General features: G+C 34.9%; 2 long non-coding RNA genes across 2 annotated transcripts; one reads left to right on the plus strand and one right to left on the minus strand.

Moving 5' to 3' along the window:
- Positions 1-10,321: 10,321 nt before the first annotated feature.
- On the plus strand, positions 10,322-11,908 carry LOC149775881 (uncharacterized). The gene is made up of 3 exons (XR_016416521.1): positions 10,322-10,527; positions 11,244-11,326; positions 11,777-11,908. It is a non-coding gene; the product is annotated as an uncharacterized LOC149775881 (long non-coding RNA).
- On the minus strand, positions 11,753-14,914 carry LOC149775882 (uncharacterized). Its single transcript, XR_016416520.1, has 2 exons — positions 14,666-14,914; positions 11,753-13,874 (listed from the first exon to the last, which is right to left on the minus strand). It is a non-coding gene; the product is annotated as an uncharacterized LOC149775882 (long non-coding RNA).
- Positions 14,915-72,089: the final 57,175 nt, after the last annotated feature.

Here is a 72,089-nt window from a genome sequence, read left to right on the forward strand (position 1 = left end):
CAGGTCACGTGTAATAGATGTCTTTGCTTTAACTCTTGAGAACAATCTTTTAATTTGATTTCCTAGGGTAAATTAAATGAAGTACTTTTCAAATTTGCTTAATTCTTTAGGAATAAAAGGTCCAATGTTCCCGTAAGTTAACTTAAAATAAAGTTAAAAGACGCCTGTGTGCGTTCTCTACCAATATCAATTTTAAATGTGTAACTAATACATTGATCTTTTCATTGTACCTTTGAAAACTAAAAACTACTATATTGCCGCCAGATTCCATCTAGATCGCCCAGTTTATCTTATTAAAGATTTTGGTAATTCCACAATTGATACAGTCAGTATTGAAGAGATTTGAAAACGAGACTCTCTTTCCTTTGAGTGTAAACATTCAATGTATTGATGTGACTGTTCTCACTTTTGATTTAATCTAATGTACTTTCTGGGGCAAAATAAGTTCTAATGCCGGGAACAAATCAGCTGAAATTGTGCAATTTGGTGCAGTCCTTTAGACTTTGTTTTGCCAACCCTCGATTTCATTTAGGGTGTGTCCAGTCGCATGTGCTACTTCAACCTCGATGTCGGTTTGGCTATGCGTGTATGACTGGCAAAATACTAAAATCATTTTACTGCATTTTCATGTTACGAGTCCCTTTCATTTTAATTATTCGTCCTTGGAAAGAACTACAAAGTCACGATGTTTATTATTTCAGTGTTTGATATTTTGCCAGGAATGCAGCTTTAAGGTTGCCAATAAAACTATTTATAATGTCAGGATACTTCGGTATAGGAAATTAGATTTAACTTTGCTTTCATGCGTATAGAAGATTGTTGGAGTTTTCGAGAAAAAAAAAATCTTCATTCTCTGTCAATACACAGTATATCCACATTTAAAATCGCTATACTATAATTGGCATTTCGTACATACGTCTTCAATTATAAATCTAAATAATTAATTATGTCCATACATTGTATTTTGATATCCGAGGAAATGGTTTTGACATAGCATACTGCACAGAATGAGTAACTGACATTTATATTCTAATGTATGTGACGAATACGCATGCCTATATGGTAATATAAGAAGTAAATGGGTCATCGCTTTATCTGATACAAAATATCAATGCACCGTAATGATTAAAACACGCGAGAATCGATGGTAAATGGATTTCATAGTTCTGAAAAAATTATCTAGTTAGATAGCGAAACACCTGTAGGCATTCAGTGATTCTGTTAGATACCAGACTTTTCGAATTAGCATCAATTACGGAAAACGAGACGTAGCATGTTAATATCAAACAGTGGATAAGAGATTTATTTATTTATTTATTTATTTATTTATTTTTGGATGGGTATTATATCATTTGCATGTTCTGTATAATTTCTGTCCGGAAAATGTGGGCAAGCTATCCAAATCAAGATCTTTAATCACTAGGTTTAACTTAGTCCCGGTGTTCTAATTGTGCGTCTGCATGTCGTATGGGCGAAAACTATACAATGCACAGAAGATTTATAAAGTTGTACACATTCACATAATTTATGAATTATAATAAGAACATCAAGCAGTATCACTAACTACAGTGATCAAAATTTTGAACCTGTATTAAGATAGTCCATCTTCCCTCTTATGTCTGATGTTTGGACTTTATTATTTTAAAAAAATAAAAAACGATACAATAAACAAACAAGCAAACAAAATCAAACACATTTCTGTTAATCAACTAGATTTAAAAAGGCACTGAAGATGTACAAAGAAAGTACATTAATAAATAGATCCTGGGTTTTGACTTATTTTTATCAGTGGTATCATCACGACGGAACTAAAAATGCAGGAATGTTTAATCCATGTCGCGTTTCAATTATTCAAATCGCCAAATATAACGTAAAATAATATCTTAAAGCTAAATAGAAACTATCTTGAATCACAGTGGTTGGCAAATTTAAATTTCTTACATAATGCCTAGCTATCGCATATTGATCCCATTAAAATTATTACTATTTATATAAATTGTCCACTAAATTTATGTCGTCATTTATGTTATTTTGATAGCACAAACGCTGAAATCACAATCTTATTGTGGATAAGAGCGAGAGAGAGAGAGAGAGAGAGGGATTATTTGCCGTTGTGGCTTTTTCTCGACTAAATATTAAATATTTATTAACCTTACCCCACACCCACCCACCTTACCCTGCACATCTTGAGAAACGCGCACCTACCAAACACAAACAATGCATTGTCCTCTTGGATAGTACAATAACAAGAGAAATACACACTATCACCTAAGTTTTATTAGCAATAAAACATGAAATGTTATTTATACAACCCTTAAACGCTGAATAAAAACCTTTTTTTTTTTCTTTGAGTGTATTGCTGGGTAGGGGGCGGAGGTATAGAATTTTTAAAAAATTTTATTGCGTAATACATTCGGGAAAATTCTTTAATCAAGATCTTTGTCGTCGTTTCACTGAAATAGAACACAAATCTGAATATGTAATGTATGGTTCAAATAAGGACTGAGTTTAGGTTTCTCGTCTTTATTTTTATCGGCCATGAACTTTGACGCCATTATTATCTGAGATTGTCTTTCATGTCACGACTGTGGCAACACGAGAGCACAGAAAGGTCTCCGAAAATAAACAGAAAATCAATTAGGCACATGATAACGATAGTGATTAGTCGATGCTTTGACCTCCGAATGGCAGGATGGTTGCTGAACGCAGCAGTTCAACGCACCAGTACCATACATCTCCTCATAGGAAACCAGATTCAACGTTTGAAACCAAACATCGGCGTTACAACAAATCATGGAGTTATGAAAGCCAGTGGTTGTCTTCAAAAGTAAATGATTTTTTTATTCATTGTATAAAGTAGATAATAAAAATGGTAAACGTCGTTTTTCACGAGTAGAAAATATTTCCAATTCTTAAAAATCTTTTACATTCTCGCATAAATAGTCCTGATTTCTACATTTCACTGTTACAGCTTTAGAAATAAAAATTATTCTTAAGCTTTAACCTGCATACATTTTTATTAGAATGTGCAATGTTTGCTCCTGGGATGAAGTAATCTCACATACAAGAGCTATTCGTTCGGTACATGGCATGTAATAGCTGAAACATCTCAACTAACATCATGGAGTCATAGAGTCATTTGCGAATAACGATGTATATACGGCACTGCAAAGGACTCAGAGAGTCATCAATTAACCGAAAGGATAACTTAATTAGGCGTACATGATTAACACGTGTGAGATTCAACGCCAAATTTATTTGCCTGTTCTGAATTGTTGAGTTTTGCTGCTTTATTATTGCTCCTGTAAGCAAGCAATAATCTGAGCGCATTACAGGACGTTTTAACATAAATGCACGAGAATGCGAACAAATCACATTGTTGACAATAACACAAGAGAACATAAAAAGTTTGAACTACATTCGATTTTGTTGCTACTGTGAATTGAAAATATTGTGAATACCATTTTTATTACTGAAAGATGTTTGCGGAAATGTGCGAAGCTAACTACAATTTGGATATTATTTTGAAATGATTGACGTTCTCGAAGTTACCGATCTTTTCAACAATAGACAGGCAGGCAGTAAGTGAAAATAAAACAGAATGTAGGGCTGCATCTCTGTAGTCATCAACATATATCGAGATAGAGTTCAAAATATCCAGCATACCGAATGTGCGTTAAATAATTCGGTTTTCAACTTTACAATACAACCATCAGACCAATACCAGCTAGTTCTGTTTTAGGTGTGTAGTCGACAAAATACAATAATAGTATACTAAAATTCGAGTTATAATACGACTCATAAGATAGACAGTGTTTTAATATTTAATCAATAAGTTTATATTAAGGTTTCTTTTAATTAAGTGTGTACGTAAATTGAAATTCCAGTTAAAACATATATTTTTATTGAATTTACGTCGCATTGTAAATTTAACAAAACTATATGTGTTACTGCTTACATAATGAACAATACATTATATTTTTCATCATGTATTGATCAGCACTCACGTTGACTTAATACGGGACTATAAGTTTTATGCTAAAGACCAGAAAAAGGGAGAGCAAGTTTAAACTTCAACACAATATAAAAAAACTCTCGGACCGCTCCTGTGGCTTTAAATGCTTAGAACCCCGGCTGAATCATACCAACCACTTTTATAAAATTGGCACATGCAGCTGCCTCGCTTGACGCTCAGCAATAAGCGGTTAGCGTTAGGACTGGTTGGCCTGGTGTCAGGATAATGTGCCTGGGTGGGACATGATGCTACATGTCTGCGATATGATTCCCCAGTGCTAAACATCACCATAAACTGCCACACTGCAGACATCGTTGCGATATGACTTTAAAATTGTTAAAGCTACACCCCCCCCACACACACATTAAAACTCGCAGTCATGTATCATCATTTTCCTTATGCAACAAAATTACTTGTTTATGGGCAATTCCCGTATGATTCGTTCAACCCGTATATGAAATGTTTTGTAAGTGCCTTTTTCCGGGTCATCCATTGTGGCCAGCTGTTCTAATGCCAAAATTGTATAGACAGTTATGCGCAGTAACTCATGGTGTCACCGCCCTTCCTGCACAAAACTTCAAATATTTTATAGACAGTAACGTGCGGTAACTCATGGTGTCACCCTCATGGACCTCCTTCCTGCACAAAAATTACATTTTTTATAGACAGTCATTTTGGTGTCACCCCTTCTGCGGTCCACAACCCTCGTACCCCACCCCACCCAGTGACGCCACTGTGCCTGACCAGTAACATTTGTTTTGGTAAACAAATAAATACATAGTTAATATTTCCTTATGAGCGTGAGTTAAATATTAGGATCATTATCTTTGAGCTAAGGACACTGGCATTCCCTAGAGAATAACCTGCTGTGCCTGATGTTTACCACATTCTCTATAATAATTCCAGCAACAGATTGTATGTTGTAAACAACCCAGTATGCTCCAAATTGGAAAATTCCACTAAACAGACATAGTATTTTCAGAAAATGCTAATTGTGACTTAGGTCAGTGTGAAGTGTCGAATTTTAAATTACAGAAAATTTTAAAGCTGAATGCATTTAGCAATTAAGACTTATCGAGTTAAGCCAGAAACTCCTTGTGAAAGGTCACTTCGAACTTTCTTCGTTTCTCTTTCCCCATGTTAGTGTAAACTTCAAAGGAACAATATTTCCGACCCAGTGAAATTGACTGGGTATCTTAACACGGTCCTTAGAAAGTAAACATTTGAGCTACCAACCCTAACCGCTTGGTAGGAACTTATGTCCACTTATCATATTTTCAAAGGAAAATTCTCACGCGCTGTCGTACACAGATTCTGAGCTGTCTAAATCTGACGAAAGAAATTATTTCTTTGGGAAAGATTAGGGACCCTTGCCTACGATTGGGTAGAATAAATTAGGGCGTATTCTTTAGAGCAATCTGACCTTAAAGTGACGACCCTAGTCGAAATTCTTTAGTCTGGAAATTTCTTTGAAGAGGGTACTGTGTCTCGACTCCGGGGAGGCATAAAGAGATTTGTGCTTTCCTCGTGAAACAAGAAAAGGGACCAGTTGGTCATCGTGTACAAAGAAAGGCATGTCTAGTGCTAGGACGCACAAGTCCTGAAGGAAGGAAAAAAAATACAGCGACAAGGTACGCAATTTTAGTTTCACGTAATATTCTATTATTTGATTGCTTGTTTTATACAAATGTGTTTGCTATGAATATGTTTCCATATTATGTATCGTTTATTCAATTCATGGAATGTGTTGATGTTAGAGTTTTTATGCAATTTATCTTATTCAATTCATGGATTTCCATGTTGATGCTAGAGTCATTATGAAATATATTTTATTCAGTTTCATGGAAATTGTTGATAATATAATTGTTATGCAATTTACCTTTTTAATTTCACAGTTATTAGTTCATTGGTAGAATTGACTGCATGCGATCCAAATGTTCATATGTGTAGGATTTCATATGGTTATATGAAATAACTTCCTTCGTTGTTAGGACGATACAGATCATCGTGAGTTAACGGCAATTACCTAATTATATATGATTTTGTAATGCTTGGATAATCTTGTAGTTAAGGAACGCCGTGAGTTAATTTCTTTTGAATTTCATGCAATAGTGATCGAACATGTAGTAGCATATGTAAATTAATATGGTAATACTTAGTAGTCTTTCACGTGGTAATTTAAGACTTGCCGCTGGAAAGCAAGGTCAATGCCCTACCGTACTAAGTCAGAATTTACTAGGTGTGTGGATAGCCACGGGCTCTGAATAATGATTAAGTGAATTGTGGTGCCTCTGAACAGAAGGTATACAGTTTTATGGGATAAATTTGTCTTTTAAGGAACAGCTTTCTGAGAAAAGGACGAGACAGTCCGAAGACAGGAGTACGGGGAAAGAAAGAAAGAAGGACGAGGTCAGAATAAAAGGACCAGGAAGACCATGACGGGGCAGAACCTAGAGTTTAGGAAGGATGAACTAGGAGACGTTGGTATACGGTCAAAGTGAATGAAGGTGATGAAATCAATCGTGGACATTGGGCTCTTTTCACGTTATGATGATGTAATAAATCCAAATTGGACACGCCTGTTAAATTCTACTTATATAATCTAACTTGAATTTAAATTGCCGTTATTAATTTGTTCTGATTAAATTTGTTATTTTCTTGTCAAAGGGGGCTCGTATTGTTTTATTTTTTCCCGCTCAGTTCTTTGTTCAAATTCCATTCTTCTTTCACTCCCGCCGGGCTATAAGATCGAGGGAGGTCATTCTCTGGATAACGCCAGCCAAACCCAATTAACCACCACTCTTACTAAGAAGGAGACGTTACAGTCAGGTAGAGGGATTTATAATCTTGTTTATTCAAGATGTGACTCGATCATGCGATAACATCTAAGGTTATTCAAATTATTATTCACTGGAAATACAAAGTACTTATCTATAATATTCTTGGACAGAAACATTAACTTGGAATTATAGTGACTTCAGAAAAGGACACCCTTGATTATATTATTGTGATTCATCAAAAGACTGTTGGCACATCTCCACGTCACAGGCTACTAAGGCGCATCAGTACATCCATTACTGGATCTTATTTTGAACACCACTGGAATTTAATTAGAACATTATTCATTAGGACTAGTGATATAACTGTTCGGACTATAGGGATTTAATTCTTAAATACTGTAAGTTAATTTTTTTAATTTTCAGTTTGTATTCTATGGAAAAAATTATTTATTGAATTTTTCAAAACATGTTCATTTTTGCTCTTTTCTACAAAATAAAGTTTAAGATCATAGATTCGTGATAATGGATAATATAGTAATGATCATATAATAAGCTAAAGATAAACCTCTTATTGGGCTGTGAGTCGCAAAGGACAAGTGTTCATATGACTCATCACTTACATCCAATGAAAATGAGATCATATTTACAAAACCAATCAGATGCGTCAGACAGTTAATTTCAAAGGGTGCTGTTGACTGGACATGAGGTATGGAATATTAGATTTAGGGTAAAGTAAAATTGTTGGTTTAATTTTGCAAACGAACACAATAAAACATGTTAGTCATCTCAATCGGTTTTTACTAACTGCTATCGGGGGGGGGGGTTAATGCTAATGATGATTAAGCCACATGCATCAATATTCTGCATTTAGTGTGAATAATGTGTCTTTGTTATCAACCTCGAAACCGGGTGCAATAAAAATGAATTTGCTCTTTTCTTGCAAATATGACCATAATGAAGTTGGAAAGGTTAAAAAAGCAAAATGACATTTAGCAAATAAATGGTGTTATAAATTAATTATAGGCTGGCTTTGAGTTAAAACAGTTGGGGGAGGGTGAACCCTATCTCAATGTGCAGACGACTAGTGTTGACTTTGGAAACGGAAGGGAAATCGCTTGCAAATAAATTTATAATCTATGACTGCCATAAACTGAAGTTAAAACAGCTCAATACAATGTCAATTTTCTGATATCAAGATTTGTGCATTAGGAAATTAAACTGATATTTCTTCCTATGCATTGAAACTGATCTCGAATTTTCAAAATTCGGTATCTTTATGAATAGAGAGAATCTCGACGTTTACAAATATACGTCTAGAACTAAAATTCATCGAATCTACTGTGTATACTAGTTTATAAGTTGATCCCATCTGCAAACTGCACAGACGTAGATCAGCCGTCGCAATATGTGCTAGTAGCTCTGGGTCTGTGCAGTTTGATAGGAGCAATCAGTAGAACAGGATCTCTGTTGTACGCGGTTTGACTCGAGTTTATAAACGTCTATATACGGTAAGTTAAATTAAAATTAATCGTAATTATTAATTTCAGATATTTGATATCTTATTCAAGGGTTTACAGATACGTCACGTGAAGTGAATTATCGTCAGTCACATTTTAAAACACATGTCGAATAATTATAGCTATGCAGTACTTGAGTGAACTCACTGTGTCGTCACTTTATAGAAAACAGAATGTAATTACACACGCTAATGATTAATATGTGAGAGTCACCGTCATGCGTATTTTAACAGGTCCGGACAGTTCATGGTTGACATTCAGTAATGTACCTTTAGGCAATTGATAATATGGATGGACAACTGATTAGCGTTTTATGAAAACCAGACATGACGGTGATACCACAAAAACGTAAACAAGAACGGGTGAAACTTTAATGAATAAAAACTGTCTCATTACATAGAATTATCAGTTCTAAATATTTGCTATGATGCTTGAATAACGTGAATCATAAAGGGGCGTATATTCTCATTCAGGCGAGTTACAGGAAATTCATGACAGGTTGAAAAACAAATAAAATTGACTCTGATCAGAATATCTAGTAGAATGGCGATAGATCCAACAATGCACTTTCCAATATTAACTCAGCCAGAATAAGACCTGTTAATTCTGTGTTGTCCGTAAGCTCGTCCATCCCAAATGCTTATTTTAAAAGCAATATATCTCAAACGCTATTGAACAAGCAGTTCAGACTTGATATTAAAAACCATTAGTAGATTCTATGACTTGGCCATTTAGGTTTTTGGATGACCGTGGCTGTCTTTTGTGTTAAGTAAAGGGCAAGGTGTTTAAGGGGGCACAATATAGCTTTGCCTTGATAAACAAATCCCTTCTAGTTCAAGTCAAAACTCGTCAGGTATTAGCGTTACTGTCATAGTGTGATGCTTTGTGTTAAATAATGGACATGGAGACTATGAGAAACGTAGATTTTTTGTTTTCCATTGAAAAGCAAATTTCTTTGAGTTCAGATTAAAACTGTCAATATTTGTTTGTGTAACGAGTGTTATTCTTTAATTCATTGCACAAAATTTCTCGTACAATTTGTTTTCCTAACTATCTGCAAATAGCTCCATTTTGTGTAAAAGCTAAGTATCTTGTTTTGGACATGAGGAATTAAGCGTGTTTTTATATTTATACCGTGAAATTGTGTGTGCCATTTAGATTTTTGTAGAGTGGCTTTAACAGTTTTGGTCACATCGCTACGATGTCTGCATTGTGGCAATTTATAGTGGCGCATCATGCCGCAGACATGTAGCATGGTATTCCACCCAGTCACATTATCATCCCGCATCCGAGGCGGACGCTTTAACTTCGTAGGCCACCGAAGCGATCTTTACCGTCAAAGCCTTTCAGTGATAGAAGTTATTATACTCGAAATCACAAAATCAATAAAACGCGTACGCGTTCAGGCAGAATAATTTATAATAAATGGACGTTGTCACTGGGTATTATTTTCAAGCAATAAATTACAAAGAATGCAAACAGACACAATTAATGTATAATGTAGATAAAGCCTCGTGATGAAAAGAATTTTACTTTTTTTGTGTAAGGGTTTATGATCAGCCATTCAATTCAATCTGCAAATGATAGGCATTATATATGCTCCTGCAATTAGGGTAACTTGTAAGAGTTAAAGGTTTTAGAATTTAAACGTTAATGAAATGATAATGATTATGATAGTGAGCTACCAAACGTTTGACTTCGAAATTGTTGGATGGATAATGTAGCAGCTGGCAGCTTAAGGTTTCGTATAAATTCGTGTTAGATGTCCAGATTGGATTTTAGAGACCATAAAATTACAAATAAATATTGCAACAACCCTTGCTGAATGAATGCCTGTGCATGTTTTGAAAATGTTTCTTCGTGTTGCAAAACTATATGTATATATAATCCATCAGCTTTGTATCTACTTAAATATATGAAAGTACACTTACATATCTCTTGCGATATATTCCAAAACTGTATAGACCATTCTTAATGAGATCCTCATGAATATTAATGTATCGCGAAAACGAGGCTACGGTAGGCAGACTGAGAACAAAATATGGCGTCTTACTGTACATCGAGTAACGATCTGAGCTGTTTGCCAGATATTTCTTTTACATTCGTTGAGAATTTCATCATGGGTGTCTCCAGCAGTTCAGGGAATGAACAGGGAATGAACAGTTGACAAAAGGATTCAAGTATTACAGTGAGGGATATGTCCATTCTCTTACAGGTAAGTGGATTTACGTCCTATCTTGAGTGTACTTTTTCTCTACTGCACACAAAACATAAGTTAACGATATAGAAATGAAACTATTTAAAGCATAATTTTTTTTTCTGAGTAGGTCTGATTTAAATGTACAGCTGTCAGTCAGTACTGTGGTCAAAACACGCGGTCAAAATAAAACATTTACAAAACGTGCATAGTGACACAAACTGCCCTTTTAACCAACCACGCCCCCTTCCTCACCAGTAGAGACTTTGTGGTGCGCTTTAAATAGTTTTGGGTACATACCTTGCATTTTAATATGTATCAAAAGTACACAACCTGACATTTTTATATTTACCCACAAAACAGCAGGATTATTTGTTCAAAGCTGTTTTATATCCATTCATATATATATATATATATATATATATATATATATATATATATATATATATATATATATATATATATATATATAATCAAAGAGCACCCTGCCCCCAAACACACAAATTGGTCCCTTATTTATGTGAACTTCTTCATTGTTCATTGATTATAATTATTATTAGTTTTGTGGTGTTGGTAGATGGATGAATTTTAACACCCAGTATGTAACTGCACACATTAGATCAAGTAAACATAATAGGGAATAATCGCGTCTAAACAATATAACATTTTGTCATTTTATGTATGGGATATTATGTTAATCTGTTTATTAAACTGAGTTTCTCTTTTATTTTCAGTTTATAGAGATGGAAATGAATGCCTTGTCAAGGGACGGTGTTTTAGATCACAAAAGAAGAACGAGTCACCACATGTTGTTGAGGTCATTTTCATTCATATTAATATTATAAATTATTAAAATTATATTCAACATGCACAAATATTTTTAATATTTCAACACTTAAAATATTATTGAAATTCAGATCTTGCATAAAAGCTGTCTACGATACAGTTTGGCCATATCATATTTCTTCAAATAAACTTTCCAGGGCTGTCTATTTTCCTAAATTAGGATTGCTTTTGGAATACAAAATGAGTATGCTGTAAAGAAAAGAAGAAAAGAATATTATCCGATTTGTATCCTTTTTAAAAGAAATTTCAACAACAAAAATTTGTAAAACCTGCTTAAGAAAAAATAATTTGTATTGCATAAATGACACCCCATTGTGTAGGAACATTTTATTTCAATAAGAAACAAAACCACCTTTTAAATTATTGCGATTTATGATTTTGGTTTGTTTTTATATAAAAAAAAATAACTTTTTTCTTCTAGAGAATGAATGACAATGTCAATCTGTACCCAAGTGGCATAATTGTGAGCCCATTTTGTCATTGGCTTGCTGCAACTCCTGATCGTAAAGTCTACAACCCCAACAGGACCCCCCCCCTTATGGTTTGTTGGAGGTTAAATGTCCAGTTGCAGACACTTTACTATCTCTGAAGTACCTTGCGGTCTCTAATGATGCCTTGAAATTGAAGACAAACCACAACTACTACTACCAAGTTCAAATGCAGTTGGCAGTTACAGGACTGGAATGGTGTGATTTTTGTGTGTGGTTGGAAAATGACTTTCATGTTGAGACTATTCTGTTTGACAGGGAATTTTGGCAAGCTGTCAAGGACAAGCTTGATCTCTTCTGTTATAGATTCTACCTCAACTAGTACGTTCTCCTGTTTGTATATATGCATATGAATGTTTTGTAAGATATATTAAAATGAATTTTCTATGCCTTTACATTATTAAATCATTCTGACAACTCCAAGCAAAATGGCTGCAAGTCAGTTGCCAATGTGGACTTTGTTGCACTGCTTTTAAAATCTACTTACATAAATTGTCAATTTTAAATTCAGCGTAGCTGGTTTTGCTTACAATATATGTATATAGGCCGGAACAGTCACACATAGATGCATTATAGAATTGTGTATCATTTTCACATGAACCCTTTGAGTAATTGTGTGTGTGTGTGTGTATATATATATATATATATATATATATATATATATATATATATATATATATATATATATATATATCGACATACACACATCTTACCAAAGGTATTTGCATGAAATTCAAGATGTCATTGAAATATTACACGATGTTACTAAAGGTGTTTTAAAAAAAACTTGTATATTACTGAAATGTTAATAAAATGAACAAGATTCACACATCTAAAAGGTATTTGCATGACAAGATGCCAATGAAATGTGGCATGATTTTAAGGTCTAAAAATAAACTACTGAAATGTCAATAAAATGAAACGTATGTGGTACTTTCATAATTCTCAGTATCTTTGTTTTCATTCACAAGTTCTACATGATACTTCCATGTCACAAAATGCTATTTCTTTTGTTTAATTAGTGGTCATTTGAACAAAGTCAGTACATTTGCTACTGTCCACAACTGATTTATTGACCCAGAAATTGTCAAAGGCACCACAGACTGTAATAACTTTGTATTCTTTCACCCTCTTAATGTATCTTTACACATGTATCCTCAGGCTTGCAATTTTTTGATTGGTTTCCACCTGGGAAGCTGTTAAATGCCCATCCCTACACCGAAAGTGGTGTTGCAATGGAAACACCAGTACCTTCTAAAACTTTATGTAAAACAAAACCTTTATCTGCCATGATTTGGTCCCCTGGTTCTAACAAATCTATAAGCCCTGACAGCTTTGTGATCTCCACATCACTCATGTATCCCGAGTACAAGGAAGACACACGTGATTGCACCGTGTGGGGCTGTCCCTACCAAACCTTTTCAGGTGTTGTGAGTTTTGTAGTTTGAATAAGTCTTTGATGCAAGCACTAGAGATGAGGGTCTTTCTGTAAATATTTCTGTGCAGTCAATAATAATTCTAGTTCCTGGGTAGGACAGTTGAAAATCGAGAGGTATATTTGCTTGAACCTGCTCAACACTTGGTAAAAAATACAAATAATTTGTCCACATGATTATTATCCGACTTACAGAATACCTGTGAATATTAAATCGAACAGACATATCTTCAATCGGAAATCCACATCATATACACAAAAGCATGAAAAGTCCATCCACTGGGTCCATTGCCTTTTGCCGTCCCCTCATGTTGATGTCATTCCCTGTGCTGTAATATAAGCTCTTCATTCTAAATGCAGTAGGTTTGATGCTATTGAAGAAGGTTATAAAAACCTCATATGTGGGAAAAACAGTGTAAAATTCTATCATTTCATCATCATCTGTAAATCTGTTCAATCCAAGCTTCTCCATGTTTGTTTTTTTATTCAAATCTTGCAGTTGCCTTTCCTTCTCTTCCAATTCTGTTACTGCTTTCCTCAGTCTCTTCTCCAGCTCTGTAATTTTACTTTTGCATGCTATATGCAACTCACAGGATCTGAAGAAGATAAAATAATAATGTAGCTTTTCATCAACATTTGTTAACTATAATGGAGACAAAAAAATATAACTAGCAAAGTTACCAGCTTCACTATAATTTAAAATTATACAAGAGTTTTAACAGAGGCTGCTTTCCACTGACTGTCTGCTCTCTCTCTCTCTCTCATACACATAAACACACTGTGTCATGCACACACACACCATGCACACACTATGAAATAAATGTGTAAAACAAAAGTTACAAAGCTATGGTTTGATTAACTATCAGTGCCATCTGGAGGAGAACAGCAAGCAAAATAAGCCCCACATAAATCAGGTCTTTTCAGAGTAAATAAGAGAAATTATGCAGTGATGTTTTATCAACAGCTTCATTAATTCTTATCCACTCTCTCTCTCTCTCTCTCTCTCTCTCTCTCGTAATTTCATTCAACTTGTACTCTCATCATTTTCATTGTACTGGTGCTATCTCTCTTCTCTATCGTGGTCATTTACATTCTACTTGTTTTTTTAACGAGGTAATAACTTTACCTTTTCTGTACTTACTACTCCTACGCAAAATTCATAATTTCTTATAAAAATGCGCTGCTTGGCGGTACGCCCAGTTTTCGATAACCCCGTTATGTGGAATGGGACTAGGGGTAACATTTTTAGAAACCTGTCATTATAAAACACACATACATACAATCATTTACTTCATCGACAGAATCTATTTTGCGTTTGGAATTCTTATTCTTACATCATTCAGTTGCAAGAAAATATAAACACACCAACAATCATCCAGTTTCTTACCTTAAAATTCAGCCCCTCATCACGACGTATTGCAACAATCCATTTTCTACGAAGCTCCATCTTCTTCACTGATGGGATATGGTGGAAGCTTAAATCTATGTGAATTCTAGCATTCCCATTGCACAACGGAACACAACAATAATTGTCACGATTTTTTCTGTTGCCGGTATCAACTGTAGCAGCCATGGTTGCGAGGTAAAATGAAACTGGTGCCTATATTAGCCTCGTTTTGGATTCGCTGACCCAGGGTCACATGAATATATGAATATATTCTAAGAATGGTCTATAGCTCAAAGCGCTACATGTTGAACATAGTTAAGTTAGTCATCGATAATGACAGTGTGACTTCGTTTACAGCTAATCGAGTATATACGGTGTTGCAATTATCTCAGATTGTCATCCGTTAATTTAAAGGAAACATTCATTACACATCAGTGATTATAACATGTGAGAGCCGATGTCAAAGGTCGTTGATAGATCTGAAAAACTGGATCTTCGATATTCATTAATGCACCTGTAAGCATTAAATCATTGGAATGGACAACACACGCGAGTGATAGCATCAGTCAATACAAACCAAACACAATGGCGCAATACAAAATGTTAACTACAGCAAAGGTTGTGACGGTATGGAGACAGACGGTACATACAACAGTTATTACAAGGTTATGTAGCCTACTCTGCACGTGAATTATAAGTATTTCCTCATTCAGAACATTGTGAATGATTCCACAATAACTAAAACGATCTAGACTATGCATTTTAATATGGGATGTATCTGTGTACAATTTCTGAAGCCTGGAAAAAGTAGGTTTGAAAATAGGTAAAATATTTCCAAAGATTCACTTTAATGTTTAGAGGTAAATGTCTTTCACTGACTTATCTCTTAAAGGTCACTGGCCACCTATATTTTACAAACATGTGATATTATTATAGACATTATAAAACTCATTTGTTATGTATGTACACCACAATAATGTTTAATTAGACTTAAAATCCGCTATTTTAAATGAAGAAATGATTCGGTAATCTCCGTAATCAATCGATCGTTTCCACGTGCCAAAAACGGACATGATGTACATTTTTCCCTTCTATTCAACCTAGCCATTCAAGTGTTTAATTTCCCCTCGTAAGTGTCTATGTGATATATCTTACGATCGTGCTTTTGTACAGCAAATATGATGCCATGTCTTGCATATGGATGTAACCAAGAGTGATGATGGGACAAAAGGATTCTTTCTTTTTCCGAAAGACCGTGTTTACCAAAAAGAAGTGGATTGAAGCTGTGGGATCGAATAGGGTGAAGAATGGGAAATTTGTACCATTTATGCCGGATTATAGTCAATTTGGCCTAAAGAAAATTCGGCCCAAGACAACTCGGCCCAAATTGGGCCAAAATTAAGACCATTCGGCCCAGCTTGAAAGACAATTCGACCCAACTCGACAGACAATTCAGCCCAACTTAATAATAGTTAATACAAGTTCTTTTGCTTCAAACAGCAAGTAGATATTATGTATATATATATATATATATATATATATATATATATATATATATATATATATATATATATATATATATATATATATATATATATATATATATATATATATATATATATATATATATATAATACATAATATATGTGTGTTTGTGTATATTATGTACTCTATATCATTGATCTACCACGTGATGTATAAATTTTCATTAAAAGGAAACCAGGCTTGCTGAGCTTCCTTTTAATGAAATAATGTATATACAACATGCAAATACATATATTTGCCCTTTGAACGGAGTTCAGATTCATTACATGCATTTGTGTATTGAACGAGAAAATGAACTCCTTACATCCCCGAGTGTGTCCGCTACAGATTGTAGTTCAGGCTTTTGTGACTATTCACAATCACTTTTGCATAGTGCTAAGTTTATTATTTTCTTTGTTAGTTTCTCTTTTTTTCTTCTTCACATTGATTACACCAATATAATACACACTTATGATGTAAACATGGAAGAGTGTTTTAATGATGAATGTAGAGCACTACAAACATGAACGCTTAGCCATTCATATACCAGCGCATGGAAATTATTGTGGAATAGAAACTAAGCGAAATGACGAACTAAGCAAGAGGTAATGAAAATATTTTAATATTTTTACAGTTGATCTAAGTCATTATTCTGCTTTAGCAACAGCACCACCGACCATAAACTCTCTCTCTCTCTCTCTCTCTCTCTCTCTCTCTCTCTCTCTCTCTCTCAATCTCTCTGGATTATAAAACTCTCTCTCTCATCCTTTGGTCGGCTTGTCTTAACTCTTACAATCATTCTTAAGAAGTCCAGAGACATCGTGGGATGACACAAACGAAACTCCTCTACGTTCGTCATTTCATAGATTCATATATTTAAACCTGTATCCTGCCACGATGGTCCAGAGAGAGAGAGAGAGAGAGAGAGAGAGAGAGAGAGCGGCCCTTGGACATTTTCATATTTAATTAATACAAATGACTTTTAGAATAATATAATGTTTAACAAACAGCAGCAACAGCACAATATTAAATACATCACAGTATATGTACCATGTAAAAGAGAAATTTACCGTATAATGTCGACATGGTTTGCAACTTTGTAATATTGATAAACCCTGTAGATAAATCCCAAGGTGAGTGCACATATATCGTTACGACGAACCATATTCTTGTAGGTTACTCGGTGTAATTTCTATTTCAAGGTTTTAATCCAGCCCAAATTCCTTTCCTCTCTCACTCCACATTTCTGCGTAGTTTGTCCGTTATGCAAGAGATGGGAGGGGGACAGAAAGCAGAAAAGATTGTGATGAAAATGTGTATCATAGTAAATTCATTGAGAAAACGGGGTTATTAATACTTTTTACCGGTATTTTGGGAAATTCCTCACTGATCTAGAATCAGCCGCACACGGTCGCGATAATATCTATTTATGCGTATTATTGCGCCATGGGCGGATCACAGTTTGATATACCAATAGTATTGGTATATCAAATTGCTTTATACCAACACTTTTAAAAGCCATATATATATATATATATATATATATATATATATATATATATATATATATATATATATATATATATATATATATATATATATATATAAATTATATCTCTCTCTCTCTCTCTCTCTCTCTCTCTATATATATATATATATATATATATACATATATATATATATATATATATATATATATATATATATATATATATATATATATATATATATATATATATATATATACATACATACATACATACATACATACATACATACATATATATATATATATAATGTATGGGGGCCACGTGTGGCCGAGTGGTCTGAAGCGCTCTCCGTTACAGATCATGGATATGTGAGAAGGCTTGCCAGTAGCTTCTCGTGGGTCGATGGTTCTTCCCGGGGTTTTCCTGGGTTCTTACTCCACCATTAATACTGGCCGCCATGCATAGCCTATCGTGTGCTGAAAATGGCGTTAAACCCCACAACAACAGCAACATTATAATGTATGTATGACAAAATTATTGGTTGTAAAATATAATAGGTTTTAGGAAAAAATTGAACAAATTTAAACAAACTAAACTATCTTGATTTCTTTAATAGAAAATAATCATACTTCTTAAAGTACACATATATGAAAGAAAACACAAACTGACATATCTTGCTCATTCTAATTAAACTATTTATATACATTTAATTGTTATGCTGAAAGTCTTCGGGTCAAATTATCAATATTGATTTATAAAACAATAATACTTAATAGAAAATATTCTACAAAATACGTATACATTTTTCAAAGGGTAGCGTGCCCGAGATATTATAACAATTATATTTAATTTTAGGCTTCGGGTTGTAACGCTGCTGCATATAATACACACTCGATTACACATATGGGTGTGTGTGTGTGTGTGTGTGTATGTGTGTGTGTGTGTGTGTGTGTGTGTGTGTGTGTGTGTGTGTGGAAGAGAGAGACAGAGAGAGAGAATAACTCGGAACATTTTGTCAGTGTTTAGTTGCTCCATTATGAAGCTCGTACCAGGTAATTTTATTGTTTGTTTTTATTGTTCAAGTTGATGTTTTAGTGTATGCGCGCGAAAACTAAAAGCTTGACATCACTAGTCAGTATCGTCAATCATATTTGCTCCATTATTCCATACAAATAAGAAAAGAAATAATGTTATGTTGAATGTACCCCCCCCCCCCGCATGGTACAATAAAATAGATAAACAAACACTTATTTGAAAAGAAAATGAAAGAAACTATTGTTATCATTTATTCCTTCTTTTTTCATCATGCAAATGTTTTTTAAAGAAAACAATATGTCCACGAACTCCGTATATGTAGCGGATGCCGGCTGGCTTATTCATCCTTACCGTAGTATGTTTATCTTATGTCAGATAACAAAATAGCAAAAGAGACGAGAATATCACCCAGTTCCTTAAAGGCACCTGCCATTCACGCATGATAAGTTATAATTAGCAAAATGACCAAGAGTGTATCGTATCTAGGTTAACTGTTCGACGGTATCTCGCAAAAAAAATCACTATTTTAAAATACATTCACTGTGAGTGCAAATGATACTCTTATGGATAGCATAGGTTACAAGCATATTTTTAAAGCATGATATTTACCCTGCAAACATCGATTATGATTACATATGGCAAACAAATTGAAGCCTTGGTGATGAATAAACACAACTGTCAGCGAGCTATAAACTCCTTGCTTAAACTTACCGACAGGATATCAAATACAAGGGTCATTTTATTACAAAACAAGCCAAACTCGGGAACTGACTTTGGATTCTTTTAATAGTACCGATTTTATTTTTGTATGAAATTAGCAGATATAAGGAAGCCAACTTTGGTTTCTTTGGATTCTTTTAAGTGTGCCGATTTTTTTTTCCTTACAAAGTTTGCCGACATAAAGAAGCCAACATTGATTCTTTTTTACCTCTATTAACAGGACTTTTATTAATGAAACAATGGAACAGTTTTGAATGCGACACAATCTAGTGCATCGTGTGCGCACATCGATATAAGACTGAACAGTTAAATTAGTTTTAAGCAGTTTCATGCAAATGTTCCCTATCCATAGTTTGTAGTGTTTTATTTTTCGACATCAAGAAGCTTTACTTCGTATTGTGGGGATAAATGTACGTCATTTCCGGTTGGCGTCCTTTATAGGTGGGAAATCATAGCTAAGGTGAAGTAACACTGTTGTATACTTCCATTTCGAGTAGCTAAATTATAATTTCTTCTTTACACTTGATATTTTTAAAAAATTATTTTTGTGAGAGTATAATTACTTTTAATCATGTAATGTAGAGCTGACGTAAACAGAAAAATGTTGGAGTATGGCCGGTGACCTTTAAGCTTTTCTTGGAGTCATTTGTCGGTCTAGTAGAGAACAAATATAAATGAGTAACACAATGCAGTTTTTAATCTAAAGGCAGATGATGTTTTTCAAGCGAGAAATAGTTCGGGTTTGAGAGAATCACACAGACAAACAAAAGAATAGAATGACGCACAGACGAAAAAAGAAATCGATAACGTTGTTAATTTTCTTCATATATTGTATATTAGTCCACAAGAAAATCTTCCTCATGATCAAACACATAGGTGTCTTTGGTGATCATCACTATTTATTCATGCAACTAGGCCGTACGTAAATACAATTAAATTTAACCAGCACTTAATGGCACAAAGTTTAGAAGAGATTAAAGAAGAAGCAATAAAAGTAAAAGGATATGGTAGCACGGTAACAATAGTTTCCTCCGGTACGCACTGAGCCAATATGACCGTTATTATCCGCCGGCAAAGCTCAAGGCATCTTTATAGTTATAGATTACTTGTTGTGATGGTTCTATTTCTAGGTCATAAAGAGTTAACAGTAATTCATTCTAGAATGATGCCAGGCCTAAACTAAAATGGCTGGAGAGAATCCCAGAAACAAATGGTTAAAATAGGAAAGATGCAACATACGTAATGCTTGATATTGTATGAATTTTATCGTAAACAAAATCCGTTGCGGCGGTTTATCTCTTCCGAGGATGCTGAGAGCCACGAGACGCATTAATAACGTCAAAAGAAGATGATATAGAGAAATATACGATACGATGCGCAATAAAAGCATGATAAAGCTCGCATCCTGCAATTACACGTCATGTAAAACACGAGTTTTTCGGTAATGGTAGCTAATATATGAAAGCCATATGTTTAGAGCCAACAACCTGGCATTTGGAGATGGCCGAATATGGAGCTGAGTCGAATATACCATTGATACAAAACAATTGGAGTAGGTCTAATACTAGTCATATGTTTTCAGATAAATTTCTTACACGAATTTGCAGCGAATTGATTTCGTAGGTATTTTAATTTCATTCTTAAATGAAGGATATGATATGCGATTAATACTTTTCAGTATGGTCAAGAGCAGACTGTTTCATCTTCATGTCACAAATTTATCTATAGTCTGAATATACTTCACCGTTGGTTTGTATCCACTACCGATTTAAGAAACGAATGAGACAAAAAGTGTACAAAGCTTAGCCAGTTCATTTATTGATTACTAATGTCAAACCTGGTTATGACCAGGGGACTCTGACATAGTTATCGTCTGTGCGTTTCATATCAAACGGAACTTTTCTCTGGTAAAGACGACCCTGCTCGATTTGTTAAATTTTATTTTATTTTTTATTCCTATTGATGTAAGTTTTATCTTATTTTCAGATATTTTGTTTCATCATATCAGTAGAAAACTATTTTAGGTTTAAAATCTGGTGTTGATGATGTCAGTCTGAAAATTTTAGATATTATTAATTTCTCTCGAAGAAGCCCTTCTCATCCAGTGTTGTCTGATATGGTAGTGTGCTGGAGAATTTTATTCGCGCAATATACAGAACTTTAGTAGAACAGTTCTTAAGGAATAATACAATAAAAGATTCAGTATTTCCCATGACGTAACGTTATGTGACACGTCGGCGCGTGGCAACTAATTCCTGTTAGAACATGTGTATTGACCGTATACAGAAAGGCTAACCCAGACGCAAGGCAAAATGGGTTTTGTCATACAAGAAATCCATGCAATTACTTCATATGAACCATCGTATTTATCATTTGACGTATAAGATAGCGTGAATCACAGTGAACAAATAGGATAGCATTTTGACTTTCCTCTACATGCTATTAACCCAGTTCATAAGCTTTAGTTGCGCATAAAATTCAAGAAATAAAACTTTACCGTCCATCTGTAGTAGCAAGCTTGATATAGCTACGAAAAGCGTTATCGGCTATTGTAAAGTGTCTAATTTTGAATTGTATTGAATCTTAAAGTTGAATTCATTGAGCATTAAAATTTTTATCACATTTAAGCCAGAAAATTCTTTGTGAAGGGCCACTTGGACCTTACTTCTTTTCTCACCATGTCAGTGTTAAAACTTGAAAGGTTAGTATTTATGACTCAGTGATATTGACCAGAGAATTGCAACGCTGTCCCGAGAATGTAAACATTTGGGCTGCCAACCACAACGGCTTGATAGGAACCCATGTCAAATTATCATTTTCAAAGGGAACTTGATATGCACCCTAGTTCACAGATTCTAGGCTATCTAAAATCTGACGAAAGAAATGATTATCTTTGAATAACTTTGGAACCGCTGCTTGCTATTGGCTAGATTAAACTGAGGCGTACACTTTAGAAGTAAAGTAATCGACCTTGGTCGAAATTCTTTAGTCTTAAAATGCCTGAGAGAGAGAGAGAGAGAGAGAGAGAGAGAGAAAGTAGTTTGACCTCGAGGAAGCCTAAAAAAGAATAGTGCTTTCCTCGTTAAACAAGAAAAGGGGGCCAGGTGGCTGTCTTGTTAGAAAAGACAGGGTTTAGTGCTAGGATGCACAATTTCTGAAAGAGAACAGCTTTGACGTACGCAATTTTAATCTTCCGCGTAATTTCCTATTTTTGATTAATTGTTTTGTGCAAATGTGTTTGATATGATTAGAATCTATATTATGTATCGCTTATTCAATTTCATGGAAATGTGTTGATGCTAGAGTTGTTATGCAATTTATCTCTTTAATTTTACAGTTACGGGTTTATTGATAGAATTGACGATGCATGCTATCCAAGTTTTCACATGCGTAGGATTTCATAGAGTTATCTGAAATAATTTTCTTTGTATGTTCGGACGATACTGATTATAATGAGTTAACGATATTCGCATAATTATATCTGATTTTTTAAATGTTTAAATATTGTTATAAGTAAGGGATTGCTGTGAGCTAGAATTTTGAGAATTTTATGCAATAGCAATCGAGCATGTGGTAGCTTAGATAAAGAGATACGGTAATGTTGGATATACCGCTTACGCGTTAATTTATGGTCGGACGCTGTGAAGCGAGAGTGATGAAATATCGGATGAAATCAGAATGTATGCAGTATGGATAGCTAGTATGCTTCTGAGTAACGTAAGTAAGAGATTTTATGTACGTGTAAAAAGTGGTACATATAGATATTGAGGGGTAACTTTTTCCTTTAAGGATCAGCTTTTTGGGGAGAGATGGGACAGTCTTAAGACGGAAGTCCGAAAAAAGAAGTGACGAGTTCAGAATAAAGGACTAGGAAGTCCAGGAAGGGGTGAAGCGTGGAGAATAGGAAGTCTCCAGGAAATAGGAAGACGTTGATACACGATCATGAGAGGAAGGTGATGCAATCAGTCGTGAACATTGCGCTCTTTTCATCACTCGTTATTATGAGGAAATAAAACCAAATTAGACACTGCTATTAAATTCTGTTGACATAACTTTGATTGATTTGGAGTTGCTGCTATTAATTGTTATTGATTAAATTTTGTTATTTTCCTTGTCTAAGGGGGCTCGTATGCATTATTTCTTCCCATTAGTATTGTTTACTTCTCTGTTGAAATTCTATCTTTCCACTCCCACCGGGCTATAACATCGAGGGAAGTCATTCTCTAGATAACGGCAGCCAAATCCAATTAACCATTCCTCTTACTAAGAGGGCGACGTTACAGCTATGTCTTTTTGTGTTGTTGTTTTCTTCTTCTTGTTGCTTTTTTGTGTTTTCATACAGCAAGGTCTGGCAACTTAATTAATGTGCTATTGACAGTTCAGATATCGACGTCATATAGTCTTTTACGTGCACAACACTGGACAACATTTAAAAAACAACCAGCAACCTTAGACAGGAAAACATTCTTAGACTAGGACGTACAAAGGAGTTCAAACTCGAGAATGTAAAGGTGTAAAGTGGCTTTACTATATATAACTCCCCTACCCATAACACCCAACCAGTAACGCAGTCAGCCTGAACTATGAATGTATACAATGTTTCATAGGGCATTTGCTTAATCGTCGGGTATTTTAAATTTAGATAATGTTTACTCAAACATGGTAATACACTATTTAAATGAACATGAATATATCTCAAAGACAAAATAGACACAATAAGGGTATGACAGTGTGTTTTCTGAGAAGCAGTATTACTCATTTCGAATAGAGAGCATAGGCCATTTTGCAATGTTTCCTACACTGTTAGAATGTTAACCTGAACACATAAAACTTTTGCCCATTGCCCAGGAAAGAACGAAATAAATTTCATTGACTTTAGTTTCCCTTATTTTAAGTGCTATTTATGGGGGATGGGTGTGCAAGTACTAACATGTTTCAGTGTCAGTTTTTCATATTTATAAATCTAACATTCATCTTTAACGTAACTATTCAATTAAAACTGTTGTATTAATAGCGATTTTAGGGCGATTTGGTTTTGTGGACATATGTCAAATAATTATTATTCATTTCATTTATTTTGTTTATCTTGCACTGAGATTTATATGTTTCAAAGATATATTAATTGTCTTCACATTTTCAGTTTGCAAGATCAGCACTGTGCCTTTTTAGTTACTATGTAAGATGCACAAATGCTGTGCAAATGAAACAGGATTCACTAACCACTGTTTTCTGCCCAGTGCATACAAAGGGAAACATTTACTGAAGAAACGAGCAACTACTTATCTGCGACCTACCTGTTTGAATTATTGATATGATTTATAATTTGATTATTCAAAAACAATGGTCTTGAAAGTATATCATTGTACTTCCCTTCTCTTTTCCCATACCGAAAACACGTTAATCATCTGCACATTTAGTGGGTCACGTTTTCTACAGTTAAGTGGAGATGGAGAACGTTTGCCTGAAATGATGAAAAATAATAATTGTATCAAACGTATTGACGAAAATAAAATGAAAGCCAGCTTTACATATTAGACTACCAGTAATAAAGATCTTCAGCTTAAATAACCTTTCTAGCTAATAAAGTCGATTTCAAACTTATTTATACAAGACGAATGAGAACGTCACTATTTCAAGTTTTAAATAGTATCTCTGTTTGTTGTAAAAGAGCACAATTATGATAGGAAACGTCCAACTGTATAAAACTGTACCCGAATTCTATATTTTATATATCTTCTTTTAAATTATTATTTAAAAATATCAATCATCTTTCTTTTATATTGCTATAGCCACTACCACATTTTGAAAGAGAAAACAAGTGTTCTCGGCGACCCCCTCCCCCCAGTTCCTTGCCCACGTCTGTATTATTCATAAACTTTCACAAAAAACGTTAGGTAGGCAAGAGTGTAGCTCTTTGGATATTTTCATCTAAACTTTTTACCAATAGTAATATTATCCTAAATATTTAGTCGAATACCGCAACAGCCGTTGAAGATGTGTGATTTTAAAACATTTTAACCTGCTTGACCTGAATTGAAATTTTAAAAAATTTATTATGTGAACAACTATTATATAGCTAAATTATTCTCTATGTGTATGTGTTTAAAATCAGAATTATTATTAATAGACGTAAATATGTTTATTTGGGTCTAGGCCGAGGTTTTGGAATTTCCTTAGTCAATTTGATGTAGCACAGATTCTAGTTTTTAATAATAACTAACATTTTTATTTTGCAAACATCAGGATCATTATAGAAGGTTATTTTCCATTAGGTAATAATATTTTAGAAAATGTTGACTGAGATCAAGTAGAGAACTATATAATATTGTAACTGAGATGACATTTAATTCGTGCTTTCATTTCAAGCACAATCAAGCTGTATTGTATGTTGTGTCCAATATCATTTCAGGCTAGATTCTAATTTCTTCAAATTATTCAAGTGATTATTTACTATCGAAATACAAAAGTGCCCTGATAAAATTCTTGCATAGAGACATTCACTGGAATTTATGCTGAGTTCAAACCGGGAATTATATTACTGTGATTCAACAAAAGACTGTTGACACATCAGCCATATACAGGTTATAAGACGCATCAACACCTTCAACTTTGTATTAATTTTGGACTTTCACTGAAATTTATTCAGGACTTTAAACTAATAAGACTTGTGTTTGTAATTCTATGATTATTTTGGGATTTAATTCGCTATACCCTGTGTTCTTTTTTCTCATTTTCACTTTGTTTTCTAGGGAAATACATTATTTACTGAATGTTACATCCTTTTCACTCTTTTCTATTACTTATTTTAAGTGCATATATTCGTAACACTTTTCAATCACATGGTCTTGCCAATTAGGTTACATTGTTATGAAATAAGCGAGCAGGCATATGTATTACCACACTGAAAATATTCAAATTGGTTCTTAGATAAATAATTTCAAATTTAACAAAACTTCTTCTAACGCTGCTGCATGTTATGCAATTTTCAAAGCACTGGATGAAGTGGATAGGATAGCTGGGGCATCTCATGCGAGAAATCTCTTGTTTAAGTACGGATCTGGCCATATATGTTTACATTATGGTGTAGGGATTGGAAAATATTTTTTTTTATCTTGAAAGTTTCTAAGATAGAATAATTTGTATTAACTTGCAGGATTAGCAGTCTGAACAATCATAATAGTAAATCATCCTTGTACAAAACCATAAAAAAATATAAAGAAAATTACGTGATATCTAACATTTCATTTAACTTTAAAGTTGCAAACCTAAAGTAATATGTCATAGTCGGTGACGGATTTTAGAAACTTGGAGAAGAAATAATATTTTAAAGGAGAAAGGTTATTGTAAGTACCGTTTTCGGGACGGCAATTATGCAACAGAATATGAATTTCAAGTTTCCCAAAATCATCAGATTAAAACGACTTAAGTATAAAATCTAAAATGTATATATTACTATAGATAATTTCCACAAATATCTGACACAACAGTAAATCAAACTAAGGTTGCATATTGATTTTGATTTTATATGTGAGGTTGCATGCATGCATGCACGCATATATATATATATATATATATATATATATATATATATATATATATATATATATATATATATATATATATATATATATACATACATATATACATACATACTTTTGCTCCATGCACTGTACATATGCATTGTAGATACAGCTGTATTGTATTGAACCTATAGGTCTATGGCTTGCATTTACTCGGAATAAATTTGTTGTGTTTTCACCACAAAGTTTCGGTTAAATGCAACCACTGACGTAGATGACATGTGACTTTCAAAAGCTCAAATGTTTAAGAAGGTGTGACCAGGAAGGCACGAACTCACAGCGTATCACAACATAAACTTAAGTGGTATGATCAAAACGTTTCCATTAGATGGCATTGCTTTATAGAATAAGTTCTAGTACGGAAGGCCTCCCAACTGATTAATTGGAAGGTAGAACGCACTATAGAACTGTTTCCTTATTTTAAATTTCTTTGTTTCACCTTGTATGTAGAGCGCCTGTCCTAAATGTCTATTATGTGTCTATATATCACATCACTAAAAGGCTATACTCTTGGCAATATAATGAAATTCAATGGAATAACAGTCCAAACTTGGGGAAAGGAAATCTTACCGGAAATCACGAAGTCTTAATCCTAAGACTACCACATATACAGTAAATATAATTAAACACAACATCCGTTATATATTTATATTGTTAAGACATGAGAAAACAATCATTGCGAAATTTGGTCTATTTTGCTAGCAATAGTACGAGAACCCTGAGTGAGAGTGGAGGAAACGTAAGGGTTTAAGTCACATATAAAGATATTTGGTCAATGGCAAAAATAAAGCCTTAACTTTTCGACAGAATAAAGAACTTGACTGCAGAAATGTAAATTGCTTTTGTTTTGTTTGGTATTTACTTTTAGCGTTTAAAAAGCAACCAAAAGTTGCGAGACTAAAAGGAATGAGATCACTAACTTTCACAGAATAAAAGCCCTAACATGGTGAACGAAGAAGAAGCTGAACCTCAAAAGTTGACTGACTTTAGGGAATTTTATTTTCTTTACAGTGAACTACACTGTTAAGGTTCTGCAGTCCTAGAAAAGAATTTTATATCCCGATGTTTCTCCTTTATCATCAGCAAGGTTCCGATGTGAAGAAAATGTGTGTGTGTGTGTGGGGGGAACAAACATCACTTTTTGAAAACTCGTCAGGAACTGTGCTGGAAGGATACTCGGTATAATTGCAGAAATATTCAATACAGTTGACATTCATAGTGATATGTACAGATGTACATTATCTTTCATTGCAAGATTATAAACGTACATATACACCTAAACAATACCGTATGCCTTCAAGTAAAATGAAAATCGAAATATTACAATTTACACTGACGTGTGGCTTGAAATTTTATTCATTTCTGAAGTATGAATGAAACGGTCCTCCTGGTGGCTTTTTGATGCCAGCTAGAGAGAACTTATCAAGTACAAAAAATTATTCTCAGGATGTTTATACCGTTTTATGGACCAGCTAAGAACCGTGTTTAAGACATTTATAAATGAGTCTGAATGTCCAGTTGCTTAAACAAACATAAGGCAATTGCGAGAATAAATTAAACGGAAAGAAAATAAAGTAAAATATGCTTAAATAAATGGTTTACTGAACAATCTACGTAGACTTTGCACAAGCAAGCAAGGAAAAGTTTTCCCATTCAGAAGGTTGTATATTAGTCATGTGGCAAACAGACTTTGCTGAAAAGTACATGCAAATTACTTGAATATATATTTTGACGTGTTTTTTTAACTAAGCTAAAATACACATAAATAAAGACAACACATACCATTTTTCATGTAAATCTTCAGAAAGCAAAAATGTTAAAAGATACAGTTTGATGAGGGAATAGAGTTTTACAAAAGGAAATTTCAACATTTGCTGGAAATAGGAAACAATTAATACATTCAAACTACCCCAACACACACCTGCTTCTGGAACGTTTTAACAGAAACTGAAAAACATATATATAGATGCATTTAAATTTTAAAAAAGATAGTCTTTGGGATTGATGTTTTATAGACACTAATTGTTGAATACTTCATCACTCATCGCATATCATTAGGTACGACTAAAGTTGAAGCTGGCAAAGAAAACAAATCAAAACTATGAATCAGTCTATTCAATTATCAGACAACTGATACATTTGGAACATCTAAAATTAGGACAACTGAACCAGTCATAACTTTTAAGATTCAAAGCAACTTTTGACATGACGTATTTACTAACCTTGCCCAGGAATAAGGCAAATACTTTAAGGTGACCGAGTTGTTTAGAAACTGGAACACGCAAACATGATACAGCCACTACAGTGTATGCGTTGTATTAATAAATAAATGAAAAACAGATAGCGTTACACAATAATAATGATTGCTCAAACAACAGTCATAAAGTTAAAGAACAAATTTAATGTGCTTCTCTGTGAGATGCTAAACCAAATAAAAGCAATGAAAATTGATTAAATCATGAGTTATTTAATTTTTTAAAAATTTCATTTAAAGACAATATGGAGCGTTTGGTTTATTTACAGTTTCAACATTGCATTTATCATCAGCATAATGACCAACCAAAAAAGATGAGTAGTAAAAAAGATTTTAAAACAGTCGTCATGGCTACCATATTGGATGCACAACTGGCATCATTTTAATTTATGAACAATTTGGTATTATAAGAAGACTTTTTGTGAAAAATCCGTGTTGACAATGTTTTTGTTGTTGTAGGGTTTAAAGCCAGTTTTCAGCACATGATAGGCTATACATGGCGGCCAGTATTAATGGTAGAGGAAGAACCAGTGAAAACCCCGGAAAGAACCACCGACCCACGAGAAGCTACTGGCCAGCTTTCTCACGTACCCACATTGGCTGAATCCGAGACTCAAACCCACGCAGACAGAGGTGAAATGGCAGTGATCCGTAACGGACAGCGCTTGAGACCACATGGCCACACGTGGCCCCTTTTGACAAAGCCATCCATTAGGAGAGGAGTAGAGATAATAATTTCAGGAGATGAAATTCCATTCAAGTATAGCAGCAATAACAAGATTTCCAAGATGGTGTCTATGGCGACCATAATGGACATCTGATCGTCTATTTCTGTTTAAGATCAACTGGGCATCATGTTACGTCTTCTGGAGGAACCCTCAGTACAAAATAACTTTATGTTCAAATAGAGTTGTGATGACAAGATTGGTGCCAAATTGGATGCCCTATCAGCAACAATTTATTTAGAACCAGCTAGACAACATACGGAGTCTTTTAGTGAAAACCCTTTGTTGATATGACCATCCATTTAAGAGGAGTAACGATAACAAGCTCTTCAAGATGGCTGCTGTGTCGGCCATATTGGAAAACAAATCGAAACCGTTTTCATTTTGGACCAAAAAGACATCATAAGAAGTCTTTTATTCAAAACTATGTTGACGTGGGCATCCATTCAGGAAGAATAGTGACAACAAGATTTTAAAGATGGCAGATGGGGCGGCAAAACAGAACTTCAAGTCAGCACAATTTATATTTTGAACAAGGGGACATCATAGTATATCCTTAGTAAAATGCCATCTTAATATGACCATTCATTGATCGAGATTATCAAAATGGCCGCTGTGGCGGCCATTTTAGTTATTGAGTAGCACCATTTTTTTAGACCACCTAGACCATGGGATGAGTGTTTGTGTGCAAAGTGTCATGGTAATCCTACAAAGTAGTTTAGGAGTAGCGATTTTTAAGAAGAAAAAAAAAACGTTTGTTAGACAACAGACGAAAGATGATGGAGTAAATACCATCCCACAAGCATTTCTGGTCTATGACCGGTGGAGCTCAAAATCTGACCAAGGAAAAAATCAACAACATTAAAATAATAAACTGAACTGGGCTTTGTGTATGGTTACCATCTGGTTGTGGCATTTTTCGCAGACATTTAGAAGCCATATTAGTATACAAATTTCATGTTTATGTTATGCGAAAAATGCAATCTGAATGTAGAATACCTTTATCGGACGGTGATGCATCCAAATCAAATAGCATTTGCATAGGTATAAAGCAATTTAATTGTCTCTGTAATAATCTCAACATTCGAACATATCAGGCCTGGACATGCCCCAGTGGGAAAAGCAATTTCCTGAACTATAATGGGCAGGAAGAACATAAAATTGTACTTCAAGGTCTTGGAAAGCCTGTGCCTTTTGTTGTGTTAGCTGCATGGAAAAGTAATTTTGTGCTATCGAACATTTTGTGTCCAATACTCGAGATCATTGTCAGCTGAAGAAATTAATTTCGTGGAAGATAAAGATGATCAAACAATTTGGAAATAATAGCAACATATTATCAGATTAAAGTATTACAATGTTAAATTAATATGTGAGGTCTTATATAATCTACATATTGCTTGTACGTACAAAAACAACCGATTTCAACAGTTCCAGACAATGATATACAATTAAAGGACTGATTTTAGGAAAGCAAGGTTACAGCACAGATGAAAACATTACTGTAAAATACACATTACCTACCAGTTTCAGAATTAAAAATAGACCTCTGATGCTGGTGGTGACGATGCATTTTGGTTAGCGGGAGAAATACTTGTGAAAATCTAGTATTCCAAAGAATCGCTAAACTGGAGTTAATAACCCTACTAACTGATTATCAACAAACAGGAAAACAAGACATTGCAGACGATCAAACAATAAAAGTACGCAAGATGTCTAAAAGTATATATTGAGGAACGAATAAGATGATGGCAGCTTCTAATGTGACTCACTTGTAGAAAGTGCGGATGACACATGGCGATATATAAGCGTTGAAAACAATATTAACCATGAAATAAACACATAATCATCTATATCGATTGTAACAGCTGCAGAAGATGCTATAGTTAACTGACTGAAGTGGTTTATGAAGCTTTAATTCATCTATGGTGATGTTCTTTCGACGAAAGAAGCCCACTCGTTGACACTCTTTCTTGTAGAGACCTGATCGTTGGTACGCTTTGCGAACTTACCTTGTGTATAACTCCAGCTAAAATGTAAACAACGCCACTTTTGCCAAAATAAGTTGTTGTTGTTGTTGTTGATCTAGCGTTTAACGCCATTTCTCAGCACAAGATAGGCTATACATGGCGGCCAGTATAACTAGTGGAGGAAGAACCCTGGGCCAATATGAGAAGAATATTCAGTTCTAACGGGAAAGAATACACCTGTACAGCTGAATTCACAAACAATAATACTGATGATGTGGTGTTGTTTTTTCCTTCGGTAACTCTGATAAATAATTGTTAATATTTATATAGCCTATTTCATGTTACTGATAAATAATTGTTAATATTTATATAGCCTGTTTCATGTTACTGACAAATAATTGTTAATATTTATATAGCCTCTTTCAAGTTACTGATGAATATTTGGTAATATTTATGTAGCCTGTTTCATGTTACTGATGAATAATTGTTAATATTTATATAGCCTATTTCATGATACTGATGAATAATTGTTAATATTTCTATAGCATATTTCATGTCACTGATGAATAATTGTTAATATTTATATAGCCTTTTTCATGTTACTGATGAATAATTGTTAATATTTATATAGCCTGTTTCATGTTACTGATGAATAAATCTAACCTTTGCCTTCTGATGCAGCATTACCTCCACTCGTTCTTTCTCAAACCATTGTTACATCTGTTACCAAATTTGTTATTAACAATGCAACAGTTAATATATTCATGTATATTACATTGCCTATATTAACTATTGCTTTTACTCTCTCTTTATACATCTGAGTCAGCCGTAAACGTAATGATAACATTTCTCTAACTTTTATGTTGATAATTGTTTAATATGTGCTCAGAAACGTCTCCAGATGCATTAAATATCGAACTGCTTGCGATTTTCTACTGAAAATAGTTACAAACTCTTCTAAAACGGCAATTTTGTTTGCATTTGTTTCTTTTCTGGTCCCTTTTTTAACATCTCACTTCTTTCTCACACGTATCAACATCGCTTTTCAGATGTTGTATTTTCAGTTTTACAACTTCTGAAGACTTTTATATCCACTTAGTTCTTTTAGCTTTGATGGGTGAGAATTACTTTATCAGTCATGCTTGATATGTTTCTGGCTTAACTCATAAAATTCTCTAATAGGAATGCCGTTCAATTCATCATTGAAAATCCATTTGTGTGTGTAATAAATGTTGTTAAATCTGTAATAAATATGTCATTAAAATTAATGTCATATTTCATGTCACTGTATAAATAATGTCTCAATTACGATGCACAATGAATCACTGGTCGAAAAATCTAATAAAGCATTCCGTACAGTATATAATGTGTCAATGTTTCCGCAAAATTTGTTAATTCAAATTCTATCCAGCATTCTATTCAAGCTATCAAGCTAAAGATGTTATTAACCTGAGTTCCCCTTATTGTTGTCTCCTATATTTCTTTCGTACAAAATATTGTCTACAGATTCCATGCTGATTTATTTCTCCTCGTTGTTTGATATAGATAATATGAACAAATAACTTTTGTAACTGGAAAGGTTATGAGCTAGCAATTATATAAATTTAACATTTCGATTTATACTTGACTGTTAATTGAATAATGTCCTTTCTTGCTTTTTATTTTCTTCTTAAATATATGTCAATTTTTGCATTAAATTTATTTTCATCTTTCTCAATGAACATTGTAGATTTAAGCATTTCTTCAATCTTAATTTTTGGAAGTTGTTTGATTTTTTGCGAATTGCGTCGTACACTACTTGACTACAATCTGTTCCTCTGTAAAATATTTATACTCATAAGAACCACAATAATAAAATAAAAGTATACTCTCTCTCTCTCTCGCACGCACACACACACACACACAAGTTTAACATAATTTCCATCAGCAACCCCTCATCTGTCTCTATCTTCTAAGTTCCATACACATTTCTTGATATATCATATTAATTTCCCATTTTTGTTTATATTTTCTACCATTACAAACACCTGTACAATCAATTACTTTATCTAACTTAGTAGCCTCTGATGACTTTGCTCAAGTACTAACAATTTATTATATAGCAGAAAAAATATTATCATCCGCATTTTTAACATTAATATAAGCTTTCCTGTTTGTATTCCATTCAGTAAAATGTTTGCATGAGCTTCCTTCGATACAGATCTATGTGCAATTTTAAAAATTCAATCCACTCCAATATCCTTCTTGTACCGTCACTTATTTCCTGTCCAAATTTTATGTGAAGAATATCACATAAACGTTCAATGATATTATCCATTTTACATCTATTTAGTATAGTTAGTGACTTCTGTTACGTGATAAAAATGAATGTGCTCAGCTTGTTCAAGCTCCTAAATGGGTCTTTTCCTAAGTCTGTTAGTTAATTTTATATGTCCTTTTATTCAAACAAATTATCTAATTTTTTAATAACTCCTTTTCGTCAATATGGGTGGATACCATTTACAAATTCCTACACATATTGATTATTACGAGTTTATAAGCTGTACACTTTAAGATTGAATGGCACCCGCCCGCCTCGAAGTCATTTAGTAATGATTCTGTTTAAATTCAACTTTGTCCCTATGTTTTAAAATATCTCTAGTTGGAATATGTACTTCGTACATGTTTTGGTATGGCAAATCAAGTACCGAAGTGTTCACTTCGATTTATATACGTAGAAATTGTTTACTTCACTGACCACTTTATTTTCTCCTAAATCTTTGCTTCGTTTCTATCCTTTGTTTGTCTTACTTCTTTGCTTCGTTGTTTGTTTCTTGTATTCTTTCCTAAATGATTTAATCCTTGAATACAGTTTTGCATCAAATGCCTTTTTACTAGAAAGAAGAAAAAAAAAACAACAATGAAAAAGGACACAAGGTTATACGATTCTTTCGTCACTTATTTTGGATTGGTTCATTCGTTCATTCTGTCTATTTATTTATTTATTTGAAATATCAAATGGTCAATATAATCATTAATCGAATAATCTTTAAATTTAGAATCAGAAATAATTCAATTCAGCCCCTAGTTTGGTCTGCTTTTAAACTTTGATTGTGGTCAGTCGTTTGTTTGGTGTGGTTTTTAACCTTGCCTGCGGTCAGCTCCTTGTTGTTGTGAGATTTAACCTTGCTTGCGGTCATCTCCTTATTGTTGTGAGGTGTAACCATGCCTGCGGTCATCTCCTTGTTGTTGTGAGGTTTAACCTTGCTTGCGGTCATCTCCTTGTTGTTGTGAGGTTTAACCTTGCTTGCGGTCAGCTCCTTGTTGTTGTGAGGTTTAACCGCGCTTGCGTTGAGCTCATTGTTGTTGTGAGGTTTAACCTTGCTTGCGGTCAGCTCCTTGTTGTTGTAAGGTTTAACCGTGCTTGCGTTGAGCTCATTGTTATTTGATGTTTAACCTTGCTTGCGGTCATTTGAGGCCTATTACTACTGTTTCGCATAATTCCTCAGACATAAATAGATGCGGATAGCCAGATCACCATGATGCATTCCATGTAGCTAAATACATCACTGGCTATATGGAAATGAATCCTATTTTTATTTGTTTTAGGCGATATTGAAATTTCCTTTCCAGTGGTGTGAATACATATCAAGGGAGTTAACTTCAACATGAATTTTGTCATTTATAAATAAGTGAAAGTTTTGTCCCTTAATCACCCTCACCATGTAATACCGTACAGACATATATAAGCTGAATTCGACACACTCATAGCTTGAGTAGTTTCATGCGTTCAAGAAATTTGTATTTTAAAATATCGACATAAGTTAGTAGTTCATTTAACATTGCGAGTACCTATTATGCATAAGTGTATCAAGGGAATTCATTTATATGAGTATCACATGTCTATTAGTTCAAAACTCATTTCGTAATCCGTATTATTGCATATTCAACACATCAAACATACCAATAACGATTTTTCCTGCATAAACAAGTTGCATTATGTTCATATTAGTGTAAACATAGCGACTTCGTTTTACTACAAAATAAGTCAACATGCCTAATTTCTAAAAGGAACAAACAAAAAGTGTGTAATTTATTATATAATTAAAGCTTAAATTCTGAACGTCGGTGAATCAACAAATCGCAAAAACTTTAAATGTCATATGGATAGTTTCACCACGAGACCAATTTGCCATTTTTTTCGCCGTTTTCCCTTTAATTTTTAAAGACAAACTTTCCTTAAAAACAAATATAAAATATAATCACATTTTCAGTGCTTCATCCGTCAACCGATTTGTGTTCCTACTCGTAGTTGTATGAAAAAAATAGAATACAGCCCCATGTTACGTGCTTCAACCGTCAACCGATTCGTGTTCCTAAGCGTACTTGAATAATAAAGAGAAATGTCAACGAATTAGATCTACTTAGGGACAAGAAAATCACTAAATCATAACGCAGAAAAGAATCTCCATCAAAATGTTAACACTATATTCCGCAAATTTTGCGTAATGCACATCAGAGACAATAGTGAAATCGTGTGTGTATGTTTGTTAAAGCTAGAAATCAAAACCTAGGGGCAAAATCCTTGCTAAAAGTTAGAGGAAGATAAATACTCCATCCAAAAGTGCAGAAATCCTATCTATAAAATGCATATAACACCAAGGTAAGGCATTGTGGATTCCAAAAGGCATATCAAATGAAGGCAAAATATTGATATATCTTAAAGGCATATAAATCAAAGGTAAAGCATTGGCATATTCCTTAAAAAACAACCGAAAGAGAGTGAAATTTTCATATATTAATCACACCCTTTTAATATATCCAGTACCTCAATACATAATAGTGGGACGAATCCCGCGGTAAAAGGGTTCCCAATATTATTCATCTTACGTCACATGGAAGGGCGCATCAGACCATTCTACATCATCGAGCCCGCAGGGAGAGGGAGTGAGGAGGATCCTATCCGTATACAGTTTAAGACACATAAATTATGAACAACACGGGTAACGATCCGCTTTTGTATCTAATCAATCCTTTGGATTATCCATCTTGTATAACCTACACGGACAACGTACATGCTCGGTTCTTGGTAACATAATTGTGCTGTTCCTATGTGGGACAACTGCTTTACATGCGCATAATTCTAGCCAAGAAAGTGTACCTACACATTTGCAAGTACAACGGGTTTACATAGAGGACATTTACTACGATGAAACATTATTTATAGTAATATAGAGCATAGAATCTCGTATTCATTTCGATTTTCATACGAGATAAGTGAAAGTAAATTAAAAAAGTTAGCTATCACACACACACACACACACACACACAGACACACACACAAGAGCATTTGGAAGAAAGTGAAAGTTATGGTAATCTTTCCTTGTCTATTCACTTTAATTCAGACTAATTGGATGAAGCTGCTACTTCGGCTCAATCTCTCTCAAAGATTTGCATCACTTGCAACAAGTCTTTCTAATGCACAGACACAATGCTTGCAGTTCAGAAAATATCAATTTTCTTTTACTTCTTTAATATCTGGTTTGCTTATCAACCATTCATATTTTGGTATTAGCCACTGATTTCTGTTTTCTGTACAACTGTGCAAACTGAAATTATTTGGTGTACGTTTTTTCCAGTATAACTCCCATCCTACCATCATGAATTTATTATTTTTGAGAGCTTGCGACCTTGCTTGACTCATTGTTTCCAATCCAGCTATGATACGTTTACGGAGTCCCCGAACTTCAGCTTTAGTTACTTAATTTTACTGAATGTTACCTGTACCTTTGTATGTTTCGTTGCGTATTTTGCATCCGAAGTTCAAAAATGATGACGATAATAAAACCAGATTAAAACGTTTGATGGTTTTAAATTACTACTAACCACTAGACCAAAAGGCATATCTGCAGGGCCGTAGAGAGAGACCACGGGCCCTGGGACCCCGGTGATGTATGCAGGGTTTACCACCCCTACCCCTCTTGTCGTCCCTGCATATATGCAGCAGAAAAAGAGATACTATACTACAAGGAATGAGGCTCGCAGCTGTCAGTCGCAGTTACAAAGCTAAGCAGTCCAGAAGCATGGCCAGCAAAACGAACCAAGGGAAGTAGACCCTCAAGCATTGTCATTAACACTTGACCTTGTTGTAGGAGTACTGATCCTTCGGACAGAGTACTGATTTGTATTTCAAGTCACAGAATGTACTACAATGCAACCAATTTTTTACCTGACTCCGTTCGTACCGATTTGTATGTTGGTGGGGGTAGGGTGGCCTATTGCCATTACATTGCACGTATATGCTCTGCTCAGCATCAGGATGAATGTGTGCCCACAGACTGGGGTCTACTGTCGGTGTAGCCCCAATTATTTTGGTTACATTGTGGCTGACTGTGTGCGCCCACTTAATATCTTGGGGGAGGGTACTGACCCGCCTACATTGTTTTCATTGGGGTTTAGTGGGCTGTGCACGCCTACATTGTTTACATGGGGGCTGAATGGACTGCGCCCGCCTGCATTGTTTTCATTGGAGCTAGCTGGGCTGCCCCAGCCTACATTGTTTACATTGGGGCTGACTGGGCTGCCCCTGCCTTCATAGTTTACATTTGGGGAGGGATCTGCCCACGCTTACATTATTTACATTGGGGGTGACTTTGCTGCCCCCGCCTACATTCTTTACATTGGAATTGAGTGGGCTGAGTCCGCCTACATTGTTTACACTGGGGCTGACTGGGCTGCCCCTGCTTACCTGGTTTACATTGGGGCTGACTGGGTTGCCCCAGCCGACATTTTGTACATTGGGGCTGACTGGACTGCCCCTGCCTGATTGTTAACATTGGGGCTGACTGGGCTGCCCCCGCCTACATTGTTTACATTGGGGCTGACTGGGCTGCCCCCGCCTACATTGTTAACATTGGAGCTAACTGGGTTGCCCCACCTTCATAGTTTACATTCGTGTAGGGAACTGCCCACTCTTACATTGTTTATATTGGGGCTGACTGGGCTGCCCCCGCCTACATTCTTTACAATGGGGTTGAGTGGGCTGCGCCCGCCTACATTGTTTACACTAGGGCTGACTGGGCTGCCCCCGCTTACATTGTTTACATTGGGGCTGATTGTGTTGTCCCCTCCTACATTGTTTACATTGGGGCTGACTGGTCTGTCTCCGCATAATTGTCAACATTGGGGCTGATTAGGCTGCCCCCGCCTACATTGTTTACACTGGGGCTGACTGGGCTGTCCCAGCCTACATTGTTTACATTGGGGTCGACTATGTGATCCCACCTATATTGTTTACAACGGAACCGACTATATTCCACTTATACTGTTGCACTGGGATTTATTGTGTGCTCAATGTGCACCAATCCACTTTGTTTACATTTGGCTTAATCGTATGCAACAACCTACATTGTTTCTATCAGTGTTGAGTACGAGTCTATAATTATTTCTTTCCATTGAGGTTGATGTGCCACCATAAACTATTTGGGGTTGGGTGTGGGTCCCCACGTGTTTTGTTTACATTGAGGTTGACGGCATAATTTTATTTTGATTATATTAGGGTTAAAGTTATGCCCCCACCTATTTTGTTTAATACTGAGGTTGACGATATATATATATATATATATATATATATATATATATATATATATATATATATATATATATATATATATATATATATCAACAGGAAATTAGTAATGTGCTACTGTATTCCTTCAAAATCTTTCGTATCATCGTCCTGGCTGCTTTTCAGGTAGATACATTATACTTTCAAAGTATTTTGTAAATACATCATATGACATCATTAGTTATCTCAGTTATATCATTGTTTATACGGAGAGTTATACACATTTTGTTTACATCTGAATACAACACTTGTATAAAAAAATAACATTTGTAATACCGACGAAATCGTTAAGCTACTAGTTCATAGCTAAATAAAACAAAGAATAAAGTCAAACAATTGTACTGAATATAATACAGTATGTTACGATGTACATGAATGTATTGATTATATCGACACAAACACAAACACAAACACACACATGCACACAAGTCAAGGAATCCAGCCTTACTGCACCTTAGTGGAAAAATGAATAAACCATTAGAGTGAATAATATACTGCTAACTGGGGCAACATTTGAACGATTTAGCAGCAGTAGCGTGCTCACTTTATATTTTTGCAGTTTGCGGTTTAATACATTGCTGCGGCATGTGCAAGGGTAGGTGGCGGCCTATTTAAGGTCAGTGGTTTCCTCTGAGTTTCCTCGGTTTCTGGCACAATGAAAAACCACATAAAGCCAACCCCTGAGCTGTTGATAGCAAATTTTTTAAGGTAGAAGGACTGGACATAAATCAAATAGTGTCTGAATCTTCACCTCAACGATGAGATTCAATAATTTAACACGGTGTCTGCTTATAAACTCGAACCCTCTAGCCAAAAAGGTCACATTTGGAGCAAATGAAAATATACAGGCTGGAATGAACAATTAGTGCCGAGGCAATAGGAGATAAATGCATTGCAAAGTAGAGATCCACTACAACAGCCGACCCAAACTTTTTTGAACAGGATTCGAACCTGTAACTGGTTGTGAGTCCAAATAAACTAATAGAAGTAGATAAGATGGAGATGCCAACCCACCCCCACCCCATCCCCAGTCCGATCCGACCATAAAAACTTTGATGGCATAACGAAAGATCTGGCAAACGCCTTTATCCTATCCCAGCTTCTATGGCGAGAAGACGTCCTTAATTTATGGACGATAAATCCAGTAGGTAAACTCAATACACCGAACATGTTTTCACCCCTTATTTCCTTTATAATGTTAAATGCACTATAGCAGTTCTATACAGCTCATATCCAAGAACTCGAATAATAAGTCATAAATCTACAGACGAAAGAGCAGTCAAACAATAGGTAAATGCCGTTATGTGAGCATGATTAAACAATGATGCAAATAATCGTAAAATAGGTTCAATGCGTCCTTCTTATCGATATAATAAGTAAGCCGTGGGGCTCTACAATATCACTGACGCCATTTCATACACTAACAATCAGATGTTTATACTTGTTCATTTTAGAGGTTATCTGCTCAGCAGCCTCTTCCATTTCAAGGATATATACAGTCCAAAAATAACATTTTGGTTTGTTAGAAATTAATGTAATGAATGGAATATTAACTTTTATTCCTCTCAGTTTCATAACTTAATTTCAAATAATTCAGATATTACTTTTACTGATATTTCAACATAGGAATGTGGACAAAGGTTCAGTAAGCTGAGTGTTCTTATGTAGAAGCATCAGGATTCATACTTACTATTGGCTTTTGTATCTTGGTTTTTGTTAGATCTTAATAAATAAATTTCTTTTTTGCTTCTTCCAGAAGGTATGAAATTTTGTCGAGTATTATATCGAAAGTATTAACACTTTCATAAGCTTTTAATTTTCTTTTTCATTTCACTTATATCTGTGAGATAAGAGCAAATTACTGTATACAATTATAGGCCTGTGTTGGTTGTTTTGGTTCATCAACACTTAATGGAGATCCTTGTGCACTAAAAAGGTGTTTAATAAGTACAACATCGCTTGTTCTCCACCTTGTGTATGATTTAAAATTGTCTATAGTTACTAAATTAAGAAAATATTGAGACACGTATTCCTGATCCACTTTTCCATTGAGATGAAGCAAGAATAACATCACGTCAGAAAATACTATTAATTGTTTTTTAGATTTCTTTCAATTAGGCTGTCCTAATTGTAACAGTATACCTCCAAATTTTCGAAATATTTGTTCGGAAAGCCGTTTTTGCCATAAACCACCTTTTTTCAGTATAAGGCACTTGAGCCAGGAAAGATTCACATAACACATAAATGAGTGCGATCCAAATAGCTTTTGATTTAAAAACATTGCAGTGCAGACCTGATGCCGAATCATAAAGACTGCATGAATTTGTTCAAGGACAAAGGAGTACCGTCTAATAAATTTTAAAAAATCCGTCATCAGCGTACTGCTCTAATTTGAACTCCATTTCATAATAGAAAAAGCCTTTGATATTTGTTTTCTACTTTTAGTTCTATTGATTCATATTATCAATAAGCAGGATGCTAAAAGCTTTACATGGCGACGACTCTCTCCAGATTCATTGATGTTTTAAAATTCTCTAAGCAACTAATACATAGCTAATACATAGCTAGTAATTTCTCCATGAGAGTGGTTTTAATATTAGGCACATTGTCAAAAGAAGTCAACTTTTATCTTGGTCTGAGTTTAATTATGACTAAGAATTTTCGAGAAATAAACATTTGGCCCTCATCCGCGTTATTCTTTTGTGTCTTAGTAAATTTATATAATCTTTTTTACTGTAAAATTATTTATTCCTGCGATAACATCTGGCCTGAAATCATTTATATTTTTGTTTTCAGATTTTGATTTTGGGTTAAATTATTTATTATTTTCTGGAAATACAATGTGCCCCATAATATTCTTGGAATAAGACCTTAACTGGGAATTATTGTGAATTCAACCACGGAAACCTGGGATTATATTATTGTGATTTAACGGAAGGCTGTCGGCACATGAATACAATTCATGCCGTTAGTACATCAGCATATTAGATACTATCGACCAATACAGACACATCAATACCTTCAGCGTTTGAAATTAGTTGGAATAGCACTAAAATATTTTTAGTACTTTTTACATTAGGACTTCTATTAGTAATTCTGGGATTATTTAGGACTTAATTCGCAATATCGTAAGTTCTTTTAGTACATTTTCACTTTGTATTTCTGACCTTATACTAGGGCAGGATTATATTAAATTCTTAGCAAAGAGGATATACACGATTGGAATGTTATTCAGGTTAGCTAAGTGTTTGAAATAAAGCAAACGGAATATTAGTGACCACTTACTGGTCTCCCGGTATGTTATCTACCATACCTCTCTTTTCCTAAGGTTACAGCTGTCTCTAGATACAAAACTGTTAGATCAACGAAATCGCCGTCTCTTGGCATTCTGGTTTGTTTACGTTAAGAAAGGACGTTTGTGTTTTTCAAAATTTGTGTGTGTTTTTGTTTACCCACCGTGACACTCGTTTGCTGTCGCACTCTCTCTGCTGCTGTATTGTGTGAGTAATTAAATCATTATTATATCAATAATGGAATCTTATGCTGCTAGATTAGCTCGAGAAAGATTAGAAGCAATTAGAAAATATCTTCCCGATCCTGATGCTGTCAAACGAAAACGACAAGAACGTCAAGAATCTCAAGTTGATTTTACAGAAGGTATTGATAAATTATTTAAACCTGTTACAAAGGTTACTGAAAGAGTTGCAGAAGATACTGAAGGTCTTCTTCCCACGTTAAAACAAACAGCTGAGCAAACTGAAAATATAGCAAAAAGAACTAAACAAACAAAAAAGATTTTAAGAGATCTTCCAGCTGAAATAGCTGCTGCCCATCCACCTGGTAGAGAAGAAGAAATATTTGAAGGTATTGGTGAAATAAAAAAGATCTTGCACCAAAATCCAAAGTAAAAATAGAAACTATTGAATTCATTAATAAATTTAGAAAAGGCGTTATTGAAGAACTTACTGCTAAAGACATTGTTACTGAGGAAAAATTACCTAGTAATGCAGCCTAGAGTTTTCTTCGAAAGTCTGAACGTTTAAAACCTGAATATGTTAGTGTAAATATTGATAATTTTCTTAAATTAATATATCGTACATATTACCAAAACAACAACAACAACAACAACAACAAAAGCCAGGCTAGAAAAGATGATCCCAAATATAGAGAATATATTGAAAACCAAATAATGTTTATGCAGATTTCCGTAAACAACAATCTTAACCTGAGCCACAAAAACCAAAAATTCCTAAGCCACAAATTTCTCAACCTGAACCACAAAAACCAACAATGCCTGAGCCACACATTTCTCAAAGTTCAATAGCAACCTCAACTACAATCTTTTAAACCACAATTTTTTAAACTACAATCTCCTAAATCACAATTTCTACTAATTAATATTAAGAATAAATTTACAACTAGTGGTTTAGACAATATCATCAAATCAGAATACATAGATACAGTAGATATTACCGCACAGGGATACAATCAAACAGAAAAATATGCAAAACCTAAATATGCTGGGTCTTGGAAAACAAAAGATAATTGGGTTAAAGATGTATATTCCATATATGCTAATAAACTTGTTGAAGATGACGACACCAATTTTAATCAATTTAAAAAGGATGTAAGACAAAGAGAATCTAGTACACCTTCTGGTGCTACTGGAAGTGGTTTTCTTACTCAAAGAAACGGCCTTATTACTTGTCCTAACAGTGTTCTTTATGATGCTGAACGATTAAAAATTCTAATCGGAGGAAAACGAGCAGGAAATAATTTGCCAGAAATTATTAATGAAATATCTGATATTTGCCGAAGATTATTTACAGGCGGTCTCATGGATATTAATGTTTTTACGATCTGTCACTAATGAAATTGCTGATGATTATTACAGTGATTGAGAATAAATAGATCAGTAGGCTGATTATTAACAACAATGATTGTACATAATGCTCAACGTGGACCTGTAATGGTCAGAATAATAAATTCGCGATTACCAACGTACCAAGCGATTTACGGAGATGGACTTGTTGATGTTGTTCAAGGTTTATTTAAGAGAATAGCTCCAAAAGTAATACCGACTGCAAAACAGTTAGGAATAAAATCTATTGACGTTATTCAAGATAAAGGTGTCAGTGCTGTTGATAATGTTGCTAGTAAAATATTTTCAGCAATCAAAGATAGATTAGCACGATTTAAACGAAGAAAACCATAGCCAGTAACATTGACAGTACCGAAGTTATGCCTGCAAAAGTCAGTAAAATAATCATTCAAGCTGCAAATAAAAAACTAGCAGAGTTGGCTTATATAAAACAGTCAGAATAAGAAAAACAATGTAATAGCAAGTTAAATAGCAGGAAGTGGTCTTCGTGTTAGACGATAACAAGCATAATAAAAATGTTAAGACGTATGTCTGAACCAGCATTTGACACGGACGCACTAGTTCTTAAAGACGAATATGTGCGTGATTCTCAGTATTATTCTTATGACGCACGAGAGCCAATTGAGCGTGGCCGAATTTATCTGTATGTTCAAGACACAAGCATATATTTCTGACCCGCTGAAGCGTTTATTGAAGTGGAAGGTGAAATTATGAAAAGAGATGATACACCATACGGTGAAAATGTTAAATTTAGTTTTGTTAATAATGGTATTATGGCGTTGTCTGATAGTGCTACGTACATCATAGACGGATGAAATATTGAAACAAGTCAGAAAGACGTCGATGTTGCCACAACAATAATTGGTTTTGCTCCATAAAGTGATGATTACATAAGATCAGCTAGTCCGACAATAATGTTTGCAAAAGATACCACTGACCATCCTGACTAAATGAGCGTAACTGTAAGTAATGTAAGAAACGCTGCAGGGACTGCAGAAGCATCAGCAGTAATATCGTTGAATCCAAATTACAATTTAGGATTTTCAAAACGTCGATCAATGCTAAAAGATAATCGCAGAATTTCATGTGGAATTCCACTATCCCACATCTTTGGGTTTTGCAGAAATGTTAGAAAGGTTATCTTTGGAGCTAAACACGATGTTGCATTTGATGATGCGCTCTGGCATGAATTAGAACATTGTGATGCTGTAACCATAGCACTTCATTGAAAACTAATAACGACAAAACTTTCGTTATGGATACCAGTAATGGTTCCATCGCTTGCTGAAGAAGACAAACTACTTGCTTTTATGAATTCAGGTGGCAAATCATTATTATCGTGGTTGACGGTGACTACAGATAGTGTTCAAAGAAATGTTAATGGTTTATTTACATGGTATATACCATCACAGCAAGGTGTTTCTGCGCCAAGTCATATATGTATTGCTTTACGAAGTACTGGACGACTAAACTCACAAATACATAGTCATATGATATTTGACAACCTTGGAGTTAGTGAAGTTTCTTTAAGGATAAACTGACATTAAGAACAATCTGAAGATATATTGTTAAATTTTAATCAAAATCATGCTGCCCGTGCATATCATCGTTTAATGACATTTATGGTACGGGATTAAAAATATTGATACTGGTTTACAAATATCACAACTAGACTTTACAAATCTGTACCCGATTTATTACTTTTCACTATTTATCAGCTGCGTTCAATGATTTAAATTTTATTTCTTATCCAGTCTCTGTATTTACAGACTTAACCACCCTCCTTGCAAAGTCTTTACATCTCCCAGTATCTCCAGATCCAGAATTCTGACTTTGTGTAATGACTCGTAAATTATCCAAGGAATTATCGAGCTTTCAGCATTAATATGATCGATCACAAGACTCTTCCCGATTAATCCGTTGAAACATTCGTAATTAAATTTATGACAAATATACATTCTAATTCCCCCGGTATTGAATGAGAGATAACGATTATTATTAACAATACCGATTGTTTTTTTAGTCGACAGTTACTGATTACACAGTCACGAGATACCTCACAATTCTTGATGATAGGATGTTTAACAGATTCTTTTTGCTCCAATTTATTTAATAATATTATTTGTCTAAATGATTTTTTTAAAATTCTTGCGAGATAATCTTCAGCGCTATTTATGACCTTGTCATTGTTATCAGGCTTTTTTTAATCATAATATCTTTGCAGATCTCTGTATGTTTTACCACAACATTGCACACACAACTGCGTTTGTACTCTAACCCCAACACCACATTTCAAACACGGTTTAGGTCCTATACTCCCTCTCCGTACACTTTGTAACTCCTTGTTACAAGGAGTTATAGAGCCTATTATTAGCCACCTACATTTATTGTTTGAATCATTATATATATATATATATATATATATATATATATATATATATATATATATATATATATATATATATATATATATATATATATATATATATATATATATATATATATATATATATATATATATATATATATATATATATATATATATATATATCCGCGATTAAGCTTAAACAATAAAGAATAAAGATTCGACCTGGATAGAACCCCTGACCCACGAAGACGAGCTCTGGTTGATCCGACGGAAACTCTGATAGTATTTGTAATGCTAAGGAAGAATATCGCAACGATGGTGCACCTCATGTGTGGTCAACATTTAGAATCATGAACAAGCATATCCTGTAACCGCGGTTATTTATGCAATATATCCGCTGAATGATAAACCCAGCGTTCATGATCTAAAGCCGATGCAATTGTCTAAGCTAAATTGTGTAGCCGAACGAGTAACGGAACATTTTAAAATTTTGACTTGTGGAAATGTTGTTGTTGTTGTTGTTGTGGGGTTTAACACCATTTTTCAGCACAAGATATACTATACATGACGGCCAGTATTTATGTTGGAGGAGGAAGAACCCGGAAAAACCCCGGAAAGAACCACCGACTTGTGGAAATGGTTTAAAGATAAAATACTTAAAATGATAAATGATTGGACAGAAATAGTTAAAGATACCGGAGAGTATATCAGAGACGTAGGTGAACTAGGAAAGATATTAAAACTTCATATAATGGTAAAAACGATAACTGGAAAGATTTTGTACAATTGGAGGCATAAATCGAAGGGAGCTTCGATTGAAATTATTGATCATAATGCGCATCCGTGGACTAATGCATTAACAATATTTCATGAAATAGAATTGTTAATTTTTACCAAGGAGATATATTTGATTTTATTAACAAAATAAGCAAGAACGATCCTGTATCAGTATGGTTATTTCCGAGTTATGATGTTTTCAACTATGGTCAGTTTGTACGATCTAATGGAGATATTTATCGCACAGAAACTCTCCAAGAAGAAATGAAAGTAATTGCGTCGAAATAAACACATGACGATGTAATGGATGACAAGATGCCCAGTAATTGTTTTACGATTCCATCAGTCGCGGCTCATTTTGCTAGACAGAAAAATTCGTGGAAGCCTAAAAGGTTCTATTTTCTCAATGATGTAATATCGAGTTGTGTGGAATACGGACATGATGGATTATGGAATGCCAGATACGATTATAAGGATGTTATCTCGGTTGATATGGTTACATGTTATCCCGGAAGTTTTCTTGGAATGGGAGAGTGTTCTAAGTATTTTGAGAGATTTGGACATCCAACGCATGAGATGAACAGATTATCGATAAATGGACAATTGCCAGATTTTTACTTGACTGGATTCGCTTGTATCGAGTCATTTAAGTTTGCTGATCTTCATCCGATTTGTTATGTCTGGTTTGAAAAACATTTTTCAGAAAAAAATATAGGCGCCAATAGTAATATTACGATATAAGCTCAATAGTTGATTGTAAGTGAAGCGATTATATCACATAGTTCGCAGAAACAACTTTGGTTACCAAATCAAAAGAAATATTCTGATGATGAAAATGATTTTGAAAATAAAATAGCAAAACATCTTGCAGAAAAATAACTGGTAAATTTACCTAAGGTGGATCATATGATAATAAATGACATTGTACAAGATTAATTATAAATGATGCTGAACTAGATTTTATACTTGCTGATACAACGAATAGAAACACATTTATAAGTCGAAGTAATGTTAATTTATCAGACGGAACTAGAACAGGTACAATTGTGAGTTATATTGATGGTGAGTCGCCGCAGTTTACTTATTTAAGATCTTCTATGCACGCTTACGTTTCGATAAATCTATTATCGATGATAAATATAGTTTCCGAGTTTGCTGTCAGAGTCACTACTGATTCATTTTATATCAATAAAAAATACAGGATTGCTAGAACAACCACATTTCGGCACTTCCATCATGGGGTGAATGGATAATAAAACAAGAAAATATATTTAATCATTCTGAATCCGCCGACGTTGAAATAAAGGATATTTATTACCAAAAAAGTCAAATATTATATTTGTCTTCTGCGCCAACGGTATATGATCCTGTGACCAGAAATAAGAATGTGTATCTCAATGGGCCTAGCGGTTCTGGTAAACCAACTAGTGTGATTGACTTTTTTCTGAATTTTGATATAGATGTATTAACACCTACACACAGATTCGCAAGAGAAATGAAAGAAAGAAATATTAAATCATGCAATTATCAAAAATTCTTTCATTAGAAACTTTAAAAATATTTCTTGATTGGTTATTGACAAAGAATACTGTTGTGATAATGTTGGAATGTATGGAGACCAAATTATTTCATAGTTGCATGTAGAAAGATAGTTTGTGATACACTTCAACAACAATTATTTTTGTTACATAGAGAAATATTTCCAAATCTACCTGTACCGTTGTGGTATCGACCAGCGGAAACTAGACGACGACATATAGAAATTGATATGCCAGGATCGTCAGAGAAAGAAAATATTGTGTTAAATGATATTGTGTTAGTTCATGTCAGTGTTATTAAGAGCGCGTTAACTATGGACAAAACTCAATGGACGCTAGGATACGCAATGACAATTCATTCTTCACAAGGATGATCCGTCTCTGGTATAAATGTTTGGATCATCGATGATCTTATCGAATGGTCAGATCTAGTTTATCTCGCAGTATCTTGAGTCAGAAGAATATCTCAGTTGTGGAGGGTTATCATAGACTTCACATAAAATAATAATCAAACTACTGCTGACAATAGCGATGATATAGCAAGACAAAAATTAGTTATAAACAGTATGACAAAAAAACAAACAAAAAAAAAACAAAAAACAAAAACAAAACAAGCGCGACGTTTATCTCGATGCTGAATTTATCATGACACTGAAACACCGAAGTATAATCATTGTGAGAGCTGTAACACAGTAATAGTGTGGCTATATTCAAACAATAATCCAAGACAATTTACCGTAGATAGAATTAATAGTACTTTTGGTCACACACGCTAAAATGTGATGCTGACCTGTCTTGCATGTAATCGACGTCGAGGTGCTAGTTTACAAAAGTGAATGCTGTGGTAATTGTGTATCTTCAGGAATTACTTGCAATTGTTCACGTACAAATCCATGCTGAGGAGCATTTGAATCTAGTCTGTAGATTGCAGGTCTACCTGTAGATCTTACCACGCTAGAAATTGTATGTGTCTTAATACACCAAATAGGTTCAGTCGCTCTTTTTTATCGCTTTCAAGTTCACCAGGTTCATGTAAATATCTTACAGCCACATTACCTAGTACTGGTTGTTTTGAAAAGTCATTTCAGTGGTAAATGCATTCACGGGGTTCATAGAAATTGCACTAGTAATGTCATTACTTAACGCTGCTATCACACTTGGTAATCTTGCAACCCATTCGCGAGATCTCATATCTTTCTGAATTATTTCCTTTGCATATTGATATCTAAATGACCGCTCAGCAAGTGTTCGATTAAATCGCTCAATATTTGCCTGATCCCCGTGAATTGCAGTATGTCCTCGTCTGATTTTGACATTATGTTTTTTTTTTTTTCATCAGAGATGATACTGTACCAAGGAATTCCTTGCCAGGATCAACCTCTAGTGACTGTGGCCATCGCTTGGGTTCTCGTTGATAAATTCGTTTAAAAGTAGATAAAGCTTCTTCAGCTGCTGTTTTAGTTGATAGTGCTTCTGCTTCTTTATACCTACCTGCAACTCCAAGGACGTTTAACGCCTATTTATATTACGTGATTGACGCATACTTTTAATGGCATCGTGTGCTAAAAATAAAATATCTCCCTGATGAACTTCATTAGGAGTGCTGTCATCAGAATGTGCGTATCTAATTTCTTTAGATGGTGGATGTTAAAATTACCATATTGCCTGTCGTGCTAACCAGTTTTCAGCAACAGAACGTGTAACATTTGCTGTATCAGCGAGTTTACAAATCGCTGCTCTTCCCCTCTAATATCCTCTTGGGCTATAATAAATCTATTCCATTATTTTATAATAATTGGTTGATTAATAACCGGCTCCTATTAATAGTTTACCTTTCATCGTAGATCCTGCCAACCAATTAGCTAAAGTTTCTCTGAAATATTTATTTTTTTATGAAATTTAACGAGTGAATAAACTTCACATCTGCAATATGCCGTTGTTGTAAATCCTTATTTTTTATAAGCTCCATCATGAACGTGACATGCTTGAACAATTGCATTTATTGGATACTCTGCAGGTCTTGGTTGATCTCGCTCGTCAAGTCGGATATCAAGTCGAGTTCCAGGACCACAATAATTATATCCAGAAAGACGTTTTTCTCCTGGGTATTTAGCCCATGGAGCTCCTGGTAATTTTTCTAATGAAGCAGCGATGTCACCACCTGTCTTCAAACGAGACGAAATAAATTTACGTTTATTTGTACCACATTTCACACACTTGCCTGTAAGTGCACGCTTTTATTTTTTGTTATTATTGTTGAGAATCCACTTGTGGGGGTGAATGCTCTGCATCGAACACAATATAGAGCCATATTATTTATTATATTTGTACAACATGGATGTCATTGATTTCTCAGCGATACGAAAGCATGAGCCAATAAAATATCATCCAGCGGTACACAATATTGTAGTATGCATTAAAAGACCTAATACATGCTTATGATAACAAATGATTAAACTGAATGGAATATTATTGTTTTTAAATCACATTCATGGTAGTTTTATATGGTAACGTATAGCAATACTACAATTTAAGTAGAAATGATGTAACGTGTAATTCGTTTGGCAACTGATGCATTATTTCCGCCTTTGAAAAGACGATTTTATTTCTGTTTCCCCCCCCCCCCCTTTTATAATGAAACGGTTCTTCTGTTATTTTTGTATAACTCATGAGACTTTGTTACTGGCCTTCTCAGGTGTGACAAACGTGCCGTTCACTTCGACACGCAATCGATTAGCTTATGTTAGTAAATAACTCCACTTGTCTCGATCATGTGCCAATGCCTGTGTCTCCGCAAAACTTTTCCTGGTCCATTCTGTGATGTTGTCAGTCCACTTTTTTCTTTGTCTACCTCTCCTTCTGCCACCCTGGACGCTACCCTGCAGGACTGTTGTGGATAGATTGTTGGCTCTAGTGACATGGCCATACCATTTCAGCTTTCTCTTTTTGACGGTGGTGAGGAGGTCCTCATATTGGCCTTCTTCGCGTCTGATGGTGTTACGCGCTTCTTCATTTGTGATATGGTCCATGTAAGAGATGCCAAGGATGGTTCTGTAGCATCGCATTTTAAGTGACTGGATTCTTCGTTGTAATTCTGCTGTCAGGGTCCATGCCTCACATGAGTACAAAAAGACTGAAATGACTAGAGCTCGCAATAGTCTGATTTTAGTTTTCAGACAGATATTCTTGTCTCTCCAGATGGGTCTTAGCTTTGACATAGCTGCCATTGTTTGTGCTGCTCTTGACAAAATTTCTGCTCTTGATCCCTCTTCAGTGATTATGGAACCAAGATATTTGAACTGGCTCACTGTTTCCAGTTCATGTCCTCTGACTTGGCTGAGATTTGTTTGCCACTATTTGTCATCAGTTTCGTCTTTTCAGCGCTTATCTCCATGTCAAATCTGGAAGATGTTTCATCCAGGTTCTTCACTAAGGTGGCTAGCTCGTCTTCACTGCCTGCCAGCCCATCAATGTCGTCTGCAAAGCGGAGGTTGGTGATGTTACGCCCTCCAATGCTGACTGTCCCACAGTGGTTTTCCAGGGCTTCGCTCATGATGCGCTCTAAGTAGATGTTGAAAAGCGTGGGTGACAGGAGACAGCCTTGACGCACTCCCACTGTTGTCTGGAACCAGTCCCCCCACAGCACCTTGGGCAATTACTGCACTGGTAGCCTTGGCGTACAGCTGCTTGATGGTATTGGTTAACTTTTGACCCATGTTATACTTCTTCTATTTTATGTTTATAAGTAAATAACTACACACGACTATATACATATCTGACCAGTGGCCATACACAGACGATACTGGACAGTGGTCAGACATACGTGTAGGAGAATATAGCAGTCTGGGGGATTTATAAGAGCATTTTATGTTTATGGACCCGATTTTTCACAGCAGATGACATCGATTTAAAGGTATGGTTATTCTCATCACCTTTTCATAGACGTATTGTTCAAAGCTCTCTGGGGTCTTTTTTGTTGTTGTTGGATTGTTGTGTTGTTTTTTTCTGTTTGTTTGTTTTGTTTTGTTTCGTTTATGTCTCAGAGTGAAGTTTTAGACAGATATGTAGGTCAGATTTTTAGCACTTCGATATCTGTTATTGTAAGTAACCCTTTAACGCACTATGTAACATGAACACGTAGTCGTGAAGGTTCAAAGACTGCAATGAAAGAGATGACTGTTATCAAGTAAAATTTGATAGTGCACAATTCAGTAACAGTTGCTGATGTTGAAGAGGTTTAACGCCAGTTTTTCAGCACAAGATAGGCTATACATGGCGGCCAGTATAATGGTGGAGGAAGAACCCGGGAAAACCCCGGAAAGAATCAACAGCCCACGAGAAGCTACTGGCAAGCTTTCTCACATATCCACATTGATCGAACCCGAGACTCGAACCCAGACAAAGGTGAGATGACAATGATCCGTAACGGTGAGCGCTTTAGACCACTCAGGTCCCAAGGAAGCAGAAAAACTGGCAAAAGAAACGAACTTTGATGTGATTTTATTACAGGAAACATAACGGAATAACACCGGAAATAAAATAATTTTAGAAGATAAATTCAGTGGTTATATGTAATGATTGTATAAATAATGACAACAAAGGGGGTGTAGCAATAATAATAAAAAATAAACAGCGTCTAACCTGGGAGCAAATGGAGGAAGGAGAATTTTTTAAGGGCGATTGATGCATATAAAGATACACAACTGGCATATTATAAATGTATACTTCCCAGCGAATATGGGCAATAAACAAGTTTTTATCGAAAATTTATCTAATTTCTTAGCAAACTACTTAATGGAAAATTTGATTATGGGGGGAGGGGATTTTAATTGGATATGCGATGAAGTAGATAGGAAAACTGACCTAACATCAAATGATAAGCCTTTTAGAAATGAAATGCTAAATTTAATCAACATGCATAAATTAAAAGATATATAGGAAACTAAATATAGTTAGACGTGAATATACATATGAATACAAAAAAGGACAGGCAAGCAGACTAGACAGGTTTTATGGAACTGATTTCAATACTTTGACTTATATATACGCAAAAGTAACTGACTTCAAATTATCAGATCACAATTTGGTTTATATTGAAATAAAAAGTAGTAATAGGTACAAGTTGGGCCCAGGTCAGTGGAAAATAAATAACAAAATTTTAAATGACTTAGAATTTATGGATATAATAAAAAATGAAATTGAAATGAAATTGAAAACTTTAAATATGAGGGAACCATCGACATAATAAAAGATTGGGACGTCTTAAAATAAAACAATTAAAATAAAAGCAATTCAGTACTCTAAATACAAGAGCAGAAAAAATAAAGAAAGAAAAGGAACAATTATAGATAACCCTAGGGATAACAATAAATGAAGAAGACAGAAAACAAATTGTAAAGAAAATATAAGATACCTGAGAAGAAGAATCTAAAGGATATATAATTAAAGCAGGGAAATTTACGGATATATACAAGAAAGCAAAAAAATATATAAAAGAGAAGAATTAAGAAAAGGGGGCGACAAAATACTATAAAAATTGAAGTAAGAGATGTAATGTACACAGAAAAAAACCCGACATTTTAAACAATATTTATATATACTACAAGGATCTTTATTCGACACAAAATATCGATCCTGATATAATTGATAAATACATGGAAGAGGTAAAATGTGAGATGATATCATCAGAACACAAAGACCTGTGTAATGATGTCTTCTACGATGAAGAAATAACGAAAACCATTGCTGTATTTACAAAATAGAAATCACCAGGGAAAGATGGACTCACCGTGGAATTCTACTAGACATCTTTTTAAGTAAAAGGAAACAAATGTCAAAATCGATGCGGTAGGGAATCATGACTATAATTTACAAAGGGAAGGGAGATAGGGAGGATATTAAAAGCTGGAGACCCATTTCACTGCTGAACACCGACTATATAATTTTAACTTAAATGCTAACAGAGTAAAAACCGGGATAGGAAAATTAGTAAACGTAAATCAAACCTGCGGGGGGAAAGAAAGAGACGTACAAAATAACATCCTAAATATTAAAACAATTATTGATTATATAAATGAAACAGGATCGAAGGGTGCCATGGTACGTTTCGATCAAGAAAAAGCTTTTGATCGATTGGAACATAACTACATACAAAAAGTACTGATAAAATTCGGTTTCGGAACAAATTTCCGTAAATGGACTGAAATCCTTCCTTACAATGGAATAACCTCAAGTGTACAGGTAAATGGAAAATGCACGAGAGAATTTAACATACAAAGATCGATGAGGCAAGGATGACCACTGTCGATGCTATTATATGTGATAGCAATTGAAATTCTCAGTCACAAAGTTCTAAACAACTCACATATACAAGGTATTCAAATCCCAAATCTCAAAGAGGAATGTAAAATGCTCCAACATGCCGATGATTGCACCATCTTCAAAGGAGATGCTAAATCTTATAAATATTTACAAGAAGAATTTGAAAATTTCGGTAAAGCATCCGGATCAAAAATAAATCATGACAAAACCGCAATATTAAAAATAGGAAACTGGCGCGGTAACCATCCTGGGCTATTCAGCACCGCCTGAGAGACAAAGTGAAAACTCTTGGAGTGATTTTTGGTAAAAATAATGAACAAGAAAATTATAAGCATCTAATCAGGAAAAATACAGAAAATGCAAACACCTGGGCACTAACGCCGCTATGCATCATGGAGCGTACACAAGTTGCAAAAACATACCATTACTCGAATATAAACTATACCTTTAAATCCATTGATATGGAAAACAAAAACCTGAATAAAATTTATAAGGATATAATAAACTACATATGGAACTATAAAACACATTATATTATTAAAGAAACACTATATAGAGCAATAAATAGAGGGGGTCTGGGGATTTCCAACCCTCTACGTCTGAAGACTTCAAACATAATCAATAGATTTAAAAAAGAAACAGAACCTGAACCCAAAATGTTGTCGGAGGCTCTATATATTTACTGGTTTGACTTCTCTTTAAGAAACAGACCGAAAATATACCGAAATAATAATCACAAAAGAAAATTAACAGTCCCAAATAAATTTAGGTATATAAAAGAAATTTTAATAAAATATAGAGACATAAAAGAACTATGGCTAATGGAGACAAAACTCACTTACGACTAGATTAGAGAAGATAGAACAAAAAACAAAACACAAAGTGCTGAGTAGAAAGGGCAAACTGGGGAAGCAACTGGACTCAGTCAAATTGGGCAAAAATAAGGTCCCTAAAAACACAAAGTTTAATCTTCAAATACTTACACGACGCCTGGCTTACGGGTGAAGAAGCTGTTAAACGTCGCATGATAAATATTATACCAAAATATCCGCTATGCAAAATAGCAAAATTCACCAAACTCCATGCGATGACTGGATGTGATAAAATAGAAGTTAATAGGCAAACACTAATTATGGAAATAGGCAAAAAATATTTGGATGTAAAGTATGACAATAAAACAATTTTACAAATAATAAACTATATAATTACGACGATGTTATCCTGCGGCCAAGTGATAAAGCTAAAAAAATAACCTTTCTAATAACTTTTTTAAATTTTTTTTTACTCCCAATAATAGCAATAGGTATAGGGGAACGCCTTGTGGGAATAGTATGACACACGGACGTGGCAGGGTTAAGTCACAAGGCGCCACGCGAAGTGGAAGGGCCTACGGAAGAGCGACAGAAAATCCCACAGGGCGGAAATGGACAAACAAAACAAGTACACGGGGACTAACACATATAATGGACAACAATGATCGCCAATAACCAAAAGGGACTAACTTCAATTTCAAATATTCTTTCGAAATTTCTGAATTTCCAAATAAGAAAGGAGAAGACGCAGGTCCGCAGATAAGGAAACATATACAAATAAATAAAATACGGCTTCTTACTGGGACTATACCAACTCCAATATTAAAGATTAACGAGAAAACGACACACCTTGATCACCCATATGAGACATTAGCTTTAAAAAATTTAATATACAAATAAGGAGATGAGAGGAGGGGATGAGAAGGGGATTCTGTAAGACACCCAATAAAAGGATGTCACCACCAATGCGGGCTGCAGACCTCATCTCATCCCACAGCTCGGGCCAAATTTTTATCTCCAACATACAGATTTTAAAAATCTAAAGTCAAAAAATGGAGTAAAACTACAGGGAAAATTTGATACACTGCCGTCCTAACACAGACTCTATAGCAAAACATACAATATAGCAGAACACGTATAATATACACAGGACATAGGAGACCTCTGGCAAAGGTCACTGAGGAAGAGAAAAAAATGGGGGGGGGGGGATTCCGACTAGGAACAAAACCTATGTCGGAGGAACCACCCCATAGATAACACTAGGGAACAAAAAATACCCCACTCAAAATTTTTATATAAACAAATTTTGAACTAAATTTTTTTAATTAAAGATAACAAACTTACACACCTGCGGGGGATACAAATACACATGAAAAACACTTTAATTGTTTTGGGAAAATGGGGGGGGGGCATCTGTCTGGTGCCCCCCAACAAAGTAAAAAAAAAGGTTCAAAGATTTCATCAAAATTTAAGACTAACACGGACAATTTCCTCAAGCCTACAAGTAAGACATCTCCGATAACTACACGAAATGTTCTAATTTTGCAACTTTTATCCTATGCAAGACACCGGAAGATTTTGAAAGCATTTCTTTGTATGCAGATCAGTTGAATAATTCTCACATTCTTAATACGTGTATAACCCTGTTTTCCCGTGTGCAGGATAGCTCAGTCATACATGCGTGACCTGTATCTGACCCATAGACTATGCCAAACTTCCACTCCGCGAATTGCGATAACCTAGTGGTAAAAACATTTAAGAGTTTCTTCATCAAACATTCTTTCGCAATAGTCAAGGGGGTCCCGAGTGACCGAGTAGTCTAAAGCGCTTTTCGTCACGGATCACTGCCATCTCACCTCTTTCTGCGTGGGTTTGAGTCTCGGATTCGGCTAATGTGGGTATGTGAGAAAGCTTGCCAGTATCTTCTCGTGGGTCGGTGATTCTTTCCGGGGTTTTCCCGGGTTCTTCCTCCACCATTAATACTGTCCGCCATGTACAGCCTATAGTGTGCTGAAAAATGGCGTTAAACCCTACAACAACAACAACAACAATAGTCAAGATAAACATTAACTGAAATACATGAACGTACTAAAACGAGCAATAGCTGAAGAGTCAAACAAACAGACCGTAAACACAGATCGGACTAGCCACATGAATGTCGTCTTCGGTACAATTTCGAGCCGACTTCGCCGTTGATCATCATCATTTAAATTATACTGTTGATATGATTCATATTCTCATATAATTTCTAAAGAGCCAATCAATCGACGCTAAAGTTAAAGACACGACTATTTTATTAAATATATGTATAACTGCGAAAGCAAAATAGAGCAGTTGTTATGGGGTTGATCGTGATATTTCAGCACAGGATATGCTATACAATGCGGCCAGTATATAACTGGTTGAGTAAGAACCTGAGAAAACCCCTGGTAGAACCACTGACCTACGAGAAGCTACTGGCAAGCATTCTCGACATTGGCCGAACACGATACTCGAACCTACGCAGAGGTGAGATGGCAGTAAGAGCTTTAGACCACTAGGCCACTCGGAGCCAATCTGGACCCCTCGGACGTTGTATAAGTCATTTAAAGTTTACACCGAATTTTTAAGTGTATACATTACATTTTACGTTTTATCTTCAAAGACAATGTACATGGATATTTTGCTGTTTTAAAGTTACATCAGTAATCACAATACGCCATTTTTACTTCGACCCTCATTCGTTGAAAAACGTGAGAAACAGAATCCTTCATTATGCATTGATGTTTGATATTAAATTTCCACCCTCAGGATCAAATTTTCTCTGATACTCGGCAAAGCCTCCGATGGAAGGTTCCTATCCTCCGTCACCGATGCATGTGAAGGATTCTATTCATCACATTCGGTGATCATAATCTGCAGGCATGAAGAAGAATTTGCAGTTTTCCCTCAAAGTCACATATCAACGGTGGAATTTCTCTATCCCACATTGGTACAAATAAATGATGGATTACTTTCGTCTTATTTCTCACCACGAAATAGTGTTGGAGAAAAATGGCGTATCGTCGATCTGAATGTAGCTTTCAGCAACAAAAAAAAATTGTAAACAAGGATTACTCTTTGTGAACCAGCCAAATTTGTCCGTAGAAACATTGCAGACGTTCGTGACATCACATGCACACTGACGTATTACACAATGTCAAATGAGTTCATTATTGACCCCACATAACTTTCTCATCCGGGTAAACTATATCATACATGTATAATTATTTTTTAACATAATTTTATTATGATTTCCTCCAATATGATTAGCCATGTCCTTTATAGTTTATTTAGTTGAACCAAAACAAAATAATTCATTTAGCCGTGTCCACTGGCAGTAAATACATTTTCCAACATTTGCACAGGAGCATGGGTAAATATTTAAACATTAGTCGGTCGTAGTATTTGTTTACATCAATAACGATGGTCTGCATGTTAGTGGTTGTAGTATTAGTTTACATCCATAATGATTGCAGTGTGGTCATTTCTTGTTTACAGTGTGTACTTAATAAAGATGTGAACTGGGAGAAAAAAGTAATAAAAGAGAGAGAGAGAGAGAGAGAGAGAGAGAGAGAGTCCTTATAAGATCAAGAATAGTCTTTTGGGGATTTTTGGGTTAGTTTCGCGGGTGATTAGACAAAATTGGGATCTAGGCCTAAAGTCGTGTTTTCATGTTTTGAATTAAACTGTAGACTAAACGATAAACTGAAAGAAGTAAACATCATGTTCAGTTGTGATTTCTATATCAAGTCATAATTTATGTATTAATAAATTGGCCCGTTAAAATAGGTATGACTTTAACAGACCCATCCTGAAAATAAGTGAAAACTTCCCCTTAGGCATCAAAACGTTACGGGAGCGAGGAACACTGAAAAGAAAGCAAGAGACGGTTAGGGTGCTTTACAAAGGAAAACAAAAAATATCCATAAACCTTGATAGCCTGATGTGCAACATAAAAGTGATGAACCGAACTGTCGAGTTCAGGCTAGATGTTTCAAAATAAAACTATATCCATGTTAGTCTTGATTTTGTAGTATCGGAATGTCAGAATAAATCCCTCTCTCACACACTTAGGCACATACACACATGCCTAGTCTATCTATCTATCTATCTATCTATCTATCTATCTATCTATCTATCTATCTATCTATCTATCTATCTGTCTGTCTGTCTGTCTATCCATCCATCCATCAATCCATCCATCCATCCACAAACGCACATTCTCATACATGCTGTCATCTAAAATTCACTGGCCTAAATTTGATAATGTATGCTTCTTTTAGCGTGTATTTATTATGGTGACTCGTGATCTATTATCTTTATTTAAATATTTTGTAAACAATAACAGTTTATTTTTGTTTTTTCTCAACTCCTCATACTTGATAATAATCGCATGCAGCCCCTCCACTTTAGGTTAAAAAAGGCCTTGTTAGGGACCAACGATTTAATTTTCGGTGGATGGAGGGGGAAGGAGGTGTTCTGAGATTTTGGGTGGAAGGAAAGGAAAATCTGACACTAAATAGTTATTCTTGCTCCTAATTATAGGAAAGAACCAATTAACTTTATTATATTAGTTGGAAACATATTCGTTTTGTGTTGTGGTAAATATATATATATATATATATATATATATATATATATATATATATATATATATATATATATATATATATATATATATATATATATATATCGGATCTAAACAAAATTCCAGGTACCCTACTTGCCCTTTAACAACTGTGAGTGTCCGAGTGGTCTAAAGCGCTCACCGATACGGATCACTGCCATCTCACCTGTGTTTGTGTGGGTTCGAGTCTCGGGCTCGGCCAGTGTGGTCATGTGATAAAGCTTGCCAGTAGCTTCTTTTGGGTCGGTGGCTCTTTACTGGCTTTTCCCAGGTTCTTCCTCCACCATTTATACTAGCCGCCATGTATAACCTATATTGTGCTGAAAAACGGCGATAAACCCTATAACAAAAACAGCATTGTCATATATCCATCGTTAAACGATTCGTGATGAAATCTACTTTTCCCGGAAGATGATCTGGAACCTTGTTTCCAATCAATACAGACATAGATTTCTATTTGTCAATCAAAATAAATGAATGATAACAACATAAAAAATGTATATTTTACTGAGGAAAATTATTTAGATTATCGAATTACATATCATCTGTACAATAACGTGATCTGTGTTTTTCCATCGTATCTAATTTAATAACGAAGGGTCATTCGATCGATTTGGTCTCGCGGGATCCGATGTCCTGAGGCTATCAAACTTAGATTGAGTTACTATACTGGTAATCAATATTTATCGACGCTGAGGGACATAACTTTTAGTGTCTTTAATTTCGTGTGTTAATGAGGTCAGTAAACAACAGCGATTCGCAGCAGTGAGGCTGTATACACTTAGGAATCTCTCTCTCTCTCTCTCTCTCTCTTAGTATTGATCACGTTGACTACGTAATGTCTTCACATTTGTCATTTTCATTGTCAATAGCGTCTGCGGTTTTACGTACACACCGGTGCGGATTATTATTTCTGATAGGCATTAATTATTTTACCAAATTTTCATAAAGTGTAAGTCCACCGTTAACAAAACCTGACAGCCAAAGTTTATGTAGGAACAATTCAGTTATTTCATGCATGTAGTGTGTGTGTGTGTGTGTGTGTGTGTGTGTGTGTGTGTTAAAGACAGAAATATAGTCATGGTCCGGTCATTTACTTTTAAGTCGCAAGGAGCATTAAATATTTTGAAAAGGAATGTCGGGCTGGACATAATGCTGGACAAAATAGTCTTGCTCTGATTTGCAGGGAGCTCCATAAATGAGGTATACAGTTTACAACAGCACACATAATTGTTAAACAATTATAAAATGCATAGTTTATGCTGATTACTTGCGGCCACATTAACGGCACATAAGTTTAGCCTTGTCAGAAAAGATTGCCCTGAGCTGGCGTGAAGCGTGGGGGGGGGGGGGGGGGCGGGGGGCAGGTAGCGGATACGTCCACATGGACGGACGAATCTTTATGTGCAGGTTTACCAATGAACTGAGGGAAGAAACATTATTTTAGTTACAAGCCCAGGCGGCGATAATTGGCTTTTTCCACACTTTATTCAAAACTCGGGGCTCTATAATAATCATTAACAACAATAAAACCAATCCAACGAAACAGATCAGAACAGTACGGAATTTTATTGATTTTCAAGTATGCACGAAAGCACACAGTCAATAAAATACATTATTCACATGCAATACTCATTTGTATGCAGTACCGCTCCGGTGTCCTAGTGGTTAGAGCGTCCGACTCGGGTGCGGGAGTCGTAGGTTCGATCCCTGGCCGAGTCATAACAAAGACTTGCAAAAATGGTACTAACAGCTGCCTCTCATGGCGCTCAGCATTTAGAGGTTAGTGTAAGGGCTGGTCGGCCTGGTGTCAGGTTAATGTAACTGGGTGGGACATGCTACATGTCTGCGATATGATTCCCCCAGTGCTACGCATCACTATAAACTGCCACACTGAAGACATCGTAGCGATATGACTGAAAACTTGTTAAAGCTACGTTAAAAATCAAAATCACACACACACACACACACACACACACACACACACACACACACACTTGCATGTATGAATGAATAATAATGCCGATAGTTATCTATACGCACATAAATCCTTGAATTAAAAAGTACATTCGGTTTCATAGTACTGCATGAACGATAGTAAAATAATTGGGATGTAAGGTAAATTAATAGTTTTAAAAAACGAATTGTATTCCCTAATCTAGAGTCATGAACTCTCTCTGTGTGTGTGTGTGTGTGTGTGTGTGTGTGTGTGTGTGTACTTTTCATGGAGCTTAGCAGCAGAGAGGGTGAACAGACCACTTGCTGGAAGGTCCATTTTTGAAAAATAAAGCTTCCTAAAAAAATGAAAAATATATGGTCAATAATGTAACCGAAGCCTCTAATAAAATCCGAGAGTTTCTCTAACTGGGTTAGTTTATTTTGTTTGTCGTTTGTGTTTTTGCAAAATTTGTGTGTATTTTTGTTTATCCACCGTGACACTCGTTTGTGGTTGCACTGTCTCTGATGCTGTAACTGTGTGAGTAATTAAATCATTATTATATCAGTCTCTCAACCAAATATTTTATCAAGACCTATACGATATCGTCATCGAGGATCATGAAAATTTATTGTTATAAATCCGTGTGGGATAGATAGTGCTTTTGAAAAGACGTTTTTTTAACCTAATCATGTCCATATCCCCACTACACAAAGTCTGATGAATATTTTGCAGAGTATGTGTATCGACTCCTTTAAAAACATCTAAAATATTGCAGTTATCTCTATAACTTTAGGTATTTGTGTATATCGCTAAGTAGCATATATAACATCTGTGTTTTTATGTCTTCCTCGAGAAAATTTCCGAGCTGGATTTGATTGTTTATCCAGCATTACATCATCGTAAACTACGAGATTATTAATAAATTCATCGAGGTCATCGACAGGTGGGGCTTCATCAATATCGGTGATAAAATTAATAATATCATTACCATCTTCGTCCAACCTTTTTGCATTTTCATTAAAATCTTTAAGCATTACGTATCATCTCTGATCATCAACTGACGGAGCTTCTAAATACAACTGATCCCAGTTGAGCTATCTCATTATCATATTAAGTAATAACTGCGTCTTATCAGACACAGATGGACCTATGCTAATTGCTCTGATAGAATTTGGTAGCGCTGGATGATGTTTTACTGGCTCTTGCTTTCGTGTCGCTGAGAAATCAATGACATACATGTTATAGAAATATAATAAATAATAAGGATTTATATTGTATTCGATGTAGAGCACCCACTCCCACCAGTGGATTAACAACAATAATTGTATAAAAAAAAAAAAAAATACTCTTAGAGGCAAGTGAATGACATGTGGTAAAAATATATATATATATATATATATATATATATATATATATATATATATATATATATATATATATATATATATATATATATTTATTTCGTCTCGTATGAAAATAGGTGGCGATATCACTGCTTCATTAGGAAAATTACCAGGAGCTCTATGGACTATATGCCCAGTAGAAAAACACCTTCCATGATATAATTAGTATGGTCCTGGAACCCGACTTGATATCCGACTTCAAGAGCGAGATCAACCAAGGCCTGGAGAGTATTCAATACACGCGATTGATCAAGCAAATCACGTTCGTGGTGTAGCTTATACAAGTAAAGATTTACAACAACGACATATTGCAGATGTGAAGTTGATTCACTCGTTAAATTTCACAAAATATAAATCTTTCACAGAACCATAAGCTAATTGGTTGATAAGATACGCGATGGAAACTAAACTAGTATTAGGAGCCGGTAAGTAATCAACCGCTTATTATAAAATAATGGAATCGATTTATTATAGTCAAAGAGGATATTGGAGGGTAGAGCAGTGATTAGTAAACTTGTTGATATAGCAAATGTTATACGTTCTGTTGCTGCAAATTGGTTAGCAAGACAGCCAATATGGCAAATTTATCCACCACCACCTAAAACAATTCAGCATGCACATTTCGATGTCAGCACTCGAAATGAATTTCCTCAGGGAGTTATTATATTTTTACCACACGATATTGTTAAAATTGGCAGACGTTTATCACGTATATATAAATAAGCATTGACTGTTGTTGATGTTGCAAGTAGGTATAATGAAGCAGAACCACTATCAGTTAAAACAGCAGCTGAAGTTGTATCTGCCTCTGAACGAATTTATCAACGAAGACCGTTGCGATGGCCAAAGTTGCTACAGATTGATCATGGCAAGGAAATTATTGGTGCAGTATCATCTCTGATGAAAACACATAACGTCAAAATCAGCCGCGTACTTACTGCAATTCATCGTGATCGGGCAGTTGTTGAACGATTTAATCGAACACTTGCTGAGCGATTGTTTGGATATCAATATGCGAAGGAAATATGGATTGCAAGATTACGAAGTGTGTTAGCTACGTTAAATATTGAAATATTGAAATTACTATTGCGATTTCTATGAAACTCATTAATGCAATTAGAAAACAAAACATATACCAATGCAACGATATGACTTTTCAAAACAACCAGTAGTAGGTAATGTGACTGTAAAATATGTCTATGAACCCGGTGAACATGAAGGTGGTAAAAAAGAGCGACTGATCATATTTGGAATATTACGACACATACAAGTTCCAGCATGGTAAGATTTACGGGTAGACCTGCAATCTACAGACTAGATTCAAATGCTCCTCAACGTTGATTTCTACACTAGCAATTACAAGTAATTCCTGAAGACACATAATTACCACCGAATTCACTTTTATAAACTACCATCTCGACTTCGATTAAATTTACGACAGGTCACCATAACGTTTTCGCGTGTGTGACTACTATTAATTCTATCTGCAGTAAACTGTCTCGGATTATCATTTGAATATTGCCACAACATTACTGTGTTACAGCTTGGACAATGATTTTTCTGTCGTTGTTTCAAAAATGTAATGATGAATGCAGCATCGAGATCAAAGTCGCGCTTAGGTTTATATTGTCACACTGTTTATAACTAACTAATTTTTTTAAATACCATATCATCGCTATTGTCAGCAGTAGTTTGATTATTATTTTCTGTGAAGTCTACAATAACCCTCCACAGCTGAGATATTCTTCTGACTCGAGACACTGCGATATAAACTAAATTGGACCATTCGATACGACCATTGACGATTCAAACATTTATATCACAGATGGTTAATCTTTGTGAAGAATGCATTGTCATTGCGTATCCTAGCACCAATGGAGTTTTGTTCATAGTTAATGCGCTTTCAGCAACACTGACAGCAACTAAAACAATATCATTTAATACAAGATTTTGTTTCTTTGACGATCCTGGTATGTCATCGACGATATTTTTGTCGTCGCGTATCTGCTGGTAGATAATACAATGGTACGGGTAGATTTGAAAATTTTTCTTCATGTAACTGAAATAATTGTTGTTGAAGTGTATCACGAAATATCTTTCGACTATGAAATCATTTGGTCTCCATAAATTCCAAAAATTGTTTATAGGAGATTCTGAAAAGATTTCACTCATTATTTCACATTTAATTTTATTCGGTTGTAGTCTGATTAATTTCTTAATCTCTCTTAATTCTGGATCAAGCGCTCCATGATCATCAGTTATTTATTCATAATAAGCCAAAAGTTTTTTCAGCCATTTATGTGGATACTATACAACAAAAGATGGTGGTTGACTATGATCACCACACACTATCACAGCAGTATTTTTTGTCAATAACCAATCAAGAAATATTTTTAATGTTTCTAATGAAACGGTGCATATTTCATCCAAACAGTTATCCTTGGAATATAGTTCTCGCCCATTCGTTCATGAGTCTATTTACCTCCCTTTCAAAGAAAGAATTTGTGCATGATCTAATATTTCTATTTTTCATTTTTCTTGCGAGTCTGTGAGTAGGTGTTAATGCAACTATATCAAAATGCCGAAATAATTCAATTACACGACTAGTTTTACCAGAACTGCCATGCCCATTGAGATAAACAGTCTTATTTCTGGTTACAGGATATATAACGATAGCGCAAATGACAATTTTAATATTTGAGGTTTTTGGTAATAAATATCTTTAATTTTAACGTCTGCGTATTCAGAATAATTAAGTATGTTTTCTTGCTTTATTCTCCATTCACCGCATGATGAATAAGTGCCGATACTGAGCTGTTCTAGCCATCCTGTATATTTTTATTCATTTAAAATGAATCCGTAACAACTATGACAGAAAACTCAGAAACTATTTATCATTGATAATAGATTTATCGAAACCAGCGCGAGCATTGAAGATCTTAAATGAGTAAACTGCGGTGACTCACCATCAATATAATTAACCATTGTACCTAATTTGGTTCCGTCTGATAAATTAACATTACTTCGACTTTTAAATGTGTTTCTATTCTTTGTAACAGCAGTTATAAAATCGAGTTCTGCATCATCTATAATTAATCTTGTACAATGTCGTTTATGATCAAATGACCATCCTTGGATGAATTTACCGATTATTGTTTTGCCAAGATCTTTTGCGATTTTATTCTCGTAATCAGTCATATCAGGATTTTCATCATCAGAATATTTCTTTTGCTGCGTTAACCAAACTTGTTTCTATATGATATAATTGCTTCACTTACAATCAACGATATTAGTATGTTTACATCGAGCATATATCATAATAATACTGTTGGCGACCATATTTTTTTTCTGAAAAGTATTTGCCAAACCATACATAACAAATCGGATGAAGATCGACAAATTTAAATGACTCCACGCAAGTGAATCCAGTCAGGTCGAAATTTGGTAATGGTTCATTTATCGATACTATGGCCATCTCGTGTGTTGGATAATTAATAAAATAAAATATATCTCCATGGTAAAATTTAACAATTCTATTTAGTGGAAATATTTTTACTGCATTAGTCCACGGATGCGCATTATGATCAATAATTTCAATCAAAGCTCCTTTCGATTTATACTTACATTCGTACAAATCTCGCCGTTATCGTTTTTACCATTATTGGATGACCCTCCGGTGACCTATTGATTAGAGCGTCCGCCTCAGATGCGGGAGGTCGTGGATTTAATCCCCGGTCGAGTCATACCAAAGACTAACAAAAATGGTACTAACAGCTGCCTCGCTGGTGCTCAGCATTAAGAGGTTAGTGTTAGGACTGATCGGCCTGGTGTCACGATAATTGACTCGGTGGTACATCATGCTACATGTCTGCGACATAATGCCCCAGTGCTAGACATCACTGTAAACTGTCACGCTGCATAAATCGTAACGATATAACTGAAAAATTGTTAAAGCTACGTTAAAAATCAAAATTACAGACACGCACACGTTATTGGAAATTTTAATTTCTTTCCTAGCTAAGCGACTTCTTTGATAGACTATCCGGTATCTTTAACTATTTCTGCCCAGTCATTTATTATTTTAGGTCTTTTATCCGTTAAATCATTTCCACGAGTCGAAATTGTAAAATGTTCCGTTACTCGTTACTAGCCTTGACAATTCCATCGGTTTTAGATCATGAACGCCGGGTTTATCATTCAGCGGATATATTGCATAAACAACCGCGGTTACAGGATATGCTCGTTCATAATACGGTTTATCAATACCAGTAAACATTCCTGGTTTGGAATTTTTACTCAGTACGGCGATTTTTTCATTATGAAGGACAGGTCACGTTTGTCACTGATAATTCAAGTATCGTCTAGTTCCTTAATAAACTTTACCCTGAAAAATATCTTTGTTTGTCGAGATAATTAATAATCGTCACCGCTCGTTTGTCGTTCATCAATCAATCAATTAAAGGATTTAAGTCGCCTACGCAAATAGTGCTTTCGCGACTGGATAAGTCTCGAAGGTCGAGATTTTCAATTGATCGGGACTGTAGGAATGGAGCCACTACAGTACCGCTTTTATGTGCTAATGTCGCACTTTTTAATTCATGAACATGTCCGGCCGAATAAAGGAGGCAAGGGGCCCGCGGTACGCGAAACGCCACAGGGAATCTGTACGCCCAGAAACGGCAAAGCGCGTAAGATCAAATCAAGTCCAGTTGTAATAGTGGACAGAAATCTATTCCAATGGTGTGTAAGCCACTCGTGTAATTTTTCTAATCCTTTGAGTTGTGTAATTTCATTGCTATTCTTTAGTTAAAGTTGGAATTTGGTGTATATTGTGTACTTTTGATTTTCCGAAATGTTGTCAATCAGCTATGTGTCAGGCAACATATACATGTTTGTGTCACGCTGTGTTTACTTTCGGTTTTCACTTTTAATGGTGGTATACAAAGGATCGAGTTAGGGTTGTGGGGATAGAGCTTTTATCGAAAGAGGTCTTCAATACCCAAAGGAAGAACCTCATATAAATTGGCAATTTGAAAGTCGATGTCCGTTTTCTTCTTTACTCCTTCTTCATTCTGTGTTACCCTCTTTCTTTCTTCTTCGTACTGTTGTAGTGTTTGGCTGTTTTGCTAGAGTTTGCTTTTCTGCTTCGACTCGACTTCCTTTGCCTTTGATCTTGATGTTTGCGACTGGTCTTTTATCGCCATGATTCTTTGTTTAACAGCTATATTGAATTTGGAAGGTATATTGTGCCCCCTTTTGTTGTATAAATTATTATGTTTCGTCTGAGTATCAGTGTTGGATTTACATGCCGTGTTAATAATTGGGGATTGCATTGTTATTGTTTATTTAGTTCCACCTTGTGTGGGGGACCTGATGTTTTGTTATCGATGACTTCGCTATTGCATATGATTCTAAATGTTGACCACATATGAGATGCACCAGCGTCGCGAAATTCTTTCTTGGCATCACCATTACTTTCAATTTAAGTTTCAGTCCGATCAAACAGAGCTTATAAATGGCTCATGATTGGCTCTACAATCCCCTGTAATAAAGCTTGCGTAATAGAATTATGTGGATTTCACTTACAAAAGGTACAGAGAGGGAGTTTAGCACATAAACCGTGTTTGAAATGTGGTGTTGTGGTTAGATGGAAAACTCAGTTGTGTGTGCAATGTGGTGGTAAACAATACGGAGAGCTGAATATAAAATATGATTAAAAACAACACTGATAATAATGACAAGGTCATAAAAAGCGCTGAAGATTATCCAAAAAATAATTCTTTGTGTGATTCACGAGTATTTACACAGAGTAAGAAATACAAATTTGAAAATACTGGGAGATAGAAAACAATTGCAGAAACTGGCGAATAAATAATATTTCAATCAATGTTCGGTACAACATGTCGCAGATCATATATACTAATCGGCGTTTTCGAAGAAATATAAACAAAAAATAATGTTTTATTATTGTTGAAGGGAGATAACTCTGTCAATCTAAGCTCTCTCTCTCTCTCTCTCCGGTAGAGTAATTAAGTAGTTATCTCGGTTGCTACTGCGTAATTGACCGCTTTATTTTTGTGTCATCGCAACTAATTAGATACAAATATACACTAATTTAACCATCTGTGTGATAATAAGTATTAGAGAAGTAAGATAATTTGGTAATAGTTCAAAAATCTGAAAGGATATTGACATCTTCTAATTTCGTCTCCCTCGACAAAGTCAAGGCAGAAAATCAATCGCCCGCTTTTTAATACAGTAGTTATTTTCTTTTTAGCTCTCTCTCTCTGTTATACATAAATATATGTATTTTACATTTGAATAAGTTAAATGCAAAAATATATGCAATATATGATTATTTTGATATGATGGGTTCTGGAAAATGGAAAATAAATCAACGCCGTCGTTATTATCATTTGTAGGAATCCAGCATAGGTAACTTTATAATAATTTCTAAACATATATCTGTTAGAATGAAACATAGCGCAGTGGTAGAGTGGCTGATTCTCATACTCGAGGTTTGGCTTTCCAATCCCGTGACTGATAAACTGTCGACGGAGACGATATTTTTGCGATTTTGCATTAAAAAAGTGGTGGCTCCAGCTGTAAGGGATTTCATGAACACCTTCTCACCACGTCAAACAGCGTTTGATATTGGGTGTGTGTGCAAGAACTTGGAGGGCCTAAACAACCCTCTGAATCTCTAACATTTCGTTTCGTTTAGGGATTTCCTGGGGGTGGGGTGGTAAAATAATAAAAAAATAAACCGTAGCGTGATGCGAGCTCTCAATCTCATTGAAGGCTAATCCACACAAAACATTCAGAAAGAATATCAGCCAAAAAGAAAGGCCTCATGGGGTGCCACGAAGATCATAAGAAAGATCTCACAAAAGCACTATATGGAAAGGCACAAAGGCAAATATGAAGGGACCCCATGTATGATATCCGTTCATCATGCTACCGTTTATCTTTTGTGCATGAAATTTTGAAAGGCCTAGACAACCCTCTGAATCTCTAAAATTTCGTTTCGTTTAGGGATTTGCTGGAGGGGTATCTATGCAGTTGGAAAGCATTGACACTGATAAAAATGACAGTTATGGCAACTGGGGGCCCTCTCGTGGATAGTGACTGTGAAAGTGAAAGTTAATTTTTACTCCGTTTTATATTTTTGTTGTGCCTGATTATTATGCAACTTTTTATCTTTTTAGTTTGTGATGAGATTTACAATAATTTCAGTAACTATTACCCCATCAAATTACAAAATCTGACTGATTTTCATTATTTTTGCAGCTATTACCCCATCAAATTACAAAATCTGACTGATTTTCGTTATTTCGAGTAGCATATACCCCATCAAATTATAAAATCCATCTAATTTTCGATATTGCATGTACCATTTACCTGAAATATGGACGAGAATCAGTAAAAAATAAATTCGGTTATAAGATATTTTATTTTTCCTGATTGAACATCAATCATGAACGTGAAGATCTATGATCTAACATATAAATTTATACCCATAATGTTTGTGTCTCAAATCAAGAAAGTGTCCAGACTGGTCAGTAAGTTTGAAATGTATTCTTGATTATAACGGACGTTGACAACGGAGATAAACCGGAATAATGGGTTCTTGTACGATCAAATATCCATGAGGTGTAAATGTGTATAAAATATATCCTTATTGAGCCTAAATTGACTTTTCAAGGTATATTTGATAGTTGCCATCAATTACGTCGCATACAAGATTAGCTGCGATTGTTGAAGCTATATTAACAATTTCTGATGCAATATGACGGCCTTCACCCTGCAGATCATTTTTATATGTGAGAATACCT

Source organism: Sinohyriopsis cumingii, chromosome 19, assembly GCF_028554795.1.
Source record: "Sinohyriopsis cumingii isolate HCF-2022 chromosome 19, ASM2855479v2, whole genome shotgun sequence".
NCBI lineage: Eukaryota > Metazoa > Mollusca > Bivalvia > Unionida > Unionidae > Sinohyriopsis > Sinohyriopsis cumingii.